The sequence below is a fragment of the Ixodes scapularis genome, unplaced genomic scaffold, assembly GCF_016920785.2.
Source record: "Ixodes scapularis isolate PalLabHiFi unplaced genomic scaffold, ASM1692078v2 PGA_scaffold3__209_contigs__length_174095766, whole genome shotgun sequence".
Taxonomy (NCBI): domain Eukaryota; kingdom Metazoa; phylum Arthropoda; class Arachnida; order Ixodida; family Ixodidae; genus Ixodes; species Ixodes scapularis.
This window is the reverse complement of record NW_024609868.1, coordinates 163,915,280-163,981,171: the sequence shown is the minus strand read 5'-3', so window position 1 is coordinate 163,981,171 and position 65,892 is coordinate 163,915,280. Positions and strand designations below refer to the sequence as shown.

The 65,892-nt window shown below is 46.3% G+C and overlaps 1 protein-coding gene across 1 annotated transcript; it reads left to right on the top strand.

The window, feature by feature from the left end:
• Window positions 1-20,335: 20,335 nt before the first annotated feature.
• Window positions 20,336-45,297, top strand: LOC8034350 (serine/threonine-protein kinase RIO1). Its single transcript, XM_002408898.5, has 3 exons — window positions 20,336-20,936; window positions 29,936-30,131; window positions 43,187-45,297. The coding sequence occupies exons 1-3, from the start codon at window positions 20,496-20,498 to the stop codon at window positions 44,173-44,175; spliced, it is 1,626 nt and encodes a 541-aa protein (XP_002408942.3). The 5' UTR covers window positions 20,336-20,495; the 3' UTR covers window positions 44,176-45,297.
• The last annotated feature ends 20,595 nt before the right edge of the window (window positions 45,298-65,892 follow it).

Genomic DNA, 65,892 nt, shown 5'->3' with positions numbered 1-65,892 from the left:
GAGGGGAAAAGAAAAAGTCAATATTCCCATTGTGGGGAGTGCGTTCATTATTCATTTATTCATTCATTTATTATTCCTTGATAAAAATGCAAGTAAATACAGTATACGGGCACACTTGTTTTTCTTTGGCTGTATGGAGTGTTTTTTTGTTTTTTTTTTTTGTCAAACACCAAAACAAGCGAGCAAACAATCCAAGGTAAGTGAAGCAACATAAAGCACCAACAGAGATGCTTCCGTCATCCGGCGGAGGGCGCGCTAAACACGCGCTGAAACCAAAACACGAATCACTCGTGGCTGGGCCTTGTGGTCCATAAAAGGTGGCACAAGCGACACTCATTAACCCCCACTCAAACGCACGCAGATAGAGAAAAAAAGATGTGGTCGTAAAAAAAAACTTTCGAAAAATAAAAAAATAAATATGGGAAAAAAGTGTTCTAGTAGTTAGCTTACTTAACAACTATAAACATTTGGAAGGCATATAGAAGTAAATTTTATAACTTGCTTAAAGATTGTTCTTTCAGTAGAGTCACCTTTGCTAATTCAGCAAGTTGGGAGACTAGGTAGACACAAGTGAGCGTATTGTAACCAGGGTGTCGAACCCGAACCGAACCGAAAACCGGAACTGAACCGAACCGAAATCTTCGCCGCCATCTTGGAACTGAACCGGAACCGAACCGAAAAAAAATATAACGGTAACCGGTTCAAAATGGTTCAAGGTAATATTTTTTTCTTTTTTGTTAGTATCACGAAATGAACACGGGAATAAACAATTGGCGGCTCTATTTCTATCTATTGATCGAATCGTCATATACATAATTTCAATGTATGATAAATTGTGGATTTTCATGGCACCTTAGTTGGCACTATGATTAACCATGTGTCACGTTGTCACATGACGTCATAGTGTCAATCAGGGTTGGGCAGTATCGCGATACAAATGTATCGCGATAGTATTTCAGAAATACATTTCGTATCTGTATTTCTGTATCGCGATACATTTTTTTCACCAGTATTTGTATTTCTGTATCGAAATACATTTAAAACGTTTCTTTGTATCGCGATACAATCAGAATGAAATGTATTTCGTTACATTTCTTGAGCAATACTCCCCCCCCCCCCCCCCCCCCCCCCCCTAACAACAACAACAAAAAAGTCCGAACGCATTTTTTTTTTACTTCTGGGGGCACCAGGAGTTCAAGACATACTAGAATGCGTCTGCGGCTGCGCCCGTAATATTGCACAGCTCACGGGAACGTCATCAGCCGACGTGAACGTGACCCGGTGGTCTCGTGATCTGAGACCCAGGAAGGAGGCCAGACGTGGCCTCGGGGTGCCGACCCAGACTTCGTACACCTGCGACTAGTCTCGAGCTCGCTGTTTCTCGGAGAGCTCACTCCTGTGCCGGCAATATCAGGTCGCAGCCTACGAGGTCTCTGTTTGGATAATGCTAGGCGAGACTTGGAGGACTGCAATTCATGTGTCGGTGGCGGAGGGTCGGCAGAAAGGACCTTCACAACAGGGATGCCACCATACTGTTTTTTCAACCGTAACATACGATAAGGCACGTGTTTCAGAGTGCTTCAGGTGGTCCACTATTCTCGAAAATTCTAAATGGCACTGCCTGCTCGGTCTTCAACGAGGTAACCTACAACGAAAGTACGCATTGTCCTTCCATAAAGCAGCGTGCTAAAGTTTCACGTTCAAGGCCACACCTACAGATAAAGAATACCAGTTCATTCCACCGTGACGTCATGTGATAAATGTTGACAGGGGCGTCCCTATTGGACAAGGGCGTGGTGATTTAGGATGACATAGAATTTATTTAGAGGTCGAAGTATTTTCGCATCACTCGTTAGACATGTCAGGGAAGCGACCACGGTCAATCCTTGATAGATCATTTGTTTTTTTGCCCATTGAAGACTCTTGAGACGTCGTCGTGTTGCTTCCACCCAGTATCAGGTGGTCTAAAAAAGGGCGACTCCTCGTCGTCCGAAACCACTACCTTCAATGCAAAGTGCCAAGCCTACGGGAAAGTAATTTCTGGATCAAAACCTTCCTCTTCAAGCCTCATCTCAGTTGGCGTCTCAAACAAATTTCAAAAATGTATCGCAATATCTGTATTTCTGTATTTGTATTTCTGCGCTTCCTAAAATGTATTCCTGTATTTGTATTTCCAAATACTTTTTGCCTCTATTTAAAATGTATTTCCGATACGTATCGCGATACATTTTTACACATATATTTCAGTATCAGTATTTTAGGTACTATTTTAACGTATCCCAGTATTTGTATTTCCAAATACATTTTTGAGTATTTCTGCCCAACCCCGGTGTCAATACATGTTGTCAAGTAAAGTCACGTGGCCTTGTGACGTCACGTGACTCACTGCGACAAATCGATTTATTTTGAAGAAGTCACTAGATGTATTAAAGGGCAAGTCCGCTCAATTCCGAAGATTTCGGGATAATGAGTGATTTCGAATTAAAAAGCCCTAGTAAAAGACACTACGTCGTTTGCTTCGCGAAAAATGGGATATATATTTTTAAATCTAATTTTAAACACGAGTGGAAATCAAAACCGAAACTTCGGCTCCGTCCGGCAACATTGGCCTCGGGCCGCTAAGTACATGGCCATCACGTGGTACGAGATGTCACGTGATCCTCGGCCCAACGACGGGCGGGATGGGGGCGGGCGTGCCGTGTGTGGCAGGCGCGAGTGTCGTCTGCACCGCACTCTTCGCCACGTTTTGGTGTCTACGGCATTCGACGATGTCTGCACGACTGCGGCATAAGTCTGCGACTCTGCGCACGTGGTGTCTATAGTGTGAACGAAACTCCGAGAGGCAATAATCACAAACGGTGAGACGACGACGGTGGTTGTGACGCGGAAGACGGCGGGACCACGGCGGGCGGTTGGTCTGCTCCCAAGAAGCGCGCTGCGCAGGCGCGTACGCCAATCACGTGGACACCGCTGAGCGCCGAGAGGCAACGTTGCTGACGTCATGCGCTACGCTCGATCGGAGAAGTAAAAACAAGCAAAAGGAAGCCATGATGATGACGTTTAGCTCAATGTTGGCTCCGCCCATGCCGTAGCCTTGACTGCGCTGTTGGTTGTGCCCGAATTTGCCCGTTCGAGTCGGCCGATTTCGGCAACTTGGCGAGTTGCAAAGTTTGCCGGACCGTTTAAGAAACATTTAGACAGAACTGCGTCGTAATATTTGACGTGTGGTCTTCCTAGGCGATACTGAAGAGGACTGCATTGTTTTTTCAAAACCAAAAATGAGGCGGAGTTGCCCTTTAACCTTGTTGACAGCATGACATAACATGACATCACGATTTCGCTCCGAGAGTCACGTGACACCGTGACGTAAGTGATTTTCATAACCCCTAGTCGAGTGCTCGGGTTCATGACAATCAGCATCGCCAAACATTCGGGTAACGGCTCATGTCAATTAGATACGATAATCAATAGCCCACCACTAACAATATCTGAAGCTCAGCCCAAGCTTTTGCTTTGCAAACCCTTGCAGTTTAGGGCATGGCTGTGAACACTGGCGGTGTCGGATCACCTGGCCGCTTGTTTAAATTGCGAGTTGAGGAGATATCGACAGCTGTCTCTGTCCTTTATTTTTTCTGCATCTGTTATTAGGGGAAAACTAATGGATGTTTCCGCAACCTATAACGTCATGGGTTATTTCTTAACACTATTTATTGAAAGTACAAAAAAATATTGCAAGACCAATTTTACATTATTGAGGTACCGAAACATTTTTTCGTTGTTGCTGAACTGCATCGGAAAGATGTCCCTGAGAATAGAAGTTTTGAAATGACTAAATGCGACCTATTAGTATGAAGTTGCATAAAACTACACGTGTGTACGGAAGGAATACCTAAAAAAAGATATTTTAGTGACGTCAGAGGAACAGCCGAACGTTGGCAGTCGCTGTAAGTCTCACACGAGCGTCGTTCTCAAGTTATTGCCCAACTTTCGACCCCTCTGTATTTTGTTTAAATGAGCTATAACATATTTCTATACATTACTAGATACTACTCAGGATCAGTCCTAACGTTAATAACTGATTGAACTTGGCTTTGCTCTTTTTTCTAGGCAATGGTAGTCGCAGGAAAAATTTGAGAAATATGAGCATCGTTCATCCCCTCAACTCGGAGCCAGAAGCGGATACGTGGCCTGGTGCCTATCTTATGCCGCCCACGTTAATCATACCCCCGCGCTGGGGTTTTAAAAAAAGAAAACGCGTGCTGGAGCTCCAGGCATTGTTAGAGTTTGACTATTCTCATCACCAGACTGGTTGGACACGAGCCACTACCCAAGTGTCCGCCGAGGCATTAATTGTTATGAGCCGATGTACGGTGCTCACACAGTTCTCCAGCCCAATCCATGAGCCGCGGTCGACAGACGGGTGGTTTTGATCCCACAATTACGACATCAATCTTTGAGAAGGCAAGACTAAAAGAAATACCTAGTCTCGTTCAATCCTCGCAATTTGACCGCGACAAAGAAGCTTCTGAATCGGTGGCGGCCTGTACGAGTACACTTGGACCAGGGGACCAGTATGCCTCGGAAAAGTCATGCACATTCCAACCCGATATCGTTTCATGACCCTTTTAAACTTCGCGGGGTGCAAAATAAAAGCAATGAAAGGTTGCGGGTAACAAGTGTCAAATAATATTGTCGAATTAACAGACACAAACGAAGGAGGTAATTCCTCAGGAATACTTTCAGCCTTTCCACTCTGGTGAAGAAGGAAGGCCAGAAATGCTGTACTATGGTGGGAATGAAGTAATGGCCGGCCGCAAGTCGGCAAGCCAGACTGGAAAGGCTGGAGGGGTTGCCGCCATTTATGAGCGACGGCAGCAACCAGACAACTGGCAAGCCGGTTGTCTGGTTGCCGTCGTCATTTGTTGATGGCGGTAGCTCTCCAGAGTTTAGTGTCATCATTTGTTTGCTGACGGACACGGCACTGGGGAAACTAGCTCTTAACAGCACCGCTCTATAAAGAAGTGCGTCTGTGTGTGGGGCCGGGGTGGGGGGGGGGGGGGGTAGTTTTAAAAACATACTGTGTTCTAAAGGTTCCTCTTCCCTGCATCTTTGGCGCAGACCAAAAAGCGTAACCCCGGAAACTACTTTGATTGGAAAAACGCTCTTGCCAAAAAGCACGTTTTTGTCGTGCCAGACGCTGGCGCCGTTCCTCACGACGATGCACTAAGAATAATAATACGTGCCTTTCAAATACTTGGCTTTCACTGAGCTTGTGCCTCCTGCAGCGTGCCTTTTGCACCGTCGAATTCGACTTTCTCGGCAAGAAAAAATCAGAATGACCACCAGCCTATAGTGTGATGACGTCACGTGCATACCATGCTAAATAGTTCAGCTTTCTGGTGAAATGTGATGTTCGCAACCCTAGCCATAGATGCCCTAATTGTAAATTTGTGCAGTATTTATAGCAGTCTTGCGATGAGATATGGCAGCCTAAAGAAATGTTAGAACGCATGACTATTCTAGCATAGTGTTGCAAAGTGAGGGCCCAAGACAAGTGCAGGTAAAACCGAATATAACATTAGCCTCCCGAGGCAGTATTTCGGAAGTTTCAAGCTCATGCAAGCTGATGAAATGTAATTTATACTAAGATTTCAAGAATCTTTGTCTGTCCTTCGCGCTATTTATGTAAAATCATGATTATTATTGCGTGCATCTTTACGCATCTTTTTGCAGTAAGGGATTATTTGGAAAAAATAACAATAATTATCTCTTTCTTTTTGAACATTTCGTGTATTTGACTTCCAATCCATCATGTGAGCACAGAGTCCTTTTTAGCGTACCCTGCAACCCGATGTTTCACACTGCCAATCAGCAAACAGAAAAACTCTTTTACGTAGACTCCACAGCTCGCGTAGTTTCGAGTATCGTCCTTCTGCGTCGGTCTCAAGCGGTTATGTGAACTTTATAAAGAAAACTTTTTTTATCAATATAAAATATATTTCATTACTAACTGAATATTTGACAACATAAATAGAGGGCCGACCACTCTAAAGCAATGCCCCTTAAATTATTTGAAAGCTGTTCTGCCAATCTTTTCCGGCGTTTTTATCCTCGACAGGCACGTTGTAAGTGATATGGGACGGCCTTACATACATTTCTGATTTTGAAGCTAATTTAAATAACTATGTGTTCCTCACACATATAACTTCTCAAACATATAGAAGTCTGTTATTGCCTTCTTTATCTGGTGAACATTAGTTTTATGTGTCTGTGGGCTGGACGAAAACAAAGTAAACAGGGGCGCGCGGTGGAACTATGACGATTATGCATGCAAACCGTCAGAAAGTGTCCAATTAAGTAGCTGCCATGTCGAGTAGAACGTGAAATACTACTTCGTTTTACTTAACAAAAAATAATTTTGAAGTACGCAAGCTTCGCCTTTAAAAGTGGAACCCGGTAGCGTCAACGGGCCTCGTTTGCATCGCATTCTCATTTGCCGCACAAGCGTGCCTCGCGTGGCATAGTGAAAAGCTTCTGACTCGCAACTAAAGAGTTGTGAACTCGAATCCTGCCTAATTTGTTTATTTTTTTTTAAGGCAAAGGAATTACTTTCAAAAGTGAAATCATTTGAAACATACGGTGACCTTTACTTCGCAATACGCATTTTTTGCTTCAACCTCTAAAGCGGCCTTAGAATCTATGACAAATAATTATCTAGACAATCATCAGTGTGGCTTCAAAATATTAAATTACAAATAAACGTAAAAAAAAAAAAATATATATAATTTTCACTCCTGTTAGTAGGTGCGACAACACTAAGGTGACGATATATTTCGAAAATGAAATTATAGAGGAGGTTACAGAACAAAAATTTCTTGGGGTGTGGTTCAATCGGGATTCAAGTTGGAACACGTACATAAATAAGCTGAGCTCTGAGCTATCCCGAGCCATCGGATGTATTGATAAAATAAGAAATCTCATACATTTGTGGCTAAAAAGATATATATATATACTACGCTTTATTTTACTCCAAACTGTGTTATTGCATTTTAGTCTGGGGCACGACATCGGCAACCAATTATAATAGGTTGATCATCTTACAAAAAATAATTCTACGAATATTTGAAAATTATAAAGTTAAACCTCAAGATCTCCCAACTGAACCGCTATTCAACATATATGGCCTACTTAAAGTGAATAAAATTTATTATTTTAAAATGTTACAGATAATACACACAAAAAACCTATTCGCAATTCCGCCAGAAAACACAACGTATCACACACTTAGACAGAATCAGACGATCTCCAAAAATACATACGAAATACGGAAAACAAATGACATGCTTCCAAGTCGCCAAAATCTTGAATAATACGGAAGATTTAATAAATTTTAACTGCAATATACTCCAATTAAAAAAAACACTAAAGACACTTCTGGTGGGTAGTGACATTGTGTTCTTATATGTGTGTACAGTGTACTTATTAAATCATGTCCATATTTCACTTTTCAATTGTTAAAACATGTTTCTGACCAATTTGTTTTTATCCTTCTTTGCTGAACAAAACTATTGTGGGATTGATCGATCCTGTTTTTTATTGTTTCTGAGTTGTATAGAATTTTATAGGTTCTTTTCTCTAATTTTCGTGTTCAAAAATCTATGTACCCCGCACTGCTGTGTTAGAACTGTAAAGGGGACAGAGACCTCGTCAGGCATCACGCCTTTAGTTTCTGCCCACCTCCTGGTCAATCCGGAAAGAAAGAATAATAAAGAAAGAAAGAATATCATGTTTTAATCACCCTCATTCCACGCGTGATGTCACGTTTCACGTAAGCATTGTGGGTTGTTTGAAATTCTTGCGCTAGGGTATGTAGCTCTGACGTCATGAACCTATCGACCCATCAGGATTTTCCAATCACGCCATCGACATCGGTTTTTCTGCGACATGAGCTATTTAACGCTATCGTGTTAAAATCACCAATTAGCAAGGGTGATGCTCATTTGCAAATTAAATTGTCCAGCATCTTGTCAACAACAAACCTCAACAGCCAGGCTATGCCAGCTTATTCTGTATAAGAAAATGTTCACTTGGGCAAGCGCTATTTTGGGCCAGATTTGATCTGAGTGCGAAGGTGCGTATATATTAGAGTGAACAATTGCGATTACTTCTTGCTGCATGATTAGTCGCATGCCTGCGGTGTTGAGTGTAAACAATGTTTGGTTAGAACAACAGGCATTTGGATTGCTGCTCGCTGTTTCTATAAAAGATAGACTGAAAGGAATTATCCTAAAACTTTGTTACATTTAGAAAATTTCGTTGCTTTTAGCTCAGTTGGGTCGTCATCATATATATATATATATATATATGTTGTGAAGTGTATCTCGTAAACCATATTTCATGATATATGGCCACGAGGTGCATGCTCATTTTATATTTTTATGTGATTTAATTAATTTCTTAGTTCAATGATGCGATTTCACTTTTAATACTGCGACAGAAAGTTGTACCAATCACGGGTATTTTAACAACCTACCACACTTCGCGACAACATTTTATACCGTGTAAATCGATCAGCTTGAACTTTAGAATTTTACTTTAACACGAAGAAGGGACAAGAAAATACAGTACAGTTCTAAATTAGAAGCTGATCTATTTACAGGTATGTACCAAGAAGCTCAACTCTTTACTCTTGTACGTAAACATTTTGATTCAGGCAAAACATATTTCACTCGTAAACAAATGGATATTGAATCGTATGAACATGACGTTATGTATGTTAATGTAGATTTTCTTCTACTCTTGCGTCAAAATTAAATAACTGAATTTAATATTTTTGGTACCTAAGAACAAAAGTAAATTGCACGGACGATCGAAGAAACTATATAGTTAATCGTTTCACAGCGGAAATAGTGTATATTGCCAGAAGAACGCGGAAAATATATTCTCAATTTAGCGGTTCAAACCGGTTCGAACCGGTTTGAACCATTATTTTTTGCTCCCCGGAACTGAACCGGAACCGAACCGAAAGCCGTGAAACCGAACCGGAACCGAACCGATAAAAATTTCGGTTCGACACCCTGATTGTAACTGCTGTCATGTTGCCCTTAACTCTTTGGTGTCCAGGTATTTTTTAGCATTTTCCTGGATCTCATAGTTGCTGTAGTAACATTGTGTGATGTTTAAACTTAGGAGGCTAACTACAAACGAGCACTTCCACTTGGAAGATGGAGGTGCTGTACGGGTTTGAGAAGATGAAACATGGTTAACGAAAGTACGACCAGATCATACAAACTGCAAACGGATTTCGTACGGCTCTGCAGACAAAGATCCAGCAAGCCCCGTGGCATGAGTGTCGAAGCCCTCCGGCTCTAGGTGGGGCGCATCAAGAGCTGGTGCAAGCCAGATTGACGGAAACCAAGCAACAGCAGAGTCTGACTTTAATCGCGCCTTGTCGGTCTGCACATCAAGTTTGTTTACGACGGCGGTTAACGTGCGATAAACATTTTTATAGAGCGATTTGAAATCTACAAAGTCAGTTCTGCATTTTTATTTGGAATAATATTGTGCGAGTCAACTTTTAAAGAAGAGAGGCTGTATCAATCGTAAAGCTATTCGATTGGATGCACCGGCCGTATGAAATGGGCAATGAAATAAAAGTGACGGCAAGACAGCTGTCAGCTTTTGGGCATGTGTGTCCTCTTCCCTGGTACCTAGCTGGTGCCATTCAGATGAAGGGGAATGTGATAAGCAGTTAGCTTTGCTGTTTTCTATAGACTTCAGATTGGGCGAGTTGGTTGTTCATGTTGGTCGCTCAAGCTTTTGCACACATGGAACAAAACTCTCGCATGGCACTCTTTTCTTTATGTGTGCGAAAGCTTGAGTGACAGTCTTTTTTAGTGCGCTGCAATGTCGACCAACATGTTTTTTATGACTTGGAAAAGTCGTAAAATTTTGCTCACTTTGGAGCATTCCTAAAGGTGGTAGGAAATTTACTGTGACTGGAGGTCAGCACAGAGATTCAGCACAAGTGCTGTGTAGCTGGAATTGTTTCAGTTGGCACAAGTCCCAGCCAAATGCAAACTCGGTACTCTGGTCAAGTCTTGGCCGGCCTCTGGTGGCCAGTGCAGAAAATTCAGTGCTGCGGGCTTCCCGTGGCTCTTGCATCTTTGTCATTCCTGACATCGCCAAGAAAGCACGATTCTCTTCGATGCGGGTCCCAGATACAGGGTACTATATAAAAGAAAATCTATTTACTTATTCAAATACATGGTCTGTAAAAGTAAACACAAAAATTGTAAGGTATATGCCAAAAAAGTTTCAATTAAGAAAAGAATCTATAACAACACACTTCATTAGCTATAATTGTAATATTCTCAAAATTTCCTACATAAACCCGAAAACAAAAGAAATAAATGCATGTTAGTACAGTACACTTGAGCAATGTTACTAAAACACTCGGGAAACTTGCCCTTGAAATTTGGGCTGCTGGCGTCCACCGAAACTGAGCTAAAGGGATACTTTAGCGAATGGTGAAATATACCCGTCGTGTTCAGAACTAGGTTCAATATGATCCACAATATCCGTAAATTACAATCGCTCGTTTGTATTTTGAGCCTGATTGCTGTATTTTTCATTATAAACAGCCCACTCTGGCAAACGCTCGGAGAACAGCCAGCGGAGAGCACGTCGCATCCGCAGCAATCGTGACATAGTTTGTCTCGGGACCTTATGTCCAGACAGCCAGCAAGCTATCCCAGCCGATCCCGTTCTGTGGACGTTACCCGTGATACGCTTTCTGCGCGTCGCTGTGCCACCTCTCCAAGGTCACGTGACATTCACACTGCCTTAGATAGGCCCCAATGTCTCGTAGCATCCGCTGAAAGCAGCCGAACTACACCAGCAATCGGGCCACCGCAAGTAACCCCAAACCTGGCTTTGTATGAATTTTGAGTGACGGGTTAATCTTCTATAATCTTGTCGAGGGACAATAGCGACTTCTGGGACACACAAAAGAGAGTATCGGGGAGGGGAGAGTTCCCCCTCTCATCGTGGCCGGAGGCAAGACAATTTCCGTCACTACCTGTCAAGGTTCCTAGACGGGCATTACAAACGAGGCATGAGCGACATCCACCAGGTGCTCTCGCTAATCGTTTGATTCGTTTTAAAATTCCTTTTCGTGACTTTTTTAACGAGATATTGGTGTGTCTGATGGGATAATGCTCCCTTGAACACGAATAGACAAAGAAATAAGCGTCAAAATTTCGTTGTAGAATCCCTTTAAGGCCCATATATGTCTGCCGAATTCAATATGATAGCAGCGTCACTTTTTAGCGAGAAGTTGAAACATGAAATTTGCTTTTTATGGCTACTGCTAGAGTCATTGAATGTTCCCAGAGTATCAAAACTCCCAGGCTTGAGGCACCAAGATGGCGGATCATTCTTTTTTCTTTACTCTGGTCATCATGAGCTTTTAGAAAACATGTTTTTGCACAATAGCAAACGAAAAAAGCTCTTTTTGTAGGAACTTCTATTTTAGATTACGGTAGTACAAAATGACAGGAGTGTATATGTGTTGGTGCCAATTAAAATGGCTGATTAAAGCCAAAATATAACAGTCACAGCGGACACGATCAAATGTGATACTTCCGAAACAATACAAGCAGCCGAGCAGTTCCCCGAGTGACCACGGCAAGAGAAATGGCGGTGTTGCAATCGCCATTAGTTTGGTTCTCGAGTATGGATCGGTGCCACCTTTCAAAGCAGGTTCTATGGCAGTTTTCCAACCGAGTTGTTCTACACTCGGCGACAACTTTTCTCGGCAATGCAATGAAGAGGAAGAGAGCCCACGCACAGCTTTATTCAGCGCTCAAAATGGGAGAGGGAATGCGTGCCTGTACCTTCCACTGCATTGCGAAGAAAAGGTGTCGCTGAGTGTAGTAACATTGACTCGGGTCAGGGTGCAGACCCGCCTCCCTCACATCATGCTTCTGCAGGATATGGAGTGCATGGTACTTTCAAGGCTAGAATGGCTACTCGAGTCCAATAGAGCTTTTCTCCCAGCCCACACGGGGTTTGAACCCGACTTTGCACCCAAGAAAGCCTAGCACTCATATCAACGGATATAATTTGTAACATCAACCCTAACCGCTGTCGTCACAGTCGACATCAAGAAGGCGTTTGACTCTGTCCCACACCTGACAGTCGTACAGGAATCTCGGGCATTACTGGGAGATCCCCAAACGTAGGTCTTTCTTCGAAGGCTGCAACTTTTCAGTGCAGGGCCCATTGCTCAAGGCGAACCTCGTTGGTGTCCCACAAAGCTTTATCCTTCCGCCAATATTTTTCAGTATCGCAATGGCGGACTTCCTGACAAACTCTGGAAAATTCTCATGCTTCACAATATATGCCCACGACGTATATCAATCTGGACCAAAAGCACATTGTGAGGCAACAAGTCACACTCCAAGCTGCCCTTGACACGATCGAAGCCCATCCCCATAAGGTCAACCTCCAAGCCTCCCGGAAAAGACAAACGCTCGTGATTTTTCTTTCAGTCTTGTAACCCAACAAGGGCGCTGTCCCTAGTCCAGACACAAATAAATACTTAGGTCAAAAGATAACAAGAAACCACACATTTTTTACCTTGGACCGTCATTCAATCTATTCGTCGAATCACTTTTCGACAAATTGCAGACCTTTCTTTCCTCTTTACCATAATGACCGTAGCCTTCTTAGCATAAGGGGAGGCTTCACCTCACCCCGTCTGGAGCTCCCCATGTGCTGCAATCAATGTAAGACTCCCTCCCTTTTGCCCTTTTTAGGGTGGGTTCTCCTTTGGAGAGCGTTTTGCAGGCCAGAAATTGAAGTTTACCCGAAAAAAAACCTGTTCTGTCTTTCACCCAAAAGAGTCGTTTGTCTACAATCTCGCTCATCACTCAGGGAGCCTGTCATCTTATTTTATGGGGCAGCCCAGCGAATGGCGAGGCCAAGCACCAGTTGTTGACGCAAAACGGTGTCTTCGCTGCGACTTTAAGCAATGCAAGCGTAAAGTTTTGCATTGCTTAATATCACAGCGCTGACCTCATTTATGGTTATAAACATGTGCTCGACCTCATAATTTGCTGTGATGCCCTGTAAATTGCGATGATAGGCTCTCCAAGACCCTCGCGACGAAGTAGACAGACGGGCTTTTTTTATAGTATTGCATAAAACGGGATGTTGGCGATCAAGAATGAGACTGAATGTGCTCCATTTGGCCATAAAACGCAACTTGTACTGTTTTCAGGCAGATCAGAATATGTGGTGTTCAATGTAGAAACGGAACATGTTCCGCCATTGTTTGCCAGAGAATGTGTGTCCGCTCTTGTTGTGATGGTACAGTTCCCGTAGCTGTAGTAGGTAGCACTTGCACCATCCTGATGGTATAGGGATCGCAAACTCACGGTGTCAACCCTTGAAGCAACAAGATTTCCCATATCTATATATTATATAGTAGAGCATACAGAACATATGTGACGCTCTCTGTTGTGATGGTACAGTTCCACGTAGCTGTAGAGGTAGCACTTGCACCATCTTGATGGTATAGGGATCGCAAACTCACGGTGTCAACCCTTGAAGCAACAAGATTTCCCCTATCTATATATTATATAGTAGAGCCTACAGAACATATGTGACGCTCTCTGTTGTGATGGTACAGTTCCCATAGCTGTAGTAGGTAGCACTTGCACCATCCTGATGGTATAGGGATCGCAAACTCACGGTGTCAACCCTTGAAGCAACAAGATTTCCCATATCTATATATTATATAGTAGAGCCTACAGAACATATGTGACGCTCTCTGTTGTGATGGTACAGTTCCCATAGCTGTAGTAGGTAGCACTTGCACCATCCTGATGGTATATAGGGATCGCAAACTCACGGTGTCAACCCTTGAAGCAACAAGATTTCCCATATCTATATATTATATAGTAGAGCATACAGAACATATGTGACGCTCTCTGTTGTGATGGTACAGTTCTCGTAGCTGTAGTAGGTAGCACTTGCACCATCTTGATGGTATAGGGATCGCAAACTCACGGTATCAACCCTTGAAGCAACAAGATTTCCCCTCTCTATATATTATATAGTAGAGCCTACAGAACATATGTGACGCTCTCTGTTGTGATGGTACAGTTCCCATAGCTGTAGTAGGTAGCACTTGCACCATCCTGATGGTATAGGGATCGCAAACTCACGGTGTCAACCCTTGAAGCAACAAGATTTCCCATATCGATATATTATATAGTAGAGCATACAGAACACATGTGACGCTCTCTGTTGTGATGGTACAGTTCCCGTAGCTGTAGTAGGTAGCACTTGCACCATCTTGATGGTATAGGGATCGCAAACTCACGGTGTCAACCCTTGAAGCAACAAGATTTCCCCTCTCTATATATTATATAGTAGAGCCTACAGAACATATGTGACGCTCTCTGTTGTGATGGTACAGTTCCCATAGCTGTAGTAGGTAGCACTTGCACCATCCTGATGGTATAGGGATCGCAAACTCACGGTGTCAACCCTTGAAGCAACAAGATTTCCCATATCTATATATTATATAGTAGAGCATACAGAACATATGTGACGCTCTCTGTTGTGATGGTACAGTTCCCGTAGCTGTAGTAGGTAGCACTTGCACCATCTTGATGGTATAGGGATCGCAAACTCACGGTGTCAACCCTTGAAGCAACAAGATTTCCCCTCTCTATATATTATATAGTAGAGCCTACAGAACATATGTGACGCTCTCTGTTGTGATGGTACAGTTCCCATAGCTGTAGTAGGTAGCACTTGCACCATCCTGATGGTATAGGGATCGCAAACTCACGGTGTCAACCCTTGAAGCAACAAGATTTCCCATATCTATATATTATATAGTAGAGCATACAGAACATATGTGACGCTCTCTGTTGTGATGGTACAGTTCCCGTAGCTGTAGTAGGTAGCACTTGCACCATCTTGATGGTATAGGGATCGCAAACTCACGGTGTCAACCCTTGAAGCAACAAGATTTCCCCTCTCTATATATTATATAGTAGAGCCTACAGAACATATGTGACGCTCTCTGTTGTGATGGTACAGTTCCCATAGCTGTAGTAGGTAGCACTTGCACCATCCTGATGGTATAGGGATCGCAAACTCACGGTGTCAACCCTTGAAGCAACAAGATTTCCCATATCTATATATTATATAGTAGAGCATACAGAACATATGTGACGCTCTCTGTTGTGATGGTACAGTTCCCGTAGTAGGTAGCACTTGCACCATCCTGATGGTATAGGGATCGCAAACTCACGGTGTCAACCCTTGAAGCAACAAGATTTCCCCTCTCTATATATTATATAGTAGAGCCTACAGAACATATGTGACGCTCTCTGTTGTGATGGTACAGTTCCCATAGCTGTAGTAGGTAGCACTTGCACCATCCTGATGGTATAGGGATCGCAAACTCACGGTGTCAACCCTTGAAGCAACAAGATTTCCCATATCTATATATTATATAGTAGAGCATACAGAACATATGTGACGCTCTCTGTTGTGATGGTACAGTTCCCGTAGCTGTAGTAGGTAGCACTTGCACCATCTTGATGGTATAGGGATCGCAAACTCACGGTGTCAACCCTTGAAGCAACAAGATTTCCCCTCTCTATATATTATATAGTAGAGCCTACAGAACATATGTGGCGCTCTCTGTTGTGATGGTACAGTTCCCATAGCTGTAGTAGGTAGCACTTGCACCATCCTGATGGTATAGGGATCGCAAACTCACGGTGTCAACCCTTGAAGCAACAAGATTTCCCATATCTATATATTATATAGTAGAGCATACAGAACATATGTGACGCTCTCTGTTGTGATGGTACAGTTCCCGTAGCTGTAGTAGGTAGCACTTAATTGCACCATCTTGATGGTATAGGGATCGCAAACTCACGGTGTCAACCCTTGAAGCAACAAGATTTCCCCTCTCTATATATTATATAGTAGAGCCTACAGAACATATGTGACGCTCTCTGTTGTGATGGTACAGTTCCCGTAGCTGTAGTAGGTAGCACTTGCACCATCCTGATGGTATAGGGATCACAAACTCACGGTGTCAACCCTTGAAGCAACAAGATTTCCCATACCTATATATATATAGTAGAGCATACACAACATATGTGACACTCTCTGTATTGATGGTACAGTTCCCATAGCTGTAGTAGGTAGCACTTGCACCATCATGATGGTATACGGAACTCACGGTATCAACCCTTGAGGCAGCAACATATATGGTCCATATCAAGTAGCTACGAAACCTGCTTTCTGTAGCTAGAGCAACAGAACATGTGGCAAAAAGGAATTAGTGTCCCATTCTTTGAGAGAATATTTTCTAACCGTGCACTGCACCCATCCCCTAGTTGATGAACCACGATTGCATATATTTAGGTTTCTCACTGATATCGGCCTTATACTGTGATTTTATTTTCCAGCCAGAACTTATGACCTTATATCTTTTACACATATCTATGCACGCATCTTCATAGTTTTATCACAGCTACAGCTTTTTCCTCTCTTTAAAGGGATACTACAACGAAATTTCGGCGCTTATATTATGGTCTACAGTGCAACCCACTTATAACGATAATGAGAAAACCCAAAATTTCAATCGTTATAACCGATTATCGTTGTATCTGAACTAGAAACTGATAATTTCCCGTCTAGAAACTCTAGGAACTGATCGTTATAAGCGGTACATCGTTAGATGTGGTATCGTTGTAAGTGGGTTAATTGCACTGTATATGTGTTCAAAGGAGCAGTATCACATCGAACACACTAATATGTTGTTAAAAAAGTCACGAAAAGGAATTTCAAAACAAATTAAATGATTAGCAAAGAGCACCTGGTGGATGTCGCTAACGCCTCGTTTGTAATGCCCGTCTAGGAACCTTGACAGCTAGTGACGGTGAGTGTCTCGCCTCCGGCCACGGCGAGAGAAGAGGAGAAGGAGGAACTCTCGTCTTCCCGAGAATACCTTTTGTGTGTTCCAGAAGTAGCTATTGTCCCCCTACAAGATTATAAAAGATTAACCCGTCACTCAAAATTCGTACAAAAGCAGCCGCTTCGGTGGCTGGAACGACTAGGCCATCTGCTCGACATCAGCCTCGCCATAGCTTTGCTCGTCCTGAGACGACCTACGTCACGATTGCGTCGAATGTCACGTGTTCTAAGCTGGACCTTCTCCGAGCGCTTGCTAGAGTGGGCCGTTTATAACAAAAAATGCAGCCACCAAACTCAAAATACAAACGTGCGATTGTCATTTACGGATATTGTGGATCATATTCAACCTATTTTTGAACATGATGGATATATTTCAAATTTCGTTGAAGTATCCCTTTAACACTGCAATAGTTTAAGCTCTCGGCGGATTATAGCTTAGAAATCAATATCAATCATAAACATATTTTGTTTCATTTTAAGTTTTACCCGCCTTATTTTTTTAAAGTTCCTCATATCAAATGCAAAACCCATCAACCAATCTTGGCAAAATCGTAACTGCCTGAGCCTGAAATATATACATTTTTCGTTCTGATCCACAATTTTGCCGCAAATTGTCAGTACCGAAGACGCGAGATGCAGCATAGAGGCTTGATATTTGTGCACTTGGGCACACTGACAAGCACATCCTCGAGATCATCGGAGGAAATTGTTAGTCAGTAGTAAAGTAGTGATTTGAGCTAGTTGGTACTTCGACATGATAAAACAGTGCACAGAACACTGAGGAAGAGAAAATAACAGGTAGAACGAAATAGCACTAGCTGTCCTTTTCTTTTCCTCTGTGTTCTGTGCGCTGTTTTATCATATGGTCAGGTTTACAACTCCACATTCATCTCGCTGAAAGAAGTTCTTGTTGTGCTTGATTTTGTACAGATTTTCTTGACATCAGCCATCTACTTTGCACAGCATGCCTTTGTGCTGCCCATATATTTTTAAAGTGTTGAGATTTTAACCCCAACCAAACGCCTTTTCTTCAAAGGACATTTTGAACTCATTGCCTCTAAAGATCGTCCAAAACATGTCGCACACCTGTTGTACGTCCTAAGAGAATGCGGCCGCACAGCATTTCAAAGACGTACAACAGGTGCTTACGACGACGTAAGCTATAGTGTATCTATAGTGTATCCAGGACAGGGACTCTATAGGCTCCTTGCACATGACGTCATTTCCGATACCCTCCAGAGAAGAGGGGGAGAAGGAGCTCCCCTCTTATCAGGACCCTCCCAAACCCTCCTTTGTGCCTTCCGGATTTGCACAGGCGTCGCTATTCTCCTCCCAGAAGATTATAGAAGATTAACCCGTCACTCAAAATTCTTACAAAAGCAGCTTCCCTCTCCTCCTTTTACTTGGTGTGCAAATGTGTGCGATGTGACGTCAATGCAAGGAGCCTATAAAGGAACTTTGTCAATTGATATCCCGGCAAGATGGCTGGCACCTGTGACCTGTCTCCCGTTGGCTGGGAGCGCCTTAGTGCTGATAGCTTCTTTTTTTTTTTTTTTTTCTTGTTTTTGGGTGTTGGTTGGCGTGGGCTGCTGATCGGATGTGGGTGTTGTGTCGGTGTTAGGCTGGGACTCGTGTCCACCCGGCGTGATGATGCGGCACTCGTGTCCGGTCTGCGCTTGTGCTGGCCGATATTCGTTGGCGGGGAGCTGTCGGTGCTGGGCGTTCTTGTCTGGCGGATTTTACCCTCGAAATCTGTGCAACCCTCCCTTCCCCTTTTTGATATATATACATGTATATCTGTGTGTATGTATGTGTATATATGTGTATGTACATCTGTATCTACCATTCGCCTCCAGGTGGGTGGCAAGGGCACACACTGTGCATGGGCTCCCTGCCTTTCCTTGTCGCCTGCACGCCTGGTGTGAACTTCCTCGAGTGCAATAAAGAACTATTGAACTATTGAACTATTGATTTTCTTTTCTTTTTTTTTCTTGGGGGGGGGGGGGGGGGGTGTGGAGGGGGGAAGGGCCGGGGTCAAAATGCATATACATTTCATCGTTTCGGTTGGATTGGTTGGTTGGATTTCGCTGAAGCCTCATAAGTCTCCCCCTGACTAAGCTAGGGGTGACCACCCGTCCTGCGACTCGCGGGACTGTCCCGCAATGAGCGCTCGTGTCCCGCGTCCCGCGAAATGTCCCGCATTTTAAATTGTCGTAACATCCGGTACGCAAATTATGGCGCTTCCGTACAACGGGCCACGGGGACGCGCGGAGGTCGCTGATAAACGTGTGGATCTCGATGGTATGCCATTTTATATCCAGGCACTGCGGGAAGTGATGTCATTTTTGCAGGAGACTGACACGCATACGCCGCGTTGTGCCTCTCCCGTTGATGGCCAAATATTGCAAGCGAAAGTTGCTCGCCAAAAGTGGGAAAATAAACTATTGTAATTAGTTGCAAATCATACTGTGTCGTGCGAAAGAGTTGCTGTGGAATGCTTTTTTTTTTTTGTCAAGACGGCCACACAAGGCAAAAAAAACCTGCAACTCACAAATCTTGTGCAGGAGCATGCTAGTATAAGGGTAAGTATCGACAGGAAATAGTAGGCCGAAGAAGACTTACTGTTTCTTACTTCGGAGGTTTTCATTCATTGGGGCTGTTGCAGTCGATATTTATGTTTTCAACTTAGACACCTTTAATAAAATATTTAAAAATGCAATTAAACAAGGAATATATCATTCTGAGTGAAAATTATTTTACCTTAATTGTCGCAACACAATTTGCAGGTGTATAATATGCTTTCGGACAGCACAATTAGATTTCGGGCTGTGCGTGTTGGTGAATTACCTTTAATAATTTTTTCTTGAGGCGTGAAAATACCGTCCTCCTTTTACACTCCACTCCCCCCCCCCCCCCCCCACCCCCGGTCAGGGTGTCCCGCATGTCGCCGGCAGGAAGGTGGTGAACAACGGCGGTGCGGAGACGAGAGCAGACACCTGGCGAAACCAAAACCGAAACTACCCGAAAGTGTCCTGCTCCCAGAGTGCACCTGAACCGCTAGTGGCGCTTGCACAGGCTGTGTTCACCCAAATGGATCCGAGTCACTCCGGCGGATCGTATCACGTGACAGCACAGATTGAAAAACGCTGGACGCGGGTAGGTTTTAGAACGCCAAGGGTGCAAAACCCTTACCCTGGAGTAAGATCGAGTAAATTTTGGAACACGGCCACAGAGACGTGATCACTGGACGTGATTCACTGCTCTGACGTGTTGCCCATTGGTGCATCTATCACATCAGCATCTGTCTTTATCTGCTTTATCTGTCTAGCACAACTCGCAAGCGAAAACCACGAGGTGCGCCGTATGTAAGTTCTCTCTACATTTTGCTTACATTTGCCTTACTTTTCCGCAAAGTCAGGCTGTGCAGCTTCGTTTTTCATCAAAATTTGGCGTTAAAACCGTCGAAGTCGTCCGTCGGCATGGAAGCCGACGTCGTCCAGGGCCAATTCGACGACGCCGACAGCGCGGACGAAGCCGCCGAGCGCCTCAGATCCCTCACTTGCCAAGCTCGCCTCGGCGGAGCCGAGCAGAAGACGAGCAAGAGCAGCGACGACTTGGACGAAGAAGGCACCAACGACGACGATGACGACGACATGTTCGACGATTGGGACGACGACGAGTGCCGGTCGCTGCAGCACCCGGGCGGCAGTCACCCAAACGCCCAGGGCTCGAGCCTGTCCAAGTACCAGAACCAGTCGAAGCTGCTCTCCGGCAGGTACGGCAGCAAGATTAACCTGGAGCCGTACGGCGGGCCCCGCGTGCCGAGTGGCGCTGCCAACGTGCTGCACGAGGCGAACCGCAGGCAAGACTCGGACCGGGTCCGGCTGCGGGACAAGGGCGAGCGCGCCACGGCCGAACAGGTGATCACACTGCATCTATTCACCCGGTAGTGCCGCCCAGAAGTGTACGGGGTTTCGCCCGTGCGTCCGTACCTTTGACATCATACGCTAAAACAGCTAGGACGAAAACGAAGGGAGAACTGGACAGGACGCGGCCTAACTTTCAACTGAATGGTTTATTTCGATGACACAATTTTAAAAGCAGGCACACTTGGCAAAACACAAAGATATGGTCTTTGTTTTCTGTCAAGTGCCATGTCTTTGTGTCCTGCCAATTGTGCCTGCTTTTATATTTTTAAAATTGTGTCAGAAATAAACCATTCACTGGAAAGTTACGCTGCGTCCTGTCCAGTTCTCCCTTTGTTTTCGTCCTTGTTGTTTTGGTGTATTACACTACGATGCAAAACCAACTAGCCATCCTTAACTCTTGATAGCACTGCACGCAGCTTGTGCGATAGTGTTTTCGAAGAACTGTTGTATTCCGCCGTGGTAGCGTGTGCACAAAGGACACACAAAAATCGCATTGGGAGTGATCACTGCCGCACATTCGAAGGTCGGAATACAGTGCGAAGTTCGGTGACGGCTTTCGCGCAAACGAGAAAGAGTAGTTTCACGGCGTCATACACAAATATAAAACACCGCTCACAGTCAGTTGTTACAATTGGCTTGCTTTTCTCCATGCTGAAATGCTTCCAACCACATTTGGTGACTGCATGGATCTCTCGACCCCTCTGCCTTTTTGCCTTTATTGTGGATGGAAAATAGAAGCAGCAAAAACATGTCCTGACCGTAAAAAGGCAAGACGTCGCATCCGGTCGCTTTCTGATTGACTCAAGCGCGCACGTCGAGGGAAATAATTGGGTCCAGAGACATCGTCGTCCTCAGCGTGCAACTTTTTTCTGTACAAAAATAAGCAAAAACGCTCGTCCGACAACACTTTTTTTTCCAGTGTGAATGTACACTTAAAAGGGTGGGAGGAATCATGTTTGTCTTTTCACCCTTAGGCTAGGTGGCGCAAACTACCGCCCATTACAAAGGGTGAAGGCAATTCCGTCCGTCCGTCCAGTGTCGCACAATGAATCGCTCCCGAACGCACTTGCTGAGTGCCAATGGATGCCGCCGCTACATATGTTGTATCTAGTAAGAGTACCGACCTCAATCCGAAACTAGCACCTCATGTTTGACATAACAGGTGTGCGGTCGCTGCAACATTTATATTTGCGATGACGAAACCACTTGATTGGTTTAATTGATATTTACGAACGACACATGATTCAGCCGTAAGCTTGCAACTGAACAATTGCACAAAGTAACGAAAGGCGAGCAATCTTTCAGTTCCCATAACTGTTTACAGTGGAGAAAACAGCGTTGATCTAATCAAACAGCAGCTTGCTCAGTTTTAAAGGGGCCCTGCAATGACTTTTTTACTACTTTTTAATTTGCACCGAACCTGAGCGCACTGAAAGTAGTAACTTAATGAAACTTTTCTTTTCTCGAATTTCGCTTTATTTTAAAAGTTGTATGCAAATCAAAATTACAAAAACAAGCAAAAAATAACCTCCTTCATGACGTCCTTGGTTGCTGGAGTGGCCGTGAACTAGAGGAGGGCTAGTGAGCTCAGTGAGCGCTCACGGCTGCCGCACTCCGTGTCAACGGCTCGAGAGGGCGCCACTAGAGCATGTTCTGGCTAGGCTGTATGAAGCGGGCAGCCAGGGCGGCTCGCATTGCATTTGCTGCGCGATCAAACACTAATTTGCATGACTCTTCATTGGCCACAAATGACAGGAAACACGGGGTAAAGATCAGTTTAGAATGGGAGCCACTTCGCGCCGCCATACCGCGAAACGGCCAAACAGCCAGACAAAGCTGCTCGCCGAAGGCCTTCGGAATGCTCGTAGCCGGTCGGATCCTCCAGTCCCTACGACCGCAGCGCGGCCGCGTACATCCGGGACCTTTCTGTGTCAGCGCCTGATCCCACTACTCCTTTCTAGTATGCGCCGCCTTTTACACTGCTTGGTGGCGGGTATGTTGACGGGTCACTTCTTTTTTCCGTGCTTTATAAACTGCATTCGTTTCTCCTCTGATCTAAAACACTGAACAAAATCTACTTATATAAATAATTGAAACGGTTCGCGCCACTCATCTTTTGTATTTCGACCCAAAAGAAGCTTTTAGCGGCTCTGACCAGTAGTAAGCCCAGGACCAAAAGACGTCACATATCGCATGCTTTCGGTACCGCGGGTCACCCCCGTCGGTGGAGGAGGTTTCCGCGTCGTCCGGTTAAAATACGACGCACTGATATTTAGTTACTCTCTCCGTGCCCGCTGGCTTGCCCAAACCCCAAGAGACGTGGAAACCGCAAAAAAGGTAGACGCTTAAATATGATTGCAGGGCCCCTTGAAGTGTGCACCACTGAATGGATAGAGTTTCAGACTGGTCCATTGGAATCTCCAGCACGTTTCGTGGCACCTTTGATTTTGATCTTTTGCCGAATACATCCGGGTCAGCCTTTGTTCCTAAGGAGCAGAGAGATTAAGAGCTTTTTCAAAGAAAGAACTAGGGTGGGGTGTAAAATAACTGGTGTAGGTAAATGTTAAATGTGGTGATTTTATCCAGACACGGTTAAAATTGCCATGTTTAGCTTTCTTGGCTGCTAATAAGACTCTTCACAGGGTCTGCTGGGCGAGCTTTATCGACAAAGGTCCTCTCGTGAGCCCACAATTGGCCGCGTTTTGGCAACGACCTTGTCCGGAACCTTTCTTTACTCGTTTGTAGATTTTGGCGACTGTTACGGCAACAAAACTATCAAAATTATGGGTTGTCGATTGCTTCCTTCATGAAATAACACTCAATTCAAGCTCGTGCTCAATCCTGTCTCTCGCGAAATGCAATTTCTAGCAAGAAATCCACTTTTGTTTTTTTGGTTCCTCTTTGCGCGAACGGCAGCTCGTAGCAGACAAAGCCCGGTCGTCTGCTGTTCCACCTCGCCTTGGTGACGCATGAGGGCACTGCATTTTTGCGCAAGCTCGATTTTCTCAGTACAGCGAGTGCAGGCATGCGTGGAGTACTGGAACAAACTCGGAGTGCATCTACTCGCGGAGTGCCGGCCGAAACAAACCCTCTCCACGCCGCGAGTGGGCATGCGTGGACTGTTTTGTGCATTATGCCGCGTAGTCTCTCTTCCCCCATTTTTAGAGGATGTTACAGAGTGGTTATACCGTAATCATGTTTGGTTTCATACCGCAATCATCTTTAGATGTTTTTTTATTTTCTTTTCCAATTTTTTTGTCTTTTATATACAAGGGTGCCAACTTGATTGCTGACTAACCCTTTATTACCGAGGGTTTCAACAGTTTTCTTTGAAAAATTTGGGACCCCCGTCCAAATAAGTGTAATTAACTGACATCTTGTTTACAAATAAAAACACATTTTGACTTGAATTCCGTGGCCCCTTGTAAAGGTCAATTTTGACAACTGTGTCGAGATACCCAAGCCTGACAGAGTATCGCAATATTTTCGGTACATTGGAAAAATATTTCTCTGCTGAAATACTAATAGCTGTCTCTAATGTGTCTCGATACGCAGATACTTGAAAGTATCTCCGAAAGACTAGAGTGATTTAGTAGATGGTTCCAATGACCCTGTTAACGATGCTTGACACTTCGCCTTTGTGCCTGCGTACTGGGGGGGGTATCGGAGCGATCTGCCAAAGCCCTTTACTATCGCGATACTGCCCAGCCCCGCTTGAAAGCCATGTAGAGCGCCAGTTCGGTCGAGCTTGCATGCTCTCTTGACTTTTCAGCTTGTGACGCCATCGAATCAAAGTGCTCAGTGTAGAATGACTAGATTAACGGTTGTCACAGGATCATTATCAAAGCTTGTTCCTTGTTTTGCAAAGAGACAAACATGCACCTGCTGAACTGTTCATTTGCAAACCTTTAAATTGTGTTTAGACCGAGCTCTCACGCTGCCGAGATATGCCACAGCTCATGCTTTTTGCAAACGTGAGGTGGTCCAGAAAATGACTGATGTCAAGCGGATGATACAAGCTAGCGAAGTCAAATCAGCACTGAGAGCTAAAGTCCCTGGTTAAAATTCATGCTCTACGTTTCTTACAAGTACCGATAAGCACTGTAGTGCAAACGTTCTGGACTTGCGATGAATGAGTGCTGCATCGCCAATAGACGACTTGCATAAACCCCTGCATGCAACACTGCGCGCATTGCACTCTGTGATCTAGTTGGCCAGGGAGGAGACTGGTATGGTTTCGGTTTCGATCGGTATGTCGACAAGAGATCATACACAGCGTATCTCATGTTTTCTGGTCCTGAAAGCGTCATTTTTGGTCTCTACACTAACCTAAATGGCCAGACCTCGAAGCTTTAGCACAAGCCAGTGACGTATAACTTGTCTTAACAGATGCTTGTTGTACTTTTGTACCCGAGCCTTTCTGTTAGCGTTTCGAGTTATGTGAATGAGCTGGGAATCTCGACGCTGCGAAGCTCGGGGATCTTGCTTGTGTGCGAGTCAACAAGCTGTAACAATTAATAAGTATGCACACATCGAGCTCGCACCTTTACGTTAGTGTTGCTGCTCAGGAAGTTTGTTTGTTTTGTGCGTCCCTAGACAAAATATAACTTTTCAAATACTGTTTTCCTTAATACGACTGAGTATGCGAGGTAAAACTCGGAGGCGCCATTGAAAAGCTCGAATCGAATACACTTCTTATTTCCTATCTGTACTGACCCGCAGCACTGCATGAAGCGAAGTCCTTACCCGCTTGCATACCACTAATATTCAACATTGCATGTGCGCATAAAGTTATCCTGCAATCCTATAGGCACATTTAACCATTCAAACCATTTTAAGAAAGCAAAAGTCGAGCACCTGTGTGAAGAGTGTCGCACTGTTCGCCGGATGGGCGTAATTGAGCCCCTATGCGGTGCGCCCAACCAACGAAATTATTCAAAGCGCATTTGATGGTTGCTAATGGCCATAATATTTGTTATGTGTTTGCTTTCTTCCTGACTGAGTATGCCGAGATAATTTCAGACACACCGTTCAGACACAGATCTTCGGCATCAGTAAGAGCTCGTCCAAAAAGGCTTAGCAAGGAAGGAGTAGGGGACGCTTGTTAGGGCCTCCGTCGTAGCTAGCCAATCTCAGCGTTTGCGAAAACTTAATCTCCTTTCAGCATAAAATTTGAGTGGGATATATATGATGACAGGAGGAAGACATCATATAGTAACTTTTGTGCAGTGGTGAGGTCGAATTTATTGCGTTTCCTTAAAAGTTCATGCGTCAATGCTGGGCTCAACTTTGATACTCCTGTGAGGATGCGGCTTGCTTTTCGCCCAATGAAGTAACAAGAAGCGAATGTTTGGCAAACAAAATACATATAAGGCTCAAGGTGACCGAATTTCAGTTGTAGTTCACTGGTACTAGTCGGGATTATTTAAATTGAGCTGAAAGATGCACTCGTCAAGTGAGGTGACTAAGCCACGTCTTACTACGTTTGCATGCACACGCACAATATCCGCGGGTTTGGGAACCAATGATAGCGCCTCGGTCTTTGTTTTTTATCGCTCGAGATGAGTGTCTTGTGCATTCGTAAAAGGTCAGATAATCGAAAACATAAGCAGCGCATTCGGTCACGGCGTGATGGCATGAAATGAAGCTGCTCAATCGAAACTGAAACTGAGTGGCCAACTAGTTCCCAGAGTGCACTGCGTGGTATTTCGCTGCGATGGGGCGCTTTGATTTTGCAAGAAGTCTATTGCTTTCAAGGACCTCTCGTGGAATGGACAGTTTGCATTGGCTCATTTGATGCTGCTTGCAAAACAAACACAATCTCATTAAGGGTCTTTACTGAGAGCGTGACTATTCGGTTTCGGCTCTGGGGGCTCGCGGAGCGCTATGTCACTTGGCACATCCTTATCGTTGGATTGACTGGCATAGCTTACAGCATTGGCCGCGATCTATTTAAAAGTGAAAGCACGGCGCGCGGCGGTGAAACATTGCACGCTGCCATGGCATCACTACGTACGTCGTGCATCTGTTGCCTCTCATAGGTTCCATTCTTCGTGCAGCATGTCCGACAGAAATCACACACACCATTGTCTGGGTGACGGGGAAATCTCACTGTTGGGCCAGAGCGATCTCGGCGACAAATGCTTGCCGCCGTCCGTGCGAGCTCGAGAAAAAACAAGAAATGCTCCGGCTTGAAAGGGTATTCCGGCAATTCTTTGAGCTAACGCAACTTTGTTTTCAGAATCGCTATTCATTACTCTTTCTGGTATGCTATTTAGTATAGCAAAATTCAGAATAGTTATTGTGAAATCAGCAATTCAAAATGATGCCGAAACCAACATTCAGATATGCCCGCGCTTTTCAGTGCCTCGACATCGGAGGAAGGCAGGCTTGCAGGTTGGGCAGGCAGTTTAGAAATTAATTATGCCGAGCATTTGTTTTGTCTTGCTGCGCGGGTGCTGGAGCCAGCTTCCAAAGCATTCATTTGACAGAATGAAACTGCCTACCCTTGACGTCACTTTTTCATTGTGCCAGTAGAGACTTTAACTTCAAAAGACACGGTGAGGAACAAAATTGTAAATTCAATAACTTTGGCAAGATTCAAAATTTCAGGTAAATCGGGGACTATGAAGAAAATGTTGGAGTACCCCTTTAAGATGGTGATTCTGGTGTCGCCATTTTGTTCAGCTGATTGAAAATAAATCTAGCGAAGCTGTTCTGTCGAATTTATTTACACAAATGTGCAAATACTTCGATATTTAGGCTTCTCGTCGTGGTCTTAAAATTGAGATTGGAGAAACCCATAGTATGTCCAACCATACATTTTGTCACTTCTTTCTTCTAAATATTGTTAATCCTAAATTGCCTAAAACTGCACTCCAAGCAGTCAAAGCATTCATAATTCTCTATTTTATTAAAATCTCCAGTGCACTCGGGGAAAAATCTAAAGGCCATTTGTCTTTTGTTCTGCATCAACTTTTTGACCGGTTTTTAATTTGCACCGAATCTGAGTGCACTGAATTTAGTAACGTAGTGAAAGTTTTCTCAAAATTCGCTTTATCTTACACAAGTTATAGGCAAATTAAATTTGCATAAAGAAGCAACAAATAACCTTCTCCATGACGTCCCTGGTCCTGGCTTATTATGTGGCCAATGGTTGAAGCGAAGCGACTGGCCAATCGGCTGCGGCTTATGTTGATGGTCTCTTCCCCCACAGCCACATGCTAAGCCATGGCTCGTTGCTTGCTTCAGCCGTCCACCTAGCTTGCCGGCACGAATTTTCCCGGTCTGTCGAAGTTGGAGCTCCGAATCCTCGATAGAAGTGTGGAGCTGGGAGTAGTATCGTACGACGACACTCCTCGTAACTGTCCGGAGCACGCTAGTGAAGCCTCTCGGCAGCAACTCGACGACGCTTAAGTTCCGGGCAAGTTCTGGGTGGTCTCCTGTGGTGCGAGACCACAGGAGACAAATTCATACTTTCGCTTCTTGCAAAAATTTGTCGCCGGCATCATGCGTCGTCTGCTAGGATCCAGGGGGGTGCCTGCACCTGCCTGTGCCGCCTATTTCACTGCTTGGTGGCGGGTATGTCGGCGGGTCGTCGCGCATTTCCATTACGGTTTCCACCACATATACTTTGTATTTCCACAAAAAAAAAAGAAGAAGCTTTTAGCGGCTCTGGCCAGTCACAAGGCAGGAGCTGACCGGGACCAACGTCGCCACAAATTCGTCATAAGCCACTCGCGTTCAGCACCACAAGGAGTCCCCATTGGAGGAGGAGGTTTCTGCGTCGTCCGGTTAAAATATAACGCACTGATATTTAGTGACTCCCCGTGCCAGCTGGGTTGCCCGAACCATAAGAGATGTAGAAACAGCAAAAAAGGTAGACGCTCAAATAGGATTGCAGGGCCAGGGTGTCTACCAACCGGGAATTCTCAGGGGTTTTGAGTAGTCTGGGAAAACTCAGAAAATTTGTGCTTCTATCAAAGAAAATTAGCCCCGGGCCGACGCCGTCGCTGATGGTGCCGTCTGAAGCGCTTCGTACGGCTTGCAAGTGACCTCTTCGACCGGTTCAATGGCCGCCGCTGCGCCCCCCCTTCCCCCCTGTACCCTCCCCTTGTGTTCTCGCGTGTTTCCCAGATTGTAGCCTCGTCAAAGGTGGCAGAAAACATTGCACGCCGAAAGAGCCGATGCATTGAGGAATCAACAGAAAATGTGCCGCCGACGCTTTGAAGCAGCTTGAGCTAAAAAAAACACAACAAAGTCTTGGCTGATGCCGAGATGGAGGTGTTCCTCTTTCAAACTGAAATAAACTCTAGAGCAGTGAAATACTGGGGAATTGTGCGTGAGCTGAGAACATGGCAGTACATTTTTACCTTTTTTTTTAAATATTTTATTTGCTGTGAATTTTACTAACCACTCCGTTCTGTTTTCTTTTTGAATCCTATAAAAGTTACTCGTTACCATTCAGACTGTATTATGTTTTTTTTTTACTTTATAACATGCCGTTTAGAGAGTGACAGCATCTGGCAACATGGTGTCAGCCCATCTTGACCTTGTTCTGTGTTACTCGGGGAATTTTGCAAAAGGACTCGGGGGAATTCGAAAATGCCAACTTGGTAGACACCCTAAGGGCCCTTTTACATTGTACCATAAGGTAGGGTCATAGCCTTCATGGCTGGACAATTGGGAAGAGAGTGTGAGATCACGCACTGCCACGATTGGCCAGCGCCACGCGGTACTGGTGACAATTGCGGCGATCAGCTATTTGGCCGACTTTCTCACCGAGTGTCCAACCTATACCCTATTTACACGGACACACTTAACTGCAGTTGCGTGTAACCACAGTTACCACGCTATACATACCCACACAACTTTCTGTGGCCGTGCGGTCGAGGCTGCACACGCCCCGGGTAGAAATGGAGGGAGGGATTGTACACCCAGTTTCCGGATCTTTGGCCCCACGCACCGCTCACACACGGGGCCGGGTGCAGGTGCTGGACCGCAACACCCGCATCATCCTGTTCAAGCTGCTCAACAAGGGCGTGGTGGGGCAGATCAACGGCTGCGTGAGCACGGGCAAGGAGGCCAACGTGTACCACGCGACGGCGGCTGATGGCACGGACCGGGCCATCAAGGTCTACAAGACCTCCATCCTCGTCTTCAAGGACAGAGATCGCTACGTCACGGGTGAGGCACACCTTGTGGCTTCCTTGACACCTCCTGTACTCGTGCCTTCTGTGGCAATCAAAGCCACGGGATTGAGTGTTGATCAAACTCTTCACTTCCGAAATGCTGCAGAAAGTTGAGTGTAGGCAACAAGGGGTATATGCGGGCAGGCGGCGAAGTGGTAGCTGCTGCTGCTTGCAGAGTACTGGTGGTTGCAGCGGGTGGTGACGTACACTCCCGGAAAGTGTTAGCTGTTGCAACGGACGTTGATAGTTGCTCCCAGAAGGTGCCTTGTGCACTGCAGTCTCGGTTGACACCGATGGCACTGCTGTGTATCTGTTGATCTTGGTGCCGATGCCAGACCGCAAGACCGCATACTGTCTGCACTCGTATGGTGTAGGAGGTTTTGCCTCATCGGGGTTCCCCGGACCCATCTTGGCACTTCCTTAATTGTGAACCCAAACAGTCATTTTTTGTGAAGGTGCGTAAAGTGGAGATGTGCTGACAGCTCTGAATGCATTGCTCGTGTTGCACCTGTTTTTTCACTGTTGTCTAACTTTGAACGAAGGCGTCCACCAAACATCAAATTGGCAGGAGTCTCTTTCGTCCTAGCATGAGGTGTGTTCCCGGAGGAGGAGTGTTGAAGCGTTACCTGTATGTTTTCCCAGTTTGCCCCCTTCTTTAGTGCTTTCTTAAGGGAGTGCACCAAACATTCTGCCAGCCCAGCTCCCGGACGAAGGCTTTGAATTTGGCAGATGTCAGCTGAGGTCCGTTGTCGGAGACAATGGTATTAGGATAACCAAACCTAGAAACAAGCAATGGTGTCGGCACTAGTTGTGTGTTTCATGATGGATACTTCTGGCCATTTAGAATGAGCATCAACAACGACAAGAAACATGCGTTGTCGAAAAAGTCCAGTAAAATCAATGTGCACACAATTCCAAGGTGCTGTAAAGAAGGAGTTGCTCGGGTCATTTTGTTGTTCCTGACATGACTTGCACCTCTTTATTTATTTTTATTTACAATATACTATGGGCCATTTGCAGGCCCAAGCGGGGTGGGACAGTATAGAGTGAACTGTGGACGATTTACAACCATTAACGTTCATATCGCGAGGCAATAAACCCCAATGTAAACTAGCACAGTGACAGAAGCGATCAACAAATAGCCGGCGCCATAACCACTGTGGAACCAGAATAATGATAAAATAGGGCACCATGGGATGACTCGTGACAATTTTTAAAGCACTAACAAAAACCAAAGAAGTATATGCTATAAACAATGGCTTGTAAGGATTTGTGCGAGCGCAACACATTTATAAGTGTAAAGGACAGGCGTCGGCGAATTGTACAACTGTGGCGCATTGAACGTCCCCACTGTAATGTTGGAGGTGTAGAAAAGGGGAAGGATTCCCTTAGATTGGAACAACTACGTACTGGCGTTTATTCGTTAGTTGGTAGCCATCTTGGAGAGTGTTACATTTGCCAGACCAAGCCAGATTTATGGCTAGATTCCACTACAGTAGACACTACATTTATCCCCCTGAGAAAATATTTTCGACAAGACTGCAACACTAAAAGTATGCTGAAAATGTCCGACTGGTAGAAGAGTTCTCTTTAACACCATTTATCCCCTGAGAAAATAAGACTCAAAGTTCTAGTTCGCTCTGATACATTCCGTTAACTTGCAATGTTTCTTTGAAAAAAAAATTCCTTATCAACATTTTGTTAGAAAAGTTTTCTACACTGCAAAGTCCAAAAGATGACGAGGAGCACGACAAACTCTTGTCGGATAACGGCGCCCAGCACTGTTTGGTTGGGTCACTGGCGGTGCAGATGGGGCCAGAGATGAGCGATGGTCTAAAGAGATGCGATTGCCGGGGTTGGATGAAGGGGGCCCTGGGTCTTTGATGTCCAGTTCTTCTCGTCGACGCAAGATCTATGAACCTCAATGACTGTGTAGGGCTTGGGGTCGCAGAACGGAGTGAACTTGTTACGCTGCTCCTGTCTGCAGATTACAAGTTTACCGGGAACAAACTTGTGATGCTGAGTGTGTCGCCATGCATCAGCAAATTTTTTGTTGTGTCTTTTCCTGGATTCGTCGTTTTTTTGTGCCTTGATGTGAGTAGGGCTACTGTTGTCTGGGTCGGGGATTACCGGAAGTAGGTTGCACACTGTGCGCTTGAAGAGGAGCTCAAACGGTGAAGTTCCTGTAGAGCCATGTGGGGTGGAGCGGTAGGCTAGCAAGAAGGATTGTAGCTCGTCCGTCCAGTCCTTGCCTCCAATTCTGCTTGTCAAGACTAGCTTGTTGAGCGTTTTCATAAATCTCTCTACTTCACCGTTTGCCTCGGGCCAAAGTGGCGTGACACTGTAGTGTTTGAATCCGAATTCTTCAGCGAATCTTGAGAAGTCTTCGCTGTGAAATGGAGGACCATTGTCAGTCTTTTGCACTGTTGGAATGCTGAACTGGGGAAAAATGACACATAGTTTGCTGATGACATCTGGTGCGGCAAGTGTTTGCAGAATGTTTACTACTGGGTATTTTGAGTGGTCGTCGATGAGGACCATTGCATACTTGCCATCAGAAAATGGTCCAGCGAAGTCTAGAGACAAACCAAGTCCAAGGACACTCCGGTAGTTTGGACGCAGGCAGTGGATCGCGGTGGTGTTCAGGTGTTGCCGCCTGGCAGGCAATGCAGCTCTTCACAATACTGTCCACGAGCTTGTCTACCCCAGGGAACCAGACTTTGCTTTGCAGCAGTTGTTTTATTGACAATTCCTTGGTGCCCCTTGCGTGCAAGGTGGACTGCCTTATGCTGTAGGTTGGTAGGTATCACAATCCACGTCCCTTGCAGGATCAGTCCTTCTCTGGACACGCTGAGTTCTCTCATTACTCGGGAGGATGGACGGAGGAGTTTATCCTTCCAGTCATTTTTGTCGAGTTGCGACAGTTGCAAGTCTTTGGTCACCTTGGTCAGCGGGGGGTCTGCCTTGGTTTCCTTTAAGACATTTTCCAAGGTCGTGGCACATGGTAAGCTGTGCTGTATCATGCAGGCCACATAGTCTTCTGACATCTTTACAAGGGTGCGAAGCCTGCCTTTCTTTTCAGGTGGGGTCTGTGGTGGATGTCGAGACAAGTAATCGCTGGGATTAGTTGACCCCTTGGTGTGCCCGATGTCGAAGCTGTATGGCTGAAGTTGAAGTGCCAGACGTTCGATCCTCGCTGACGGAGAAGAACGTGGGTTTGACAGGATGTTGACGAGCGGTTTGTGGTCAGTGAGCACTCGATAGTTGGTGCCGAACAAGTAGATCTGGAAGTGCTCGATGCCCCAGACCACAGCCAACGTCTCTCGTTCTATCTGAGAGTACTGCGTTTCCACAGCCGTCAAGGCTCGGCTTTCGTAGGCAACTACCCTAGTTCCAGCTGCAGAGGACTGGGCGAGAATTGCACCAAGACCATGTGGTGCAGCATCAACGATTAGATCTGTGCTCTTCTAGGGGTCGAAATAGGCTAGAGTAGTAGAGTTCGAGAGCATGCCTTTGAGCTCGTCGAATGCTCTTTGTTCAACGCTGGTCCAAGTCCATAAAGTTCCTTTGATGGTTAGCTGGTGCAACGGTTGAGTCAGGTTTGCGAGGTTGGGTAGGAAGCGTCCGCAGTACTTAAACATCCCTAGGAGACTCCGGACTTCATTGGAGTTCTGGAGAGCTGTCACCTTCATCAGATCTGGTTGTACTCCAGCACTCAAGAAGACGTGTCCAAAAAAAGTGAGCCGCTCTTGAAAGAAGCTACACTTCTTGGAAGCTACACCCTTGCTCAGACGCTTTAACGTTGCCTCAAGGGCTTTGTCGTGGTCTTCCTTGGTCGTGCCGTAAACCAGGATATCATCACCAACGTTAAGCACGTTGGGAATGCTGCCGAGGACTTGTCGTATGGTGTCTTAAAATACTTCTGCTGCTGAGTTGATACCAAAATTCAGACGTTTGTACCTGAAGAGTCCGGCGTGTGTCGAGAAAGTTTTTATTGGCCGGGAGTCTTCGTGCAACTCAGGCTGGTGGTACCCTTCCTTGAGGTCGAGTTTGGAGAACACCGTTGCTTCGTTGAGTGCTGAGAGGATGTCGTCAACTGTTGGCGTGACGTGCCGCTCGCGGCAGATCGCCTTGTTGGCGCATCGCATGTCTACGCACATCTGCAAAGCTTCCTGGTCGTGTGGCTTGGGCACTAGAACAACTGGAGACACCCACGGTGTTGGCCCTTCGGTTTTCTCAATGATGTAGAGTGCTAGCAGTCTAGTCAGTTCTGCCTCTAGTGGTTTCCCCATAACAAAAGGGATGCAACGGTGTGGTTGTGCGACTGGTGGCACACTGTCATTCACATGCAGGCGCACCTGTTGGTCTCGAAGGCATCCAACTCCCTTGAAAAGCGGGGGGTACTGTTGCTGAATATTGTTTGCCGTCAAGATGTCTTCGACATTGTAGGTGATGTGGAGTAAACCCAGACGTGAGGCTGCAGAAAAACTCAGAAGGGGTGGATGGTCACCGTTGATAACGAAGATTTCGTCTGTGCCTTCCTGAGCTTTGTATTTCATGGTCACAGACAGTTTGCCAAGCACTAGCAGTGGGGACGTTGCACTGTATGCCAAAAGTTTTGCACCTGTTTGCTCCAAGCTGTGGCGGAACCCGAGTTTCGTCAGGTCGCTTGATCCCACGGTTGACGCAGTAGCTCCTGTATCAAGGGTGAATTCTACTGGCGTGCCGTTGACCTCCACGATCACTCGCAGTGACCTCGAGATGTCACGTCAAGTGTCAGTTGCGAATGTGTACTCGTCGCTGTCCGAGCCAGGATTCTTGCGTATAGCACGGACGGCGACTGGAGCCGACCGACATACTTTGGAGAAGTGGCCAACCTTCTGGCATGACCTGCAGGACTTGCCTCTGGCTGGGCAGCTGGATCGACCACCGTCGTGCGGCCACGATCCTCCACAGTTGTAGCATGTAGCATCCGGGTGCTGACGAGGTGAATTATCACGAGGCTGTGATGGGGTTTTCTGGTAGCGCTTGGATGGGTGGTGGTGCAAAGACCGCTTGACGTTCGCTGCTATCGCTGCCACTGTGTTCTCGCTTGGCTGCTGTTCCTGGCTTCCTTGTTCCATCAAGGTGACGTTGTGCTCCACTTCCTCAAATAACCTGCCCTGTTTGAGGATTCCCTCCAAGTCGAGGTCATGCTGCATGGCATAGCGGCGAAGGCGTGAAGATGTCGTAGACAGCAGGATCCGATTTTTTATTTCCGTGTCTGAATTGGCGAAGGCGCAGTGTCGCGCTAGCTGTCGTAGTTTGGCATAAAATGAGTCAAGGGACTCTCCTTCTACTTGCCTGGCTTGCCGGAAACAGTAGGCCTCGAAGGTTGTGCTGACCCTTGGAGCAAAGTAGGCGTCCAGCTTCTTGCGTGCTGCGGTGTAGAGCGGGCTTTCGCCAGGGGTGCTTGAGACAGATGACGCTGTTGCCGCAGGTGCGATCGCAGGAGGTTCAAGAAGCGCGCAGTAGATGTCATGGACTTCCTCCCCGATGTAGTGCAACAGCAAAACGGTCTTACAGGCGTCGCTTGTGGTGCTGCAGGCCACCACAAAGTTCTCGAAGCGTCTCACCCACTTCAACCACTCGGTGCCGACGTTATTGGCGTCAGTGGCACGCGCGTTGAAGAAGGAAAACAGTGGGGAGCTTGCTGTGCTCCATCCTGTCAAACAAGATGTCCATTGTTGGGTGTGGAGGGGTCCGTGCGGTTCAAAATCACTGTTGGGCGATTCTTGCGTTGTTCTAACGCATCTTCGTCGCCATTGTAATGTTGGAGGTGTAGAAAAAGGGAAGGATTCCCTTGGATTGGAACATTTACATACTGACGTTCATTCCTTAGTTGGTAGCCATCTTGTAAAGTGTTAGAGTTGCCAGACCAAGCCAGATTTATGGCTAGATTCCACTACAGTAGACACTACATCCACTTGGTAAAATGTTTTAGTCATCTGCTGTTCTAGGAAAAAAATAATATTTAAACACATTGGACAATGATTGAAAGATGACACAAATTGTTTATTCTTGTGGAGTGGTTGAACGGAGGGAGCAAGTATGTGGAAGGGTCGATACCAGTCTGCCTGATCACAATACAAAAGCAAAAGCTTTAATCTAGATAGTTTACATTGGGACTGAATATTAGGCAATGACAACATTTGAGAAATAGAATTGGTCCTTTTGTATATGCCATATATGAAACGTAAACTCTGGTTTTGAATATGTTCAGTTTTAGATGGGTTGATCCCATACCGGATTGGCTTATTCTAACACTGGTCTAATCAGAGTTATGTATGCAGTCAACCTTGTTGATGCTTGTGCCAGTTAAAGTTTCCTCGTTATAAAACAAAGTTTTATAACGAGCTAAAGCTACGTGTGAGCATTACACCCAAGTACTTTATGTGGTTGCCCCTGGAAACTATAGAGCTATTAAAAAGATGGTCATAAATTAGGTGGCTTCTCTTCTTAGTGAAGGTAATACAGGCAGTTTTTTGAAGATCAAGTTTCATTGGGCACTTCTCATCCCAACCAGAGACTACAGGAAGCGTTATTGAGCATAGCTTGATCCTCAAATCTTTCAACTTTACAGTAGAAAAAGTAAGCATGGGCAAACAGCCTGATTTTAATCCTTCGATCAATGTCCTTAACAGTATATAAACAAGAAATAATAACGAGCCTAAACTGGTTCCTGGGGGACTCGAGAAAAAAACATCCAAATGGTGAGAATGAGTACTGTCAATTTCCACATATTACTTTCTGTTGCTTAAGTGTAAGCAGTGTATTGAACTCCGGCTGCTCTTAACTTGACAAGTTCATGCCGGGGAGGTATGCAGAGGCAGTAGAGACAAGAAGGCCAGTAAAGGATGAGAAAAAAGGAAGATACATTTACAACACAAGAAGAACGGAAAGGAAAAAAAATAATTAGAAGTAGTGTCAGGCAAACATTATGAACATCTACGTCTTAGATATAAAAAATAACCTATACCGTCAATAGGTCCCAGTTTGAGTGGTAAGTCCTTGGTCGAGTCACTCAGGAACACTTCCTGGGCCGGTTTTCTCGAAGCGATGGTAAACCCATTTTGGTAAACCACGGTGCCTAGGAAGGAAAAAGTACCTAGACACTGTAATACACGGCTGGATATAGAATGACAAAAATTATTTTTGATTGGGCACTAAGATGCGCCATCTATCAGTGAAACAAGCCAGTCACTTTGTTTATTCTCTTTTTCCGCTGGTTCTTATCGATCTAGTATGGTATTTTAAGTCAAAATATAGTAATGTTGTACTTGAAGACCAATTTATTTGCTTCCGATGGTACGAAGAAATTTTAGCTACTATGCTAGAGTTTGCCAACGGATATCCGAAAATGTAAGAAACATTTCCTTCACTATGTTTCGCCATAAACAACGCATAACCTTCCCGTGTGCCTTCCAGTCTGGCATCGCCAGTGCTGTAGTCTCGTTTTGTTTCCTTGCGACGCACGTTTCTGCGATTAATTTAATTGGGTTGTGGGAATATTTATACGGCGTGTAGTTGGTCAGCCATTTTAAAGTTGCGACGAGTCACACGCTGTAGATGAGCAATTTAGCCAGTGCAGTACAACCGCTAGCCTGGGGTCTTTAACGTGCACCACGCAGTAGTGATGCACGACCGCACGCCGGTACGATGCTCATCCAGATCGAAACGGGCAGGGGTGGGGCTCGAACCCAGGATCCCTGGGTTCTGCAGCGGTTTCTGCGATTCCTGCTGATCTCAAGTGTTTGCCCTCTTTTCCATTTGCCCAACCGATCCACCGGTGACAAGGAGCTGAGCTTCTTGTCACCGCTGAATTGCTGGCCACCGGGGATATGTAGAAACCTCGATGCTGTCGGCATACTGTTGGCGCACTGCGAACAAAAAAACAGTACAATGTCCCAGCTGTTCACCCGGAACGAAGACTTTATCGAGGATAACCCCCTTCGCAAAGTAATCGCTGCTCACGAGTTGGCGTGCATAGTGTAACAAATTAAACGTGTTAATATAAATATATACCAACACTCGTTCGCAAAACATTTTTTTACTCACCAGAAAAACACTTGCAAGGCTTATGTACCGTCATATGTCTTGGATCCCGGACTGCTGAAGAGTGATGCGTTCGCGGAATGCTGCCGTCGGTTAATTTAGTAGTCCTTCTAAATTACCGCTTTGCCCGACGTGCTAATAGGTTGATGGTGCTTCATTAATATAACAAAAGGAATCGAAATGAATGTTCAGAAGAACCAAGAACTACTAGCCCCCATTTAAGCGACATCGCGGCCATTTTGCTTGTAGGTACTGCTCCTCCCTGGGCGCCCCTGCTCTTCCAGTCATGTGACCTAGAATTCCCTCTTCTAGGGACAATAGTTAACTTTAACCCACAGTTCGCGTTCGAGAAAACGGGCCCTGGTGGTTGGTGGCTGAGTGCTCAGTGTTTGGATGTCGGACTTGCGAAGCGATGTACCAGGCCGAGTCCCGTTCCTCGGGGCGTAGCCGAGGCTTGCTCGGTGCGTCGCCGAGACCGGATGCTCCAGCCAGTTCGAAAAATGCCCACCGCTTCCGCTCTTTGAGCCCACCGTTTCACTTCTTCTTTTTCCACCTAGTGGCACACCCGTGAAAACGAGGAATGCGTCATAGGGCATCAAAGGCCGTCGAAAAATTGATGAGACCGCATCGGCTTGCCCTTTATCGTTAATAACGCCGGGCAGATCATGCGCAGTTCTAATAAGCTGAAGGATTGTAGAGCGACTGCATCGGAAACCATGCTGGGAGTCGCTGAAAAGTGTATGGTTTTCGGGGTAATCGGTAATGTGCTTGTTCACTGTGTGCTCGAGGAGCTTGAAAGGAATGCATGCTAGAGGTGTGGTGCAACGATTTTTGGACTTTATTAATTGCGGAAATTAATCTGCGTCACCTATGGAACGAAGAAGTGAAAGATATATTTTTTTTGAATGCTAGTTTTTATTTAAAAAAATTAGACAAATATAATGTCAAAGTGCCTCTCAACTCTCCACGTTGCCTTTCGAGTGACATACTGTGGGGGATCACATGGTTTCCCCGTGGGTTCTCTCTTTGGAGACCCCAGCCACTTCCTCCGCGATTATCGACTTTTAATGAATTAGCACCGTCGAAAGTCATGGTAAGCGATCGACACAAAAGTCTGTTCGCCACGGCGTTGACGTCGAATGTAGCAGCGGAGGGGGACAGGCTTTGCTCACTTCCGCGTATCCTTCAGAGACGCTGTCACCATAGTTTTCGTAACCGCCACATGCAACTGCAGATCGGCAAAAAATTTGTTTCTTTCTTTGTGATTACACAGCTGAACAGCAGTTTTTCGGGGCAAGGCGACACGTTTCTGGGTCGCTTGTGCTTGGATAAACAATATGAAAAATGCAAACTGCCAATTCCTTCAACATTAAAATCGTTGCACTACCCCTTTTACAGGGGTGGTTCAGCTGTGCCAGTTGTGCCATTTTGATAAATACCCCTTTGCCTGCACGTTCCTGCTCCTAAAGACGCAAATTGCGCCAAACTGCGCTGGTCAATCCGTAAATGAATCCTTTTTTTTTTTTTTTTTGTATGAATGACGTTTTTGGTTGGCAGCTTGGTGGGAGTGGCGTTTTTGACTCGGAATGTTCTATCATAAATAAGATGGGTGTCTTACGCTGAGTTCTTTTCTTTATAAATTACTGTATGAAATGCAGATTTTTGTGACGCACGCACGCACGCGGTTTTATTTGGTTTCAGGCAACGAGGTGCTGTCATATTTTGTATTTTGCTTCAGATTTTTATATTTTGTGGCGCATGTTCCAAGAAGAACAATCCTTTTTATTTTAATGTCCTGACATGTTTAGTTTCTGACAAAAAAAATCTCAAAGCAGCGCGAAAGAATGCCAAGGTTCTGATGATTGTCGTGTGTGGCGTTTTATTAGAGCGCAGCTCTTAAGGCCCGTTCACACTCTTGCGACCGAGTAGACCGAGAGAGACCAGACCAGTTTTTAAGCCTCTTGCAATGTCTTAGGACCAGCACTGCTGCAGCTCATCCGGTCTTAAGAAGTCGCAAAAGGCTTAAAAACCGGTCTGGTCTCTCTCGGTCGTACTCGGTTGCAAGGGTGTGAACGGCGCATTAGGCGCCCATTTCCGGCTTGAGCGGCGTCGCCGTCGGCGTAACCGCGCGGTGCATTATGGGTAAACTTTCCCTCTAAATTTAGCGGAAAACTTTACTTGCTAAATCTACCAGAAAATTTTCCCCGCTAAATCTAGCGGAAAAAATTTCCCCGCTAAATGTAGCGGAAAAATTTCCCCGCTAACTTTAGTGGAAAATTTCTCCCTAAATTGGAGGCGAGCTGGAGAGGAGGAGGGGCATAGCCTCCTCTCCGTACCTTCCCCTCCTCCTCCTCAAGAGCTGCGTTCTAATCCGGTGTTATATGGGATTGTAAACGGCTTTCATTTTTTTTTTATCACTCTCAATCTCAAAGTATTCAAAATAATTTTTTAGTGTGATATATGTGCAAGTGCGTAAAACGACAGTATATCTACTATTTATTATTCGACGCCTCCAATCTTTTTAAAAATCCCCAAACATGCCTCCGTGAACAACTTTGTCCTAAATTGTGGATGTTTTTTATTGAGTCTGCTATGTTCAGCGTTGCTTTTAAAATAATACCATGTGTAGAACCTTTCATTGCCTTCCAAATTAAAGAATGACCTACAAAACCGTTTTCCGCGGCAGAAGAGGTATCCTCCTTGCCACCCAGAAAGGAGGAAACCCCTTCTCCTTTCCACGGAGACTAGCTTCCGGACCCGCCCTTTTCAGGAGAGGAGGAGGAAGGAGTGCGAGAGGGGAGGGAGCGAAGGTCGTTGGGGAGCACTTTCCTACCCTGCGGAAAATGGTTTCGTAAGTCGGCCTTTAAGCAAAGTTTGTGCCTTTATCATGTATGAGTACTGAGAAATAAATTATGAAACGAAGAATGTTTCCACTTTTCGTTCAATTTCAGCGCGCTGTACAAAAAGAACATTTTATTTTTTTGTTAATTTGTTTTGCGTTGCGTTTTTTTTACACTCTCGTCTTACCCAGAATACATTCCGTTAGAGGTAGAGGCACTGGTTTTCAGTTTTAAGCCTCTAAATATGCTAAAAAATTGTTTGATTCTGTTATCAACATGAATTTCGCATTAAAAATATAAAAAATTGCATTTAAAAATATAAGTTTCCAGTAGGAAGTGCATGTTACTCCAATGTCTTACAATATTATATTTTGATATTTCTAATGTAGTATAGATTATGTAGCGCATAGGTCGTCTTGACTATCGGCTACAAAATGTACGGAGCATGGAGAAGTGGGAGCAGAGCATGCTCGTCTTTCATCAGAATTGCGCCAGTGACGCGGTAGTTGAGGTGTTCGATATCGGTTGTCATGGCGAAAACAAATACACGACATGTAGCAGGCGGCAATGTCCCGGTCCCCTGGTTCCACCGTGTAGATAAGGGCCCCTGCTGGCATTGAAGACCGCTACAAAGACTGCCTCAATCGCGTGATTGAACTGCTTTTGCTGCTTGTGTTTTCATTGACAGCAGCAGAGAGGACAGTGGATGATGTTAGACCATTTGATTTGAGCTCCTGCAGCTACGTTTCGTCTCAGAGTTCCGGAATATCGACGGTGGCTCGTCGGAGAGCATAGTTTAGCTTTCTAGGCTGTCCTTAACCCGCTGCACACATTTTATGTCTGCATCGAGCTGTGAAAGCCGCGGCAGGGGAGAAGTTAGATCAGTGCTATGACAAACCAAGGTCTTCTATGGAGCAGCTTCTCTGATTAATTTGACGTCACAGAAGCGTACTTGCCAACAAACCGAAAGAAGCAAGTGTCAGCTAGAGAGTTACAGAACTGATAGTGGTGAATATGTGGCACACTTTGAATATTTAGGATTTTTCGAAATCATTGTATGATTTGATATAGCCCCTTTCATTCTCATAGTCACACAAATTCCAAGTTGAGCATTTAAATTTATGCACTTTAGACATTTGTGAAAAAACCTTTCTTTTGTACTTCTGAAGAGCATCTTAGTGGCTACATTTAAATTTATCATAATTAGCCACATGCTGAGTAGTTCTTAAAGGAAATATTTTGATCATTTTTTAGACATTTTTACCATGGTAAGGATGGAACGCTTGTCCCAGTGCCTTTGTCATTGCTCTCGTGTCGGTCGCTCCAAACGCAACTAGTGCAACTTTCTGAACCAGGCTTCAAGCTGTCGGTGGCGATAGGAGGTGTTGGTACCCCCTGCCCTGGAAGCTAGGATGCCTCTCTGACACTTGCGCTATGGTTTGCCATCGTACCAGCTTCTAGAAATAACTGGTAGTATATAAATGGTTTTGGGTTTGCAGGACCTCTTTTGTTTCATGGGCTAAGTACACCTGCTCCTTCAGACGAAGATGTTTGAGCTCAAGGATGCATAGAGAATGAAATGATGGAAAGGACCTGGTGGAGTCAGATTTGGCACTTAAGGCTTGGTTGAGTTGAGCAAAGTCCCAAAATATATGCTTTCTTGTGCCAAGTTTTGGTATAGTATTTTATCATAATAATTTATATTTTTCCTAAATAATAAAGACACGATTGTCACGCTTAAGCGCTTTTGAGATGCACTTTAGACTAAAACACTGCTGAGCGATTGAATGCTTCCGACTGCAATCAACAGGCATATAACTGTCAAGACCTGGTACAATTATAGGAGTGTACGCTATTGGGTACAGTTTGGTTTCTAAAACTCTTTAGCACCCTGTTGCAGTTGCCTAGAATGGTTTTATTAAAGGTGGCTCTCAAACTGACGAAAACAGAGAGAAAATACCTGATTGCGGACTTCCTCAGCATTGTCATAGAGTTCTCCCGACTTTTCTAAATGTTTGGTTTCATGGACACATGCCAGGACGATACTGGCCGTATGAAATCATAGAGATGGCTTTGGTCGAAGATTCTAACCTCAGGGTGTCCCCACTTCTCGCAGGAGAGTTCCGGTTCCGCAATGGCTATTGTAGCAGCAACCCCCGCAAGATGGTGCGTACCTGGGCCGAGAAGGAGATGCGCAACCTGTCGCGCATCTACGCTGCGGGACTTCCCTGCCCGAAGCCCGTGGTCCTTCGGAGCCACGTCCTGGTGATGAACTTTGTGGGCAAAGACGGCTGGCCCGCACCGAAGCTCAAGGACGTCCCGATGAGCGCCTCCAAGAGCCGGGAGCTTTACCTGGACTGCGTGGTGATGATGCGCAGGCTGTTCCACGATTGCCGCCTCGTCCACGCCGACCTGAGCGAGTACAACCTGCTCTACCATGAGGGCAAGGTTGTCCTCATTGATGTGTCCCAATCCGTGGAGCACGACCACCCCAACGCGCTGGAGTTCCTCCGCAAGGACTGCACCAACATCACGGACTTCTTCGGCAGGAAGGATGTGCGAACCATGAGCGTGCGGCAGCTCTTCGACTTTGTTACGGATCCGACCGTCAACGAGGGCAATATGGACGCGTATTTGGAGCGAGCCAGCGAGGAGGCGGGGCTTCGGGAATCTGGAGGGATGGACGTGGTGGAGGAGGAGGTCTTTAAGAGGGCCTTCATCCCACAGAGGTTGGACCAGGTGGTTGACTTTGAGAAGGACGTGGCCAGGGTGCAGGGGCATAAGGAGGAAGTGCTGTACCACACAGTCACGGGCATGAAGTCGGATCTGTCTGGTCCGGCCGAGAAGCCGTCGCTCCTGGAGGGTTCTGAAAGTTCCGAAGGTTCCCAAGATGAAGGGAGCAGTTGCGAGGAGGCAGACGACGATGAAACGGACGAGAAGACGTCCAAGTTTGCAAATGCTGCGAGGCCCAAAGGCGAGACGGCCGACGAGAGGAAGGAAAGGAAGAAGGCCGTGAAAGATGCCAAGAAGGAGAAGAGGCAAACGAAGTTGCCGAAGCACGTCAAAAAGCGGAAAGAGAAGCAGGGAAAGGCACGCAAGAAATAAGTTCCCGGCTCTCTCCGTGAGTGTCATGACACTGTGACTGGGATTGCAACCAGCAGGTTTTAGAGTTTGTGCTGGGCAACTGTCTTGGATGCCTAACAGCAAGTGCAGTGCTTTAGGAGCACTGTTTACCTGCTGCTACAGTTTTCGCATTATTTTTATCTTTGTTTGCGCATATATATATGTGTGGCCGGTGAACATCTTGTAACTGTCACTCGCTACTTCAGCACCATCGTCTTTTCCGAAATCTCGCATAGTTCTAAAAACCTGTCCTCATCCTATGTTTTGTAGGTCTAGCGGAGATGTTAGGCCTGACCACTCTGTTTAGAGTAATCCCAGAGTTTGTGCCCGAGTTCCCCGAGATTGGTTTCTTTTAGAGCGCAACTCTTGGGCGCCTGTCAGCGTAATCGCCCCGCTTAATTTAGCGGGAAATTCAGTCGGTGTTAAGGTCACGTTACGTCGATTTTCCTGCTAAATCTAGCGGAAAAGGTTCATGGGTGACATGACATGAAGTCATGTGACGTCATATCCCCCAAATGTTTAGCAGGGAAACTGAATTGGTGTCGAGGGTATGTGACGTCATTTCCCACGCTAAATTTAGCAGGGAAACTGAATTGTTGTTGAGGTGATGTGACTTCTATTTTCCCGCGAAATCTAGCGGAGAAATTGATTTTGTTCGTGGGTGACGTGACGCAATGTCATATGACGTCATTTTCCCTGCTAAATTTAGTGGGGAAACTGAATTGGTGATGAGGTCATGTGACATTATTTTCCCCACTAAATTTAGTGGGGAAACTGAATTGGTGTTGATGTCGGGAGGGGAGGAGAGGAGGGTACAGAAGAAAAGGAAGGGCATACCCTCACCTCTGTATCCTCCCCTCCTCCTCAAGAGCTGAGCTCTAATTTCGCATTACAGAGATTTGTAAAAAATTTTTTTTCTGCCACTTAGTTTTGGGGTGTAAATCAAAGTTCGGAATGTTTCTGACAAGATTCAATCCATTTGGGACAATCCTCGTGCTTTGAAAGATGTTCCCTCGGTATATATCTTAAAGGGCCCTTGAAAAGAAAAAAACAAAAATTTCTTAAACAATTTGTTTTTTTTTTGTTTAATTATTTTTTTCTTGACAGTTTTAAGAAAATTTATTTCTTGACACGTGTGTCAAAAAATAAATTTTACGCAAAAACCAAAATTAATCTTGAGAGCAATATTGACGGCGATAGATTTATTTGAAATTCTGCGCGCAACGTCCATGACATCAGGGAATGGTCATTCGCTCCTTCCACTTCAAAAGGAAGGCGAAGCCAATCCACCTCTCCCCCACGCGCCCGAAAGGCTGAGAGAGAAAACATGTTGAAAGGAGGTGACTACCGACTAAATCGCGTATCACACCATTAATATTGTTCTAAAAGTTTTTATTTTATGTGATAAAAATAATAAATAATAAAAATTATTTTAATTTTTATTATTTATTAAAAATTTGTTTAATAAAATATTATTTATTTATTAAAATTAGTTTAATAAAACATTTTTTGTTTGCTTTCAGGGGCCCTTTAAGTGATTTTAAACGATTTGCTTATAGCATGTGTTGGAGTTAGGAATAAGCCATCCCGTGGGAGGGACGAGACAGGTTTTATTATCCTGCTGTGGCAGGTTTTGGTTACAACTATGGTGCCTGGAACACGTGTCCCACCGGTGTCTTTGCCGTTTCCTAAAGAGTGCTCCCTCCGCCCCGTGACATGTCCCTCCTGTCGGTGTCTGAGCGGTTCTGGTGTACCTAGCAGTATGTCGCTCTTCAGCTTGACACAGAAGCAGCCAGGAATCTGCAACGACGGCAACACTCCCTCATACTTTTTGCCGGGACTTCCAGCACAAAATGTCCTGCATCATGGCAGCTTCCATGTGTTACTTCGGGATCGCTTTTGACGGGCGGGAGGGGACGCTAAGCTCATCGTTCAAAGACGCGGCATTATAGTTACAATTGGGCCGCAGATTTTCTTAAGTTTATTCCCGAGAAAAATCTACGGATGTATTTCTACGTTTATTTCCGAAACAGCGGTGTATTTTGGCGAGGTGTCGGACGCGGATGCCAAAGGTAATTACCATTGAAAACGGAATGCCAATAAATGCGCAAGACTCAAAACGAGGAGTTACAGAATTTGTTGAGCCCTCGTACTCGCTGTCGGCGGGCATCTCGCGGAGGCATATTTTCCCTCGGTTATAATAACGCCTTCACGTTCTTCCCGTTTTCAATGTGCAATTTGGAGAATGCCCGGTCAAAATGTGAAGGGGTACTCTTCAAAATTAAGATAAGGCATGGGACATGCTGGGACAAAACCAATTCCACAAGTTGAGGCGAGGCACCTCGAGTTCGATGTGACGCTCGAGCGTTGTGTGTCTGGTTGTGCAAGATTCAACTGATACTGACTGCTGTCATTTTCTTCATCTCGCAACTTGTCCAGTGTTGCCAAAAGTACAGGTGCTAGTATGATGCAAGTGATTGGACAAGGGGGAAAGGAGGAATTTCCCAGACATTCTTTTGCGCCTCCCAGGCGTCCCTTTGTGGCATCGCGATTAGCTTGCCACTCAAAATTCATACAAATGGGAATTTTTTTTCCCCTCTTCCTGCCTTTCACAGTGCTGCGCAGAAATTTCGATGTAGAGTTTCAGACATTGTCCTTTAACTCTAACCAGAATAGACCCTGTGGTGACTGTTTCTCGGGCCACTCTCCTCCAAGTCACCGATTCCACTGATTGTGGACTGCAGGGTGCTTGGGTCTAAGCAACAAACTTCCAGGGAGGAGGGGTTTGAACATAGTAGTAGTCGTCGCTCAGGGCACAGACGCCCACAGACTTTAATTTTTTAGAGCGCAGCTCTTAGGGGCCCGTTCCCGGCTTGAGCGGCGTCGCCGTCGCCGTCGGCGTAACCGCGCGGTGCATCATGGAAAATGTCCCATAATGCACCGCGCGAGTCCCCCACCGGGGTCACGTGACCCCCCCCCCCCCCCGAGGTCACGTGACCCCCTCCTCGAGGTCACGTGACCCCCCGAGACCCCCGCCGATGTCGCGTGACCCCCCGATGACGTCATCGTCACTGATGACGTCACCGGCATCCACATCGTCATCGGCATCATCACTGATGACGTCACCGGCATCGACATCGTCATCGTCACTGATGACGTCACCGGCATCTGCATCGTCATCGTCATCACTGATGACGTCACCAGCATCCACATCGTCATCATCACTGATGACGTCACCGGCATCCACATCGTCATCGTCATCATCACTGATGACGTCACCGGCATCCACATCGTCATCATCACTGATGACGTCACCGGCATCCGCATCGTCATCGTCATCATCACTGATGACGTCACCGGCATCCGCATCGTCATCGTCATCATCACTGATGACGTCACCGGCATCCACATCGTCATCGTCATCATCACTGATGACGTCACCGGCATCCACATCGTCATCGTCATCATCACTGATGACGTCACCGGCATCCACATCGTCATCGTCATCATCACTGATGACGTCACCGTCATCGTCATCATCACTGATGATGTTACCGACATCCGCATCGTCATCATCACTGATGACGTCATCAGTGACGTCACTGATGTCGTGACCGGCATCCGCATCGTCATCGTCATCATCACTGATGACGTCATCAGCGACGTCACTGATGACGTCACCGACATTCGCATCGTCATCGTCATCATCACTGGTGAAGTCATCAGTGACGTCACTAATGACGTCATCGGTACCCGCATCGCCAGCGTCACTGATGACGTCATCAGTGACGTCAGTGATGACATCATCGGCATTGGGGGTCACGTGACCCCCAATGCCGATGATGAAAGTCTTGCTCAAAGAAAGGCTTGATTGAACCAGAGGACAGTGAGCATGGGCCCATGCCCACTTTAGTGCTAAGGTTTGTTTTCTTAGAATTTGAATATTCGTATGGATATGAATACATTTATCAAATGCCGATCTTTGTATTTGAGGTTGACTCTTTTAATGCTTTCTCATATAGATTGTATTCACTGGCGGTCGTAGCTGAGCTCGCTGCTGCTTTCATACCACCGGGGAAAAGAGGGGAAAGTTGCCTTAGTACGAATTTTGAGTGAAAGTTAATCTATAATCTTCTGGAGGGAGAATAGCGATGTCTGGGGGAAGCCTGGGGCATACAAAGGAGAGTCCGGGTGAGAAGAGAGTTTCTCATACCCCTGTGATTGCCCGAGAGTTGACGGGAAACTTTTCCCGAGCATGCGCTGTGAGCAGTTTCCTCAAATATGGCGTCCAGTGAATACCACGCATAGAAAGCAAATCCAATCTGCTCCCTTTGTTACAGGGACTATGTTTCACCTTGGCGTTGTAGTAGAACATACTTGGTTGTCTGGATCATGAGATAGTGTGCCTGCCAAAGCCCGTGTGGTTTCTTCCAAAACTACAAAATGAAACAATATACCACAATTTCTGAAATATTGTCACTTGTCATTTAGGAAACTATAAATAATTTGGAATTGCCTCAAAGGCAAGATTTCGATAGTTGCTGATTCGAATCAAATTGATTCCCCACATCAATAGGCACATCTCAGTCACATAAATGATGGGCTAATATAATTTTTTTTTCCGTGGAGTTATTGAATTTTTAAATGTAATCCTCACCATTGCTTCTTTTCTTTCTAATTGAGAGGCTCCGCTGGAAACACACGACGACAGGTGCAGGAGTCTTGGAGGCAATGGAGGTAGGAAGCTTCTGGAGGCGACAGGACGCCACCAGAGGCGAAGCCACAAGTGGCGAAGGACACGCACCCAACCGGAGACGCTATCCGTTGGAAAGAGCTGACGGCGCCAACAGCTGTTTTGGTCACTCTCAGGGGCGTTGGCTTCGTTCAACGTTACTAGAACACTCAGTTGGGAAACTCGCCTTTGAAACGCTGCTTCCTCACGGAGTGAAACCTTGGGGGAAATCCGCGATGCCTGATTGACCTATTGTGACGCACGCCTCAAATGCGCACGCCGCCGGCAGGTCACGACGTACACTTCGCGCTTTCCACTTTTGCCCACCTCCCTTTCGATGTCCTCTCCACTTTGCAGCTTGCTCCAACTTGACCCTCCCCGCAGCTTAGCAGAGGGGGAGTGATAAGAGGATTATCTTCCTTGCAGAAAACCGATGTAATCGTTTTTAGTGCAACAGGTTTATTCAGGTAATAAGTTTATCATGCTCTACTTTGGCCTAGGAATGAAGCAAACGCGCACGGAACAAGTTTGCGCTAAAACACCTTTGGTAGTCGTTTGTCCTCCGCTGTCTTTTCTTTCTTCGTGTTCAACTATTCGAAAGTTCAAGCTATATATTTACAAGTATGTACAAATACGCTCAACTCTTAACCGTTAATGTTGTACGTCGGCCTTTAAACGCGCGCCAGTGTTCCGCGCGTACACGGTACCACGCGGTGTTGGGGGTTTGTATTCGCCGGCAAAACTCGCCACCCTTTTGTTTCCCGCCAAACATTTATCGTTGGCAGCGCCCATTGTGTCGCCTTGTAATGTGCCGCCGCACACTGTCGCCGCGTGAACTAGGGTAACACTAGCCCCTGTAATACAACACCCCGCCGTCCGCCACTGAACCTCCAATGAGGGCAAACCTGCCGCCGCCCTCGGTGACAGCTGCCTGTCTTATCAAACAACAAGCACGAAAGGGTCATTGTCGCCTCCTGCTTGCGAAAGAGTGGGACGTTCAAGTAAGCCAATCGGGGGAGTTGCGCCCCTTGCTCGTCGTCTGCTACCTCCTGCTCTAAAAGGCCTCGGCACGCAGCCAACCAAGCCGCCGTAGGACTTGTAAAGCAAATAAGTACCGTTGAACGAAGTCCATTTAAAAAGAATGTGCGCACCGAAGAAAAGTAAAATGCTATTATATATAGGGTGACCAGACGTCCCGTTTTGGCCGGGACAGTCCCGTTTTTGGGGTCCGCTTCTGCCGTCCCGTCTTTTTGTCCCAATAAAGAATCGTGTCCCGCTTTCGCAGGAGTGCATATTTTCGAAATTGGCACCAAGAGATTTTACAAAAATAACCGTAGGTACTTTAAAATATTAAGCACGGGCACGTGCACCTCGACCAGGAAGCAAAACTTACGTAAAAAAAAAACTTCAATTCGCAAAAAAAAAAAAAAAAAAAAGTAGCGTAGTTGAGTGGAAAAGTGCCTGCTTCACACTCAGCGGACCCAGGTTCCATTCACAGTGTGCTTACTTCTTTTTTTTTTTTTCTCAAACATTTCTTTTGTCTCAAAAAAAAAAAAAAAAATCTCGACGAAACTTTGCTGAATTAAATAGTATGGGACTCCCTTACCGTCGACTTGGATTAGCTTGGGTTGCTGGTGTACGGTGGGGCCAAGTGGGTTAATAGTTTCGCAATGAGCAGCTGCATACTGTCCCCGAAAAGCGGCGTGAACGCAGTCGGGGGATATTTACCCAGAGTGTAAAATTTAGCGCGTGACGTTTTAAAATGACAACCATTATTTCATTAATTTTTATCCCAATCTCAATCTGTAATGCAATCCCCCCCCCCCCCCCCCCCCCCCCCCCCCCCCCCCCAGGACAGTTTTTAGCCCTGCTACAGTCCCGCTGCTGTTTCGTGGCTTGGGCTACGTCCACGCTGGTTTTCTTTTGTCTCCCGGGTGCTCCTCGTTCGGCCGCGGATGGCCCCCTGTCGACCGCGCACGTCGTCTCCTTGCTTCCTCCACCCAGCAGCTGCCTTTAAAGGGATGGTGAGCCGACATTTGGATTTCAGAAAACAATGCAGAAGCTGTAGGCGGGACGCTACAATCCCTACAACACGACTCGTAAGGCGATATCTCGAATGGACGGCCGTATTTTTGGAAAAGAGGTGTAGATTGAACGAGCCCGACTAGGCGCGCGTGACGTCAAGATATCTCGTTTCCTCCTCTCTTCGCTTCGCCCCATGCCTTTAACTTCCCTTTCCGAAAATTTCCTCGGTGCTCCAAGGCCAGCCAGCCGACCTTAAAGTCCGGCAGGCCCGCTCTCTCTCTATTTCGCCTTCAAACCAGTTCGCCGCGCCGATCTTAGCCGATTCACAAGATGGACCAAATCTTTTTGTCCGCGGACCGTGTACCACGTGACCGTCACGGCACCGATTCCTGCGATCTACGCCTCGTCCGCGGACGCGCGGACTGATACATGGCTAGCACTGACGTCGCATCGCATACTTTTGACCATCATGTAAGAGGAGGAGAGGGAAGCTGCTTTTTTAAGAATTTTGAGTGACGCGGGTTAATCTTCTATCTCCTGGAAGAGAATAGCGACGTCTGTGCAAATCAGGGAGGCACAAATAGGATCTTGGTAAGAAGGCTCCGGGTAAGAGGGGAGGCCTTCTCCTCTTCTCTGGTGGTCATCGGCGCGCTCTTTGAAGGACGTCACGTGCAAGACATGTGTACAGTCGAGCGCATTTTCAGTTGCGGATTTTTGGCGGGAGATTGACTTGAAAAGCGTTTAGTCTGGCAGAAATACAATGCTTTTCTTTTCTTTTTCGGACGATTCAGACAAACATGGCGCATCGTTGTTTCGTGTGCGTTCAGTGGTTCATTTTCTTGCTCGATTCTTGGTTCCACGCGTGAAGGAAACTGCAGAAACTTGGTCCGGCTGAAGGGGTGTCCAAACAGGACACTACAAAACGCACGACTCCGACAAATCGTGAAAATGGAAACGGACGCGCCCGCTTCGCGCCCGCTTCAATTTTCACGATTTGTCGGAGTCGTGCGTTTTGTAGTGTCCTGTTTGGACACCCCTTAACGCGACGCAGGTTCCGCCACTCCTCCGGGTCCGTGTCAAGAAGCTTCTGTCAAAACGCGTCCAGGACGCCGCGATAATTCTCGCACGTCCATTCAGCCTTCCATCGAGCAAGATCTTTTTTTGTGGCTGCGGTGTACTTGTGCCACTAAATAAGCTACGCTTCAGAGTAACAACACTTGGCCATATTGTGGCTTAAATTCATGGTTGCCAGTTATCTGAAGCTTTATCTGAAATCACTGGAAACACATTTCCATCCTCCACAAATGTTTAAACAGTTTGCGACAAAGCAAAGCAATATTACATGAGTTACCTACACTGTTAGCAAGTCCCGTGTATTTGGCGAATATTTGGGGTGAAAAACACGCTATTTACACAAATTACCATAAATTTACACGATGAGTAACGGATAATTCGTTCAGAAATCATGCGAGGTTGTAAAAAACGTGTCTTGGTTCGGTCATACACGCATAACCGTGTAGCCGACCTCGATTACACGCATCGCCCCCGGCGACGACCGCGGCATTGCCGGCTATCGAAGCACCGGAATGCTTGGGGACACACTTAGAAAGGACCGTCGAGACAAATGCCGCGGAAAGAAACATGTCTCGGAGACAGATATGTCGCAGGACGTTGGCGAAACCCGCCGCTTACCAAGGAGGTTAGAAGTACTAGGAGGGGGCACGTTGCAATGTTGGTGAAGCCTAGTCATAAAAAGTTTAAACGATTTTGTGCCCAGCGTGACCGCAGATCTCTCTGGCGATTGGTACGCGTGACATGTCACGTGTGAGATGGATGGTTGATTGTAGAAAGACTCCTTGCAGGCTTGCGCGCGCTCCGTCCGGTAGGTTTTATCAGGTCGAAGTCTAGACTGTGGTGTATTCTAGTACCCCATAGCAAGACGAAGGCTAGCTACGGTCACGTGATGGGGTCACGTTGGCATGGTAAGTGAGGAGAGTAAGGAGGGAAATGAGAAAGAGGCGAGGCGTCAAGGGAGCATGGCTTGTGGAGGCTACGCGGCCGACGTCATGCCCTCTCCTACCCTTCTATTCTCCATGCCGCTTACCGTGCTCGCCGCCATCTTCTGGTCGATGGCAATGCGGCTTCCCTCATGTCGCCCATGTTTGTATTTAGTTTAGGGGTCCTGATAACAGTTTCTTAGACACCACAAATAAAGTCATGGGTCTAATTATTCGTTCCAAACAGTTAAAATGGATATAAAAAGCGTCTCCTCGATGTGAACACGTGATATTGCAGTTGGTTTCGTTTTTGCTTCAACCTTCAACTGCAAGCGATCTGGCCACGGCGCAAGCGCAACGCCGATGTACGCTGGAAGCAAGCGCCGGTTGGCTTTCGTTGTTTTTGTTTGATCGGAGAAAATCTGGCAAGTACTCATTGCGCCGCTACTGTTTTGGTTTGACGGGACGCGAGAAGCTTCGCATAGAGCTTCGGAGTTTGCGAGCACATAGTGAAGACGTGACCGGAGAAGTGCCCCTGTGATGTTCCTGGAAGACGGAAAGTAGCATTCGTAATCGTCGTGTGTGCTTTGAAAGCGAAGGGAGTCACAGGGTCCACGAGTTCGCAACCACAAGCCAAGGTTCACGACAGCGCGGCGTTGACTTCGGCGATCTCATTCTGTTTGGTGCAACCCGGCGATGCGAAAAAGAGCTGAAACATTCGTCGTGTGTGGTGCGGTGCTTTGTATTCCGGGTCTGTTTGAACCACGCTTTTAACACGGAGCGCAAATTGTTTGTTGCGTGGTGGAGGTTCAACGGGTACAGTCCCGTCGTCGTCAGCTGATCCGGTCCAGCTGGTCCGGGAGGACGCAGCGAGCGTTTTTAAAAGTAAATCTTCCTTCGTTCCGTTTCAAACTGTGTAAGTATCCCGACACATACCGTGAGTAAGAAGCAGCGGGCGTTTTCAACAAAATTACGTTTTAATTGAATAATGGACTCCGGATTGTTGTCTTAAATCTGCCGTTTTTTATGCTTCGTGTTGGACTGCGTTTGCATAGCGACGCACACCGCTCGAGTAGATGATTCGGTCCTGCAACGAGTTTGTTGCACGAATCATGCGGCGTGAATAAATTAGGGCAAGTTTTCCTACCTGCCCCAGATGCATGTACTGAGACCATTTTTTATGTTGTGAACGTAGTGCTCTTTCTTTATTTTGGAAGACGCGTTGGTGCATTTATTATGGTACAATCACTTGAGACTTGAGAAATTGGAGAGCGAGCAAGCTTTCCCAACTTTGTCTCTTTCTCTCTGGCACTGCCCTGTTTCAGTTTCAGTAGGCATATCTACTAGCAGGTACAAACTGCTCTAAAGCAGGTAAAAAACGTTAAGCTTAGGACGGTGCGGACTCCGTGTTTCGCACTTTTCGCAAGGTGACAGGGTAAATGCTTTTGTGAGATATGCGCAATATGCAAGCGATTTTGTTATGCCCGTCGTTTGCGTCTCTCCAGCAAAACGAATAAGATGATCTACTACAAAGGCGCAATCACAAGCCAATATTTAAGATAGCAGTCGTTTGCTTCGGTGATCCGTGTAGCTGTATTTTACCCTGCTCTCTGCAACACCGTGTCATGACGAACAGCTGGAACGGTCACGGATTGTGCTGGCCTCCCGGTTGACAGAAACCCGCGTCGCCCGCATCGGCACCGAGTGCGCTTGGGCTGTTGATGCTCAAGCCTTTTATCCGCGGCTTGTCGCCAGCTCATCCTGCTGCTCAACGGTGAGGAAGCGGCGAGAGTAACCTCGGAAGTGAATGTAAATCCTCGTTCATTCAGTTATCCGGTGTCAAAGTGTGGAAGATGTCCAACGTGTACTGAGGGCGGGAACTACGAGCGTTTTGCCTTGCTTTTATAACCGAAACCAGACCAACGAGATAACTGCCTTGCGTACTCTAAAATGACGGAAGCAATAAGTTTCAACAGGTCGAGTACGTCACCGGGGATGTAGGCGAGACGGTGCGCACTGTTTAAACGCTTGCAGTATCCACGAGTGGTACCAGGAAAGCGACGTCAACAGAGAAGGAGCTCGCGATTCAGCATAATGCACTGCTACGGGCCCGTGTATCTTCAAAGTTCGGGGTGGTGGTAGTATATAAAAAAAGACGCATCAGCGCCCCACACCAGTGTTCACGAATAACACCGGTCACAAACTCCCAAGCCCTACCGCTCTTCTGGACACCGACACGACATACGACAACAAACTGCATCAAAACGCCCCAAAAGTGAAGGCGTCTGCTCCCGTACTGCAACTGCTGCAACTAGCGGAAGTGAAGTGTTCGGCGGATGTCCGGATGTCCTTCACAAAAATATATAAAAAATGCTTTGCGCAAGGATCATTTTCATTTATTATTGTATACGTAATGACAAAATCCCAATAATTTGTTTTCCTATCTGATTCAAGCTAGTCGGACTGCTCATAACACTGGTCAAGCAAGAAAATAACAAAAATTCGAACTTTTTCATGACCGGTTTAAGAATTATTGTTAACATATCGTTATTTATTGCAACGGATTAACATTATAGATTTTGCCTCCATACTTTTTAAATGCAAACAGTTCTAACACACGGCTGTCCATTGCGCCGTGTTTTGTGTATTCTTCTATAAATCTGTAATGGTCAGCGACCAAAGAGCTCACCCGCACATGTCAAGCTTATATGCGCCGCGGGAATGGACATCGAGTAGGAAGTTCTTTCTCCGGCGCTCGTCGAGTACGGACGTAGGAATGGCTGGCTCCCACGGAGCTGCGACAACGGCCCCCTCGGGCCGCGGTGACTCGGTTATCGGCAATATGGCTGCCAGTTCGGACTATCGTATTGTTTTGCCTTCGCTGCCTTCCGGAGAGGCGATGAAGCGTGCAGTGATTCTGCACTGCGACATCGCCGGTCGACCCTACAAGATCGAGGACTTTCGGCAGCCGCTGAACAACGCCGGAGTCATCCAGGACGTGGGAACTATAGGTGCGTACCAAATGTCGCACGTGTGGCTCCTCAACATGCGGTCGGACGAGGCGAAAAAGAAGCTTCTCGAAGCCGGGCAGCTCATCATTAAGGAGAAGACGTGCCTTGTCATCGACCCCGTAAGGCACGAGCTTCGCGTGAAACTGCACTGGGTGTCTTTCGACGTTACCAGTGACGCCATACGCCGAGCTTTTGCGGAGTTTGGCGTCGTGAAGGAGGTGACCAGCGAAAAGTGGAGGGTCCCGGGCTTCGAGCACGCCGAGTCGACGACCCGTCTCGTCCGCTTGGTGCTGCGCGATGGTGTCACGATAGACCGCATCCCGCACCAGCTACGCCTCGGCGGCGGCAATGTTCTCGTGGTAGTCCCCGGCCGCCCGCCGATCTGTCTCAGATGCTACACCACGGGGCATATCCGGAAGGACTGCCGAGTCCCCAGGTGCAGCGAATGCCGTGCCTTCGGGCACGTGCAGGCCGATTGCACCCGGTCGTACGCTCGGGCAGTTGGAAAAGGCACCGACGGAGGAGACAACAACGAGCTCCTCATGGACGAGGAAGAAGCGGAACGTGCCGCGGCCTCGGAGGCCACAGAGGTCAAGGCCGAAGTTCCGAGAAAAGCCGTTGCTGTTGCTGTGGAAAGTCGCGAGCCCGAGGAGCTCCCGAAACGGGCGTCCTCCGTTTCGGCTGCCCAACAGGAGCCGGTGACCAAGGCCATCGTCAAGGTCGGGGACCCCGTTCCCGCACGAGGAGAGGACGGCCCTCCCTCGGAGAAGGACCAGATGGACTTTGACGTGGCGGCGGCAAAGCGTCGACATGACGAGGTCAGCGGCGCATCGCAGGAGCAGCAGCTCAGCCAGCTGGACAAGCAGTGGAAGACCGTCGGTGGGAGGGGGAAACGTGTCGCTAGCAAAGCCCGTTCGTCGTCGCTTACACGCGGTGACGGGCAGGCTACGTAACCGACAGCTGAATTGGAACGCTCGGCACGACGCTGGCTGATATGGGTAAGCGTCGTATGTCCACCCTCTACTAGTCGATGGTGACGTTAGAAAGGCCATTGCGATTTGCGACCTTAAACGTACGTGGGCTCTCAGCGAGGCGGAGACAGAACCAACTTTACCGCCTCGTGATGGAGCATGACCTGGACATTGTCGCCGTGCAGGAGACTAAAATAGAGAGCGTGGAGCAGACTGACATTATGGTAAGGCTCTTTACGGCGCGATACGACGTCTGTGTCAGCCATGCGGTGGGTACGTCGGCAGGGTGTTTTTTGCTTATACGTCATTGCTTAGGAGCTACAGTTCAGTCCGTGACTTCGTGCGCGTCGGGCCGTTTTGTAGTGTGTGATTTAAGTTTTTCTTCCTTCGAATGGCGTGTTATCTGTGTGTATGCCCCAACTAGAGTTGAAGAAAGGCGCATCTTTTTTGACGGCATTCGCCATTACTGCAACTGCGATCGGCTTCTTATTTTTCTGGGGGATTTTAATTGTGTTTGTTCTTCGGGCGACAAGACCAGTTCCACTGCCTATAGTGATTCGAGCACCGCGAGTCTGAGTGCCACAGTTAATGAGTGTGGCCTCGACGACGTCGGTGAATGCCTCAGAAGCGGGCGGGAGGTGAAGTTTACCCATTTTCAAGGGTCGAGTCATGCCCGCTTGGATAGACTGTATGTTTCGTTGGAGCTGCTTCCTTTGTGTTGCGAGTACAGTGTGCGCGCGGTGTCTTTCAGCGATCATTGTCTGGTTTCTGCTTGCATTAATGGTCACAAGGAAAAGAAAAATTCGTTTAGCTGGGAGTTATGGAAATTCAACTCCAAGCTCTTGGAGGACGAAGTTTTTAGAGCCCAAGTTCAGGCTTCTTTGGATAAAGTAGAGAATGGGCAAAAATCGGAATATGGGACGAAATGGGAACTTTTTAAGCAGGAAATAAAGATAAAAGCACTAGAAAGAGCGAGCGCAATTCAAAATGAAGAGAAAAGAAACGAAACGTTGCTGCGATGCAGCTTGCAAACGCTGATTAGGGAAGATGGCAAAATGCCGGGTACATTCAGAGATGACATCTGTACTTTGAAGGCAAAGCTTGAACTTATAGACAGAGAGCGTTATCGCGGAGCTTTGGTTCGAGCGCGGGCTGGTAGGCTGATGGCTGGGGAGACGCCCACTAAGCGTGCCCTAGGCCTTGAAAAAAGGAACGCGCGCCGAAACGAGATAGTTGAAATAGAATATGGTGGGGTAGTTAGCAGGGAAGGGTCAGAGATAGAGCGTGCCTTTTATGACTATTACAGTACGCTGTTTGCTCATACCTCTGTTCAGACAGAGTGTTTTAAAAATGAATTTTTGTCATGTATGCCCCGTCTTGACGACGGAACAAGGGAAGTATTGGAGGAACCCTTCACAGACGAGGAGGTTAAAATAGCAATCGAGGCACTGAACCCGGGAAAGTCCCCGGGTCCTGACGGGCTAAGCGCCGCATTTTATAAGGCGTTTAAACATGAGATTTCGCCTATCTTAACTAACGTTTTCAACGAATCATTTGAACTAAATGTCCTACCACCTACGTTTTTGTCGTCGCACACTGTGTTGATTCCCAAAACAGAAGACGAAATCAAACTAAGACAGGTCACAGCTTATCGCCCCATAAGTTTAACTAATATCGACTATAAAGTACTAATGAAAATTCTGGCCAGACGACTGCAATCGGTAATAACAGAACTAGTTGGTCCCCACCAAACGTGCGGGATAAAGGGAAGAACTATTTTTACAAATATTCAAAAGGCTCGGAACGTGCTGGAGTGTAGTGATGTCATGAATAGGGGTGTAGCCATGCTACAAATTGACCTCGAAAAAGCTTTCGATCGGGTACCGCATGATCTTATGTTAACTGTTTTAGACCATGTAAATGTCGGTTCAGTTTTACGAGAAGGTGTGCGAATGGCGTACAGCGGTTGTACCACCAGTCTTATAGTAAATCGGTCGGTTGGAAAGCGCATCAAAGTAGAGCGTTCCGTACGCCAAGGATGTCCTCTTTCACCTCTCCTTTTTTGCATTTACATAGAATCGTTTTGCTTGAGCATCATTAGAAGCAACAGTATCCGCGGGTTTAATCTTTTTGCATCTGAAGTACGTATTTTAGCTTACGCTGACGATATCGCTGTGTTTTGCACGAATCAAGAAAGCATAGTTGAAGTTGTGAACATAGTTAAACGTTTTTGTGCTGTTGGTGGAAGTGCGGTGAACTGGGATAAGTGTTTGGGTTTTTGGCATGGTCGCTGGTTTTCCACTCCCAGTGTGTTTCAAAATATAAGGTGGTCAACAACTCCTGTGAACTATTTGGGCGTACCTCTGGAGAATTACAGCGACAGTGAGCCTTATTGGCGCAGGCGGGCGCTAGAACTGCGCGAGAGAGTGGAGGGCTGGAGAGGTTGGGAATTGTCTATTTTTGCCCATGCCACAGTGTGCAATTTGTTTCTTGTTAGCAAACTGTGGTACGTGCTACAGGTATTGCATTGCTCCCGAGTTAATGTTCAAAAAATTCACCGCGTCTTTGCTGTTTTTATTTGGGGCTCGTCATTTGAACGGACGAGTCGTATGAACCTCTTTCGGCGCGTCCGCGATGGTGGACTAGGATTGTCACATTTATTTTTGCGCCAAGTTGTGAATCGTTTTATTTACTTTCGGGATGTCAGTGACCCGTTTCTACGAACAGTCTACCAGGTGAGACTGTGCAGACATATGCCTGAGTTTATCGTTTCCTCGGCATGGGTGCCAGGCGGCATCCACGGATATCTCAAGGAAGTTGTCTTTTCAAGTAAATTTTTGGCAGCCAGGTTTTCTTTTGAGTATTTGAGCCAAGTATCCAGAAAAAAGTTGTATAGAGATCTATGTGGCGTTTTCTTTCCCGTACCTTTGTATAGAAGCTTGTATTGTGCGGGCCCGGGACAGGATGTCTTAAAGCGCGTTAAGAGAATGCTCGTCCCGCCTGGTGTTAAGTCATTCTTTTTCAAATTACACACCGGCACCTTAACTGTAAAGACATGGATGAAAGAAAAGGGACTATTCGTCCCGTGGGGCGACCACTGTTTTTTGTGTAAAAAGCCCGAGACAATCGAGCATGTATTCCTGGAGTGCTGGGATGGCGTCTTCTTCTGGGATGTCCTCCAACGCACCCTGAAGAAGGATTTTCCGTTAGACATGCAGGGAATTAGATACCTTCCAGTTGAAAACGAGGACGGCGTGCCCTTTGATATGATTATGTTACTGGGCCTGCATAGTATTTGGCGGTCTCGGATGGCTACGCGCCATGCCGATATCGACGCGCGTGAGGCTCGGGAATATTTCGGCGAGAGTCTTGCCTTGATTGTAGAAGTACACAAGGCACAGAGCTGCGTGCCAGATTGGATTCAATGTGCGGAGACCGTTAGGCATTTGAAATCATTTTAATTTATTCTACTAGCCCAAAGGTCGGCTGGTAGAAAGTAACACGGTCATTTCTGCTGTTTTACTACCTCAGACATGTACGCAGTGAGTGACTTATAAAAACGGCAATAAAGAAAAAAAAAAAAAAAAAAAAGTGTCGGGCGTAGTGTCGGTTGTTGTGTTTGTGTACATGTCGGTGCTGTGTAGCTGTGTGCTGTGTTGCCTGCGTTGTATGTAGGGTTGCTGTGTAGTCGTTCGCAGTGTTAATAGACTCGTCCTTTTTTTAAAAACAGGCTGCTAGAAATCTCGATAGGTGGCGCAAGTTACCGCCCGATTCTAAACATTTTGCTCAAGTTATTTATCCATGCAAGTTCAGCAATCGTTTTTTTTTTTGTTTTTTTTTTTTTGTCTAGCGGCTTGTTGAAGCTACCGACGCCGCCGACCGCCGACAACGCACGTACGTACCTTTGCAAGTAGCTACGTCCGCCGCTTGGAGACTTTACTGTGTATAAAAGACATCGAACGAGAACTAACGCGCCCTGTGTGCTTTCAATTCGGCTGAAAGGCGCGCGGCTCGCTGGGATCGTCTCTCGCCTGTTCTCGGCCGCTGACCGCCATGTTTCATTAGGAACACGCTCGAAACGGTTTTGCGGAAGGCAGACACGGTGTAGCGTGTTAAGTTTACACAGCACCTCATGTGTAGACGAAAAACACAGATGGCCTCGTGTAAAACGAACACGTTTCGACGTGTCCGCTATGGGACAACGGTTTACACGTCTGGGCGTGTTATTTTTGCTAACAGTGTAGCACTGAAAATGAATCAGTCTGGTACTTGGGCCACAAGTTGTGCTAGCAGGCCTGCAGCACCAGCTAAAGGAATTAAAGGCCCATTTCTAAAAATATAAGGCATAAAAGAAACCATCACTTGACACAATAGCTAATAAAGAGTAAAATCATACACATAATTAGAGCACAGCTTTGAATATTCATCTCGATCGCAGTAAACCTTATTCCAAATTGGTTAGATTTCTCTCGCCGCGCTGATCGTTTGAGATGCTGGCGGATTTGTCGCTGACATCGTCTAAATTTTCAGGCGATGTCGGCGATGTGAGGAGCTAAAAGTTGTTAGAACGGAGGTTCGGGCGAGTTGGTTGTTCATGACTGACAAAGAAACAGCGCACCCTCAAAACAAGCACTCTAAGCTTTCATGCACACAAAAGAAAGAGCCACTTACTCAGCGCTGACTGACAACTCTACGTTATATTTACAATTTTCGTTTTCGTCTTTCATTGGGACTCGGGTTTCTATGGCAAAAAATTGCCCTTTTCTTCTTCCTTCTTTTTCCTGTGTTTTTGTAATAGGAAGCTAAACCATAAAATTATTGTATGGCTAAGTACTCCAGTTCCTTGTTGTATAACATTATGGAAGGAGTGCTGACACATCTCTCCTTTTGCCTGGCAATGTTCTCTGCTTCCATGATTTCTCTTGTCAGCTTGTCGTAGTTCCTGCCTAACACTGTTCATTTCTCCAGCTGCGCTGTGCAGCCACAGTCTCGGCAGTGAATTCCCAAGTGTCCGGAGTTTTTGTTGGTGATAGTGCAGTTCTGCTCACGACGGCGATCATTGACGCACCATCCGGTCTGTCCTATGTATTGTCGTCCACAGGATACAGGGAAGGAGTAGACCACCTTTTCGGTACACTGTACGAAGTTGTTTTTATGTTTCTTCGTGCACTTGACTGTGGTTCTTGTGGGTGTATTTACTCTCTTGCACATGTTATAAAGTTTGTTAGGGGCTGAGAAGACGACGTCCAGGTTAACTCTATTAGCTATTTTCTTTAGACCGTGGGAAAAGTTATAAATATATGGCACATCGATAGGTTTTTTGGCCCTGTCTTTTTCTTTTTGTTTAATATGGTCCCCTCGCTTGATGTCTTTGATGAGTCTTTCGGCCACTGATGTTAGTAAGGAGGTTGGATATCCTGCGCATTTTAATCGAGAGACTTGCCCGTTGAAGCTTGTTTGCATGGAATGGCAGCATGATTTTGTAAGTGCGTTGTTGAGACTTAACCGCACAATGCTCTGCTTAACAAGTTTCGAGTGCGCCGAGTTGAAAGGTAGAAGCGGCTTTTTCACCCTGGGCTTATGGCACCAGCATACATGATAAGGTAAAATAAAAAGTCGCATATTCAGGAATCTTAACGAGTGGTCAACAGGACGTTCGTGCGTAATGTTCAAAGGGTTCATGCAGCCTTTAAAGCTGTCTAGAACTTCGGCAACCATGGTTGTAAAGTTGTGATCATAGGCTTCTAGTACGATTAAATAATCGTCAACATACCGGAAGACTTTTATAACTTTGGAAGTATCCAAGGTGTGCTCTAACTGCCTGTCTTGGTGGGCAAGATAGAGGTCGCTAAGGACAGGGGCAATGCATGATCCTATATTGATCGCAGTAAAAAGTTGAGCCTAGAATTATTCTTCAGCGCAAAAAAACTAAAAAAACAGACTGCCCCCTTAGAGTTACCATTTCTGAAAGGGGAACGTGGCAAAAGTCTGTGGCCTTAGAGTTAGAGTTAACCTGGACATCGTCTTCTCAGCACCTAACAAACTTCATAGCCTGTGCAAGAGAGTAAATACACCCACAAGAACCACAGTCAAGTGCACGAACAAACATAAAAACAACTTCGTACAGTGTACCGAAAAGGTGGTCTACTCCTTCCCTCTATCCTGTGGACGACATTACATAGGACAGATCGGGCGGTGCGTCAACGATCGCCTTCGTGAGCACAACTGCACTATCACCAACAAAAACTCCGGACACCTGGGAATTCACTGCCGAGACTGTGGCTGCACAGCACAGCTGGAGAAATGCACAGTTAGGCAGAAACTACGACAAGCTGACAAGAGAAATCATGGAAGCAGAGAACATTGCCAGGCAAAAGGAGAGATGTGTCAGCACTCCTTCCATAATGTTATACAACAAAGAACTAGAGTACTTAGCCATACAATAATTTTATGGTTTAGCTTCCTATTACAAAAACACAGGAAAAAGAAGGAAGAAGAAAAGGGCAATTTTTTTTTTTGCCATAGAAATGCGAGTCCCAATGAAAGACGAAAACGAAAATTGTAAATATAACGTAGGGTTGTCAGTCAGCGCTGTGTTAGTGGCTCTTTCTTTTGTGTGCATGAAAGCTTAGAGAGCTTGTTTTGAGGGTGCGCTGTTTCCTTGTCAGCTAAAAGTTGCGAGAAAACATTGGCGAATTGTAGGATGACGGCTACTGTGATAAGACAGAACTAGGGTCTTGTTCTGCTGATGAGATCACTTAATTATCGCGTCTGTCGCATGCCTCCGTGCCGGCTCTCAAGAGCCCGCGCGTGTAGAGCTTCACCGCTTTGATTTGCGGAATTGCCATAAATAATTACTGCGAAAGCAGTAATTATTTATTGGAAATCGGACTATATTACGTGGCTTTCAATTAACTTTCATCGCCTGCATAGTTACTTATCCAGTATTACTGCGTAGTTTTTGCCGTCTCTCTTGGTTTTCCACATGTCCTTCGTTCGTTTGACACGTATATCCCCCATGGCGGAAAGCGCCGACGCCGTGTTCGCGCTAACAGTCTCCGACAGTGCACACAAATACATGTACGAAACGGTTTTAGCACCGTTTTTTTATGCCACGAATTTCAAATAAAAACGCCGTAACTGACCAATTATTTCGTCTGCGTGACTGAGGAATGTTCCAATGTGCCTAGTAGGTACGAAATATTCGTGATATTTGCTCGTGTAATCGAGCGCAGCGAGAAAATGCACTCGCTTTTTCTATAGAAAAGCATTACCGGAAGTCAATTTCCGACTGGTCGCTGTCTGCTTCAATTTGCAGCAGCACACTAGCGCCAGTTTAACCTCTAGCGTTAACTCTATGCCAGGGGTGGCCAAACCGCGGCTTGGGAGCCACATGCGGCTCTTTGGTGGTCCAAGTGCGGCTCGCGAATCCCTCGTAAGGGAACCCCCCCCCCCCTCCCCCCTCCCCCGCTCCCCCCCCTTCGCCCCTTTCCGCGTTTTCCCAGGAAAAAACAAAGAAAGGATTTCAGAATAAAGCACACTGCAGCTTACAGTTTGGCAGCCTTGTACTCCCATACGTACAGCCGTACAGCCTTGTGCCCCCATACGTACAGTCAGATTCTGAACAAAAGTTAAACTTGCCCCCCCCCCCCCCCCCCCCCCCCCCCCCCCCCGCGGCTCTTAGAAGTTCCGTGGTTTTGTTTGCGGCTCTTAGGACAGGCCAGCCTGGCCGCCCCTGCTCTATGCCAACGACGCGTCGGCCCGTTTGCGCAGGCGCAGTAGGATCTTTTTCTTGCTTCGTTTACCACACGATAGATGGCGCTTGGCTCTCAGCATTATTATACAGGGGCCTTTAGCATTATCAAATTTGGCAATTTTCGTCACATCTCTAATTGTGCTACAAAATGTGGATCTGAATATTGTTTAACAAAGCTTTTAGGAAACATTCGCCGGCTATTTATTGTTTATGATCGCGGTGCTGGTGAGGTAGGCTCTTACCCAATAGGCGACGTGGATTCGGCTGACGTGCTGCGATTCCGCGGATGCATCGCAGTGAACAGGCAGAGAGCTTTCGAAGGAAAGAAGGCGCAAAAGAGTCCAGTTTTCTTTTAAAAGTTCTATAGCGAAGAACTTTTTCTTGCCCCCTATTTTTCTGTTTTTGTGTTTCTTTTCACACCTTTTACGACGTGCGGTGGATGAAATTCGGTTTCAGAATCGTTTCATGGTCCCTTTAAAGGGACACTTCAACAAAATTTGAAATATTCCCGTCGTGTTCAAGAATAGGTTGAATATGATCCACAATATCCGTAAATGACAATCGCACGTTTGTATTTTGAGCCTGGTGGCTGTATTTTTCGTTATAAACGGCCCACTCTGGCAAGCGCTCGGAGAAGGCCCAGCGGAGACCACGTGACATCTAACGCAATCGTGACGTAGGTCGTCTCAGGACGAGCAAAGCTACGGCGAGGCTGACGTCGAGAGGATGGCCTAGTCGTTCCAGCCACCGAAGCGTCTGCTTTTGTACGAATTTTGAGTACAAAATCTTCTGTAATCTTGTAGGGGGACAATAGCGACTTCCGCGACACACTAAAGGCATTCTCGGGAAGAGGGGAGTTCCTCCTGCGCCTTTTCTCTCGTCGTGGCCGGAGGCGAGACAACCTCCGTCACTAGCTGTCAAGGTTCCTAGACGGGCATTACAAGCGAGGCGGTAGCGACATCCACCAGGTGCTCTTTGCTAATCGTTTAATTCGTTTTAAAATTCCTTTTCGAGACTTTTTAAACAAGCTATTGGAATGTTCGATGTGATGCTGCTCCTTTGAACACAATAGACCAAAAAATGAGCGCCGAAATTTAGTTGAAAGAATTCGCATTTTCTGCTTTTGATATTGTTCACCTTGTCACAAATGGCAGAAAACACACCTCCGTTCATCGAAATGTTGCGATTCCGCCGCGTAATAGCGAGG

Bases quoted from the DNA above. Each gene is read 5' to 3' on its own strand.
- LOC8034350 (XM_002408898.5), top strand. From the start codon at position 20,496: ATGGAAGCCGACGTCGTCCAGGGCCAATTCGACGACGCCGACAGCGCG. The intron at 20,937-29,935 runs GTGATCACACTG...GGCCGGGTGCAG, and splicing joins AGCGCGCCACGGCCGAACAG to GTGCTGGACCGCAACACCCG. The intron at 30,132-43,186 runs GTGAGGCACACC...CACTTCTCGCAG, and splicing joins CAGAGATCGCTACGTCACGG to GAGAGTTCCGGTTCCGCAAT.